Consider the following 71172-nt stretch of genomic DNA (forward strand, 5'->3'; position numbering starts at 1 on the left):
AGTTTCAGGTCATAGTGAATCACATTTATGGAATGCATGAACCTGCAAACAGAAATGAAATGGCCATTCTTCAAAATTTCAGGAAAAATGCGCACGATATCACTGGTCACAGGCTCACAGCCCTCACCACCTAAAAAAAGTTCATACTAACAGATTACTGAACCAAGGGGAATATATCATCTACATGAGCAATTCCCAATTCATCTAGGACAACATGCATATTTGTACAAGGTTATGAGTTGTAAAATCGCAAGGCTTAAACAATGGAGCATGATAAATTGATAATGAAAGTAAAAACTGATGTTTGTTCTGATATACAGTACGTACCTGAGCAGCTACATAGATGAAGGCCTTTTATGATCTGAAAGTAAAAAAAAGGTTAGGTCGTATGATCTAGTGCATAAAAAAATAACAGCAAAGTTCACTATCAGAGAAAAAAAATAGATTAAGTATGTACCCTGTAAGTGAGTGGATGGCTGTTGGATATTCCAAGCACTTATCACCTCCTTTCATGGCCACATCATATTTGACTACTGCAACTATTTTCTTATATAGTTGCTGTTTGACACCCAAAACAAAAAAAAATAAAAAGAACACAAGCGATAAAGATTCACTCAGAATAACCACAAAGTAATAAGCGAATCAGGTTCCATGGCAAAACTTAGCTAGCAAAAACATTTGAAGATATCGATAACAGTTCTTTTTGCTGCTTCACAGAGGAGTACTCATGCCCAGCAGGTTCACCATGGAGTAAGGTCAAAAGGCCTTGACACTCTAGAGCTGATTAAGTGTGAAATATATAACACCACACATTTGCACTTCCCCAACCATAATACTACCCTGGTACAGGTTCCTGAGTAGGAGCTGAATAACTTCTCCTGGAGATCCTATCATACCCATGTTTATAAGCACCATGCACCTGCAACTCCTTTATCCTACATCCTTAGTGTCATACAAACTGCCATCTTTCAAGCCAGTTACTCCAACACACACCAATCTCCTGTAACTGATACATATGTCCATGCAAAAAAAAAGATATAAAAATCATAAATCATACAATATGATAAGATGTCATCAATGTCAGATAGTATGTGTTATATGCCGTTAATTTGCAGGTTTCATCCCATGATCTATTTCTATACTCTTGCATCATGTCCTGTTAAAAAAGTGAGCATTAAGCATAAAGAACGACAAGATTAGAGATTCATAGGAGACCTGCAGGTGAGAAAGACATGTATGCATGCCTACTTTCCAAACCACAAATTGCGCAGTCGTCGATCCTCAGACCTTGCAGCTTGTGGCCGTCAATTAACTTTTAAAAAAATAAATGAGCAGGAATTAAATGGCAAGTGCAAAGAGAGGATTCAAACCGAATTGGCCCAGCTAATGCTGTCGACCTGCTCTTGCTTGCACCGCCGGCCTGGCCACAGCACCCCCAAGCTGCTGGCCACCTTGGGCTGAGTGCCCATGCTGGCCCAGGCCTCCTGCGCCACTGCTTGCTCAGCCGCGAGCACGCTGCGTGTGCGCCTGTTCCCCGCGCTGGCCGCTGTGACTGGCTGCCTGACACGCGTGCCGAAGGCCGTGCGGCTGGTCGCCCGCTCGCCTGGCAGCGCTCGAGCGCCGCGAGCGCAGGCCGCTAGGCGAGCGCATGCGCTAGCCCGTCATCTCGGCACCAGAGGGAGCCTGGGGCCGACGCCGCACCAGCACGCCACCGGGGGCCGACGGCTTCCCCCTCCGGCGGTGGTAGCAAGGCCGGCCAAGAGGCCAGCAAGGCCGCCACTACAATGGGGCGGAGCCAGCCGTGCACCAGAGGGGGAGGGGAGCAGCCAGGAAGCCGACGGAGCACTATCGGACCGGAAAGCCGACGGAGCACCTGAACGTGACTGGCTGCCGGCGACCGCACACCGGTGAGGAAGGCCGGCTCCCCGGTGACGCCGGGCCGAGAGAGGAGCGCCCCGACCAGATCCGGCAAGGGGGGCTGCCGGATTTGGCCCCAGGATGGATCCGTACAGCACTGCCGCGCTTTCCGGCGGCGGCGGCGGCCGAGCCGGTAGCAGCCACGCTTTCCGGCGGCGGCGGCCGAGGCGGGAGCAGCCGCACGTCCCTGCGGCGGCGGCGGCCGAGCTGGTAGCCGCGCGTCCCGGCGGCGCAGGGCGCCGGCGCGCGTTGCAGGCCGGGGTGTCGGCGGGGGGCCTGCTCCGTTGCACGGGGGTTTGGCGAGGGGGCCGACGCAGGGTAGCCTTCGGTGCTGGACGCGGCCGCCGGCGCAGTGGGGGTTCGGTTGGGGTCGCGGCGGCCGGCGCAGGGCGCTGTCCGCGGGAGGCGAGGTTCGGGAGAGGCGCGCGGGAGGGAAAATTTTTCTAGCTGCGTTCGCTGCGGTTCGAACTTTGGCTGGAGATTGGCTGCGTCGGGCGCTCCGCGGGGTGGGGGTCGGAGCGTGCGTTGAAGCCGCGGATCCATATAACGTGGACCGTCGGATTGCGTTAGACGCCTAGATAAATTTTGAGCCATCGATTTCAATGGTGTAGGAAATCTGGGTATATTTTTGTGGGTGAAGTGTCTCCCATCTCTCTCAGCGGGGGGCATTTTGGTGGGTGGCGCTAGCATAATTTATTTGGTGCTTTAGGGGGTAGATAGATGCATCATATTATCTTATTATACTGCTCACTCATATCAAATATAATATTCTGTGATTTAACAGGTACATATTGGATGCTAAGAATATGCCCATTCTCACAATATTTGAGAAAATCAGATGCCAGATCATGAACAGGTTCTACACGAAGCAAAAAGAAGCTGTTGAGAAGTGGAAAGGTACAATCCGTCCAAAAGTAAGGAAGAAGATAGAGAGGCATGCTGATTATTCAGGATTTGTTGATGTTAGTCCTGGTGGAGGAATCTTTGAAGTGGAAGATAGGGAAGAAACACATGTGGTTGATATCAATATGTCAAGATCTGATTGCAGGAATTAGCAATTGACTGGAATTCCATGCTCGCATGCCATAGCATGTTTCAAAGTAAATCATATTATACCAGAAGATAGAGTGCATGACTGGTATTCTATTGCCACTTAATGTAGAGCTTGTGGACACACTATAATGCGAATAAGAGGCAAGGAGCATTGGTAGAAAATGAATGGTGTCGAAGTGCACCCTCCAATGTATGAAAAGAAGGTTGGGAGGCCAAAAAATATCAGAAAGAAGGAACCAGTTGAGCTTGAAGGAGGGTCCAAGATCAGCAAATATGGAGTCACCATGCATTGCAGTGTCTGTAATGGTGTTGACCACAACAACAAGGGCCACTACAAACACGCACTACAGAACCAAGGAGCTATTGTGGAAGAAGATGATCCAACAGTCCTTCAGGTATAATTTGTGTGTAATGTGCATTGTCACTTCTTTTCCATGACTAATAGAATCCTTGTGCCTGGTAGAACCTAATGCCAATGACAGAGAACCCTTCAAATGATCCGAGTAAAACATCTGGGACCATGATTTTCAATTTGTTGAATGAGGTTAGTACCTTTTACTTGCACTGCCAACTCAAGGCAAGCACCCGGGCCATTACCAGAGTCCTTTTTTTGTTGAACAAGAAAGAGATGCAATGCCTCCTCCAAAATTGACCACTGCAATGGCCAGAGACAGACCAAAAAAGGCAAGAAGAACTAGTGGTAGCACAAGAGGTCGTGTTCAAACAAGGGATGCAGGAGGCAACACAGGAGGTAGGATAGGTGGTAGGGCTAATAGTACAAAGAGGACATGGTCGGAAAAGGTCTAAGAGAGATGATGATAATATAGAAGAATTAAAGTGCCGCAATATATATCGAGGAGGTTAGCATTACACAAAATGCTCCAGCTAACCTTAGTCAGCAAGAATATCAAGAATAATACAATGTTTATTGTGTGATTGTTATGGATTAGGCATGAATCTCTAGTACTGTCACTAGCATTTTCTCAGTTTTTTTTACTGAGGAATTAATAGTTTGTTCTGACTACAATATTCTTGTTTGTTTTTTTCAACTTGTTGTGTATTTGCTTATAATATTCTAGGCCTTGAGAACTCAGAACATTAAATTTTGATGCCACACTATCAACAGTGCCATAAAAGAAAACAACTAATATATGATCATGTGTAACGAGCTATCGACGGATCGAACTAGGCAGATAGATAGCGCGACCATCATCACATGGCAAAAACAAACCTCAGCTAAGAGATATTTTGCATTATGCCCCCCTCTTCACATTAAAGCTTGTGACCTAAATACGCTCTATGGTGTACATGTGATGGTAGATGCACACTTTTGACAAGTTCATGCATCAGTTTGTGTGTTCTATAATTTGTTGGACTAATGTGATACAACCGCACAAGTTGATGTATGATGGGTGCAATTTACTTTATATTTTTGCCGACCTGACTGTCATAGAGGGGAAGAGAGGAGGATGTAGGGATGTAAATGGTTGGATATTTTCCGATTGTATTCGAATTCTATCTAGTTTGGAAGGGTTTTTATCTATTTGTATTCGATTTCGGATATTCAATATTTGTAACTGATCCATATCTGGATAGTAAAAATTAGATTTTTATAATGTCGATATCCATTACAATCTTATTCAGGAAAAATTAATATTATCCGTATCTGGTCCGTATTCGAACAAAATTATGAAAACAAATATAATATCAATAATATCCATTCGTATTTGATCCGTTTACATTCTAGAGGTAGGGAGGATATTTTTATGTCTAACACTGACTTGTTGTGCTCGTGTGACCTGCTAATTTGATAAAAATGGCAAATCCAATAGTAACATTTCTCTCGTGTGATAAATATATACGAGTCATTCTAGGATTCTAAGTGTGTTATAATTTCTTGAAATTCTAACAGTGGTTCATAATTGCAAAAATTTAAAAGGCCCCTTGAGTTCGCCACCAATCTTTGCCAATCGCACCTGCAAGGCAAAAACCTAAACCATAAAAAACCCGCAGCAAGGAGACGACGATGGGCAACTTCGGGAGCAGAGGCGACGCTCCTCCTCCACCGCCACCGCCGCCGCCGCCGCCGCCTGCTCTTCAAGCCCATCTACACGGGGTGCGCCCTCCGTACTACCACCGGTACCCCGGTTGGCCCCCGGGCACCGCTCCGCTGCCGCCGCCTTTGGGGGTGCCAGCGTCGGTGGAGCAGCACAGAACCGTCGCGGTGCACGCAGGCGTCAACATCAAGGGGGACTCCCTGCGACTGGAGCCCGATGATGACGGCCGTGGCCTCCTACTCGCTTTCTCCTTCGACGCCGACGCCCCCGGAAGGTCCCTCTCCCTCTGCTTCTATTCTTTCCCCTTTCCCCGCCTTAGTCTATCCTAGCCTAGTTCTTGGAATCCTAGTTTCATTAATATTAGTTTCTTGATTAGTTCGGAGTATTGAAATGGCGTTGCCGTGCCAACCGTTTGGCTCTTTATCTCGGGACCCTGAATATTGATTAGAACCATGGCGCTCTCGATCATGGCATGTGCTCCTTTTTTTATTGAAGAAATTGTGCATCTCGATTGAACAACAGGATCTGGTTACTTCGAAACTGATCAAATTACACATGTACCTTCTTGAATATATTTTAATTTGGACAATGTTGAGTCAATAGCAGCTTGGTGGTGACTGTTGGGTGATTAAAAAGAAAGTTGAACACAGTAACAAGAGGGCATTTAGAGTTTTTGAATTATATGTCTAGGTTACTGATTCGCATTAGGTATCGAGGTTGAACTTACAATGTGCTAGTCTAAGTTAAGCTGTAGTACTCTCAGGGATTGTTGGCCACACGCTTTTGTTTGTAGAGTTGCCTTGTCAAAACATACAGTTATTCTACCTATCAGATTCCTGTCTTGTTTTGTTACTTTTGAGGTTAGGCATTATTTCTACATTTCTTTGTATCCTTTCAGAGACGCCTGGTTATGTTGCCACCTATTATTCGTAGCGACTATCTGATCATCTGTAAGACTTCCATGCCATCTCTACAACAGGACTGATTCTTGACTGTTCATCCTGGGAACAGCATAACTGTCTACTTCTTTGCACAAGAAGACGAAGAGCTTATCCTGAAGGCTACAAAGGAGAACTTGCTCAAACCTGTGACAACAGCTTTCAACAAAGGTCATGATCAGGAGTTCAATCAACCATGTGGAACAGGAATCGATGTCTCTCAATTTGAGGAATCTGAGCTAACTAAGGTTGGTGAAGGTGGTATATTCCCAGTTGCATTCAAAGTGGACGTGGCTGTATCAAACAACCAAGAATTAGAAGGGGCACATGACAATGAGGCATCAAAGTGTCTGGTTAAATTTGCTATACTTGCAAAGAAAGGCAATGCTAAATTTGGTGTTCGTATTGTGCAGCAGATCTTATGGGTAAATGGTACTAGATATGTCTTGCAGGAGATATATGGTATTGGCAACACAGCTGATGAGAACAATCATGAAGATGAATCTGGGAAAGAATGTGTTGTTTGTCTTTCAGAACCAAGAGATACAACTGTTCTTCCATGCAGGCATATGGTAAGCTATTCTATCATACTGAATATCCTCTGTATGAATCAAGATTCATTCATAGTACTTAGGCCTATCAATTACCACTCCTTTGTGTGAAATTGAGTAAAGTCATTTTTGCCCTTAAGGGCCCATGCTCTGTTGTCTTGCACCTTTAGATGTGCATTGAAATCGCATACTTTAGGAATCGCACAGAATCTTTGTCTCTCACCCACAGTGCACAGATCTTGATTAACGTCTAGCAGGGCATAACGCAACAGCCCATGGCCGTAAAGGCAAACAATTGTGTTCACCAAAAATGCCCTAGTTGCTTTGCTTGATGATTTGTTGGTAATTATTGTAGTAGGAGTAAGAGTATATTAATTTGGAGGGAGGAAGTACTTTCATGGTAATGGTTCCATGTGCATTGTAAAATCACAATTAAACCCTGAAAACTTGTCACTGTGCTAGTTATTGTATTCTTATATTTTTCCAAATTTCAGGCTTTATTGATTATGAGGAAAGATTCTTTATGTTCCTTTCTCTTAGGATTGAAGCAAAAACTTGAGAATCCAATGTGGTTTGTAATACGATATGTGCTACATTATTACGATTCTTTTCATTCTTCTCCAGATACAATACTAGTTTTGATATTTCTGGTGTATATGAAGTTGTATTAAAATACCTCATTTTGTGCTCAGTGCAATCGAGAAAAGGAGGACCAAATGTGAAACTAGCCTAACCACAGGGCCCATAATATCTTGTGCTTTCTTGCAGTGTCTCTGCCGGGAGTGTGCTCAACTTCTAAGACTCCAGAGCAACAAATGCCCCATATGCAGGCAACCTGTTGGGGGTCTTCTCGAGATCAAGGTTGATACAGAATCTGGTGGTCATGAAAAGGAGCTCAGTAGTTAACAGACCATGAAAAGAGTCTCCATTTAATCTCTGTCAATCTATAGCTGTATATTGCCCGTATATGAAACTGCCTTGTGGAATTGGATGAACGTGGAGGGATTTAATAGAACATATCTCTGTACTCGTGAGCTTTCAACCTTGAACTTTTACTTGGAACACAATTGGTCTGGATCTTCACATACAAAGCCTGTTGCACGATTGACCTAACAGAGATGTTTTGGTTACTCATTGTTTTCAAGTGTTGTGTGCAATGAGCCTGTTTGAGCATGCCCTGTTTGAGCTTGTTTGCTGGGAAGTATGGTGGAGCGCCTGTTTGAGCATGCCCTGTTTGAGCTTGTTTGCTGGGAAGTATGGTGGAGTGCAACGCTCGCAATTTCAATCGTACAAAGGCGCCTTCTTTCATGGTGACCACAATAATCAGAGACAGAGGCATCGATGTGGATTGTGGCTGGCGTGAAGTATCTGGTATGCCTTATTGGTAGAGTGTGAGTCCACTTGCGTGTTTTTAGCGCTCCACACTTTTCTTACTTTGTGCTAACTCTTGTACTTTGTTGAAGCCTCTTGGCTTTCCCTCTTCTTATTAATACAACAGCAGCTCTCCAGCTAGTTCCGTTTCCAAAAAAAAAAAAAAGTGCAATGTGCTGCTTTCGGTTAGTGGATGTTTTGTGTCTCAGGAGGCCTGCAATGGAACTATAGATGCTGCTCTTCATGGAAGCTTACAAGTAAACCTGATCATTTATCAGGTGGGGTTAAAATATCCCACCGTTAATCGCAAATTTCAAGAGTCAAACCCACGCGATGTTCGGGAGCAACACTGTAATAAACCCTAACACAGCAAATGGCAATCAGAAGGTGAACAGCACACGTATTGTCATATCTGTTGTCCAACGCCCATGGAACTTCGAAGGATAAAAAATTGAATTATTATGCAATGAATCCAAGAAAATCACATACAGCCTGAAAAACAATGTTTGTAAAAGACACCATCCCTTGATCAGTTAGGCAATGTGGCCATCTATAAAAACGCATGCGTCAGCAGACTGCTAAATTTCGTGGAGCTGTTTTTGCAGCACATATTTGAGAGGACAGCTGCTCTCGGCTGCAGATAACACTACCAAACAGGGTGATCATAGTCTCACAGGCATCAATATTGTAGATACAAAATTTAGTCTCCCAAAAAGACAAGGGTGCCAAGGCTTTAGAGCATCTCCAACAATTACTCATCACTCTCTCTAATACTAAAAAATTAATGTTTTGGTAATGAAGGTGCTCTAACAAATTACCAATCCAATCATCAAAACACACGTCCCTCTCCCATAAATATAGGGGTGTTTTCCCTCGCCCCTATTCTTGTTGATTGCGTTTTGGTAGTCTGTTGCAGTAACTATTACCTAAAATGCAAAAGTAGTTATTGGTAATGGAGAGAGATTATATTTTAGATATGTAATATGAGTAATCTGTTAGAGATGCTTTTACAACTTGGGCAAATTTTTTGGGAACTTTTACAAGACTAATTAGGAGTATTAAATATAGTAAAACTAATTACACGGATGGATGAAAAATCGCGAGACGAATCTATTAAACTTAATTAATCTATTATTAGAGGTCGTTTACTGTATCACAACATTGTCTAATCATTGCATAATTAGGTTCATTAGATTCGTCTCGCGATTTTGCACAGGGGTTATGGAATAGATTTTGCCGAATCTATTAAACTTAATCAATCCGTCATTAGAGGTCATTTACTGTATCACGATATTGTCTAATCATTGTATAATTAGGTTCATTAGATTCGTCTCGCGATTTTGCACAGGGGTTATGGAATAGATTTTGTCAGTTATCTATATTTAATACTCCTAATTAGTGGTCAAACATTCGAAGTACTGTAGCGCGTGAAAAATTTTGAGAACTAAACGGGACCTTAGGTTTCTACAACGATATGCGAGAATGCGTCATTAGTGTTGTGGATTTTAAATGTCCCGCAGCTCACAGGTACGTCATGCTCTGACCACACATATTCTCCTGCTCCGGTTGATCGAGGGCGAGCTTCCAACCAAGTAGATGCCTGTTTCGAACGTGGGGTGAGAAACTAGAGGAGAGGTACTCAGCTGCAATTATCATGGAGTATGTGCAGCTGTGGAACCGAATTTTGGATATCACATTGTAGGCTGACCCAAGATCGTTGCCGGTGGAAACGACTGCTGAGGGCAGTGCCAACTGCCAACATATAATGTCTATAAATGGTGTTTCACCGAGACATCATCGCTGCAAACTTATTCTACAATGTAAGGTTTCTAAGCATCATCAGGAAGGAACGTGTAAGGCCGATAGCGCCCTTAACATGGATGCCGCAGTGGGATGAAGTCACCACCCTTGGGAAGTGGTTCCTCTGCTGTTTGCTGTTGGGTCACTAACCAGTAAGGTTTTGTTTAGATCCAAAACGCAAAATATAAAATTTTTGTAAATCGCTTGTATAGTGTACTAAATATAGTAAAAAAATAAATCGTATTATACAAATGGACTGTAAATCGCGAGGCGAATCTAACAAGTCTAATTATGACGTGATTATATACTAAATTGCTACAGTAATATTACAGTAGCATACTCTAATGATGGATTAATTAGGCTCACTAGATTCGTCTCGTAGTTTACAGACGAGCTCTGTAATTAGTTTTGTAATTAGTCTACATTTAATACTTCAAATATTGAAGATTTCCTTCCAAAAATATAAAAATGCAAAATGTAAAGTAATCTAAACACACCGTAAGTCTAGATGCATACATCAGTGAAGGATCAACTGCAGGGAAGATCTGTCACTGCTCCCATTCGGACGCCGGCAAGATTTGACTGCTAAGTGGGCACGGGCCGCAAATGCATTTTGAATTCAGAGCTGACACCATTTGTGGCATGAGAAACAGTGCCTATAATATTTTAGAAAATTTAGCCACTCGATATTCTTTAATATTATTTGCTTATCGACATTACTTAATTTTATCTTTCTAATGAACACTCTTCAAATTTACATATTTGTTACAAGACACTATGTGTATTATAATATTTATTTTATAATGAAAGGAGAAAGAGAATTAAAGAAAGACCAAACCACACCCGGAATCCTATCTATCCATCCGATCTCTCCCTTCCACTTGTTGCCAGATCAGGTGTCTTCCCGAGAAAAAAAAAGACACAGACATCGAGCAGCCCCAGTCTCCCCAGTTTTCCTACCTAAGAGTGGTAATAAGAGCAACTCCAAAAGGTTACCAAAAAGTTCTTCCCCATAACCATGTATTGGGGATTCTTTCTAAAAAAATTCCCCAAAAACATATCAACCCACGTCAAATTGCTAATAACTAGTCCATAATATTTCAAAACAGGCCACATCATTCTAATTAGGCCCATCATTATAGTTGGCCTGCTCCCTTGACCCTCACGCACAGCATGTTCCCCTCCCCATCCGATCTCCATCGCCGCACAGCAGCTTTCTTTCCACCCCGATCTCCATCGCCGCTAGCCAGAAGGTCACGCTTGTGCGTAGGAAGATCTGTGCGTGCGATCTCCAGCTCCAATTGGAGATAGGTAAAACGATCCCCTCGACCTGCTGCCGCCTCTTGACCCTCCGGAGCTGCGTCCGTCGCCCCGCCGGCGGCCCTTTGACTCGCCGCCACCGGCGCCGCCCCTGCGCGCGCGGGAAGGGTCTTGCTGCTCGCGCGTGGGGGAAACGGAGAGGGCAAAGCAGGATTCGTCGGATTGGGGAATGAACTAGAGCGTTAATTTTTACCTGGTCACTTATTGATTTTTAGCATCCCGAATAGATTGGGGAAAGGTTCGGGGACCTGTTGGAGTTCCGTTTTTCCGTTTTTCTCTCCAAATAAAGTATTATAGCATCTCCAGCAATTTGGCAAATCGAGTTGCCATCTTTGATTTTTGGCAAAAATTAAAAATATTCCTCCAACAGTTTGGCAAAAGACTTGGCAATTTTTGGCAACTTAGGAAAAACCAGCCTCCAGCGCGTAAATATACGCGCGCGGCGCGCGGTTGGCATCGTGGTTTTTAGTTAGGTGGGAGGGTGAAAAAATAAATAAATAACAGAGAATGGTTTCTGATTTAAGTTTTCAAGAGGTGGAAGGGCATAAATATAATTTTGTTTCTCTCTCATGGTTCCTGATGTAAGTTAGATCTGGATTTGGCAAGTGAATTATGCCAAACTGTTGGAGATAAGTTCTATTTTTACTTGATATATTTTTAAAAGTTGGCAAAACACAAGATATGACAAGTAAAGTATGACAAATTCTTAAAGATGCTCTTAGAGGTAGTATACACATTTTTTTTGGAGTTGCTCTAACGGATCATAGCCTTGGTACACTCTTCATAATCCAGCTTATATTATATATTTTAACTTAAAATTATGTAAGAAAAGAGTCCAATTCTTTTAGACTATCTTTCTAAAACAAACTTTTAGACTAAAATTTAAAATCCTCCACATCTTCGATCATCTAACCCGCGTGGCAGCGATCCCAACCCCCAACCCACTCCCGGCCTCCCAACCCAAGATATGTAGAGGCGCTGCCGGCCACCGCCTGCAGCCAAGGCGGACGGCGCCGCCGGCTCCAAATCCCACCAAAATTCGACTTGTTGGCTATTGTGGCGTGATTGGTTGCCCAAGTATACCTCGGCCATTAAGTTAAAAAAATAGCTCATCCATTAAGTTAAAAAAAACTATAGCTCAGCCAGGCCAGCGGATACAACCTCTGGCAGTTTGGTCCTCTGGCCAGCGGATACTAACATCTGCCAGCGAATATTCTATAATTTAATGACGTTGTACATTTAGTGATAGATGATATTTCTATCGATAGCGAGACGCCTGTGGTGACTTCTTCAATTTTGAGAATTTACCGATTCAATCTTCGAATATGCTCATAGAAGTAGAATTTGGATACATGTGTTCATAAAAGTGGTTGTACGCGAGTGTCCGAGTTAGAACATCTCCAGCAGATTGCCCATATTCATCCCCAATACCTAAAAACTACCATTTGAGAGATTTTGGAGATAAGAGGGAGCTCCAACAGATTACCAATAGATTCCCAATACTAAATTTTTTTTGAGCAATTGCCAAAACATCACCTCCTCTCCCTTACATGTAGGGGAGAAGCAAGCCGTTGATGCAAGGTCCCCTATCGGCGGTTGGCTTCCCGCGCCGGACCTTTCCGCTCGCCGGTGTTGTTGCTCCACTGGCTGCGCACTGCTGCTCCACCCTAAAGCCCGCGCCGGTGACCAAGCCTAGGCCTCCGGCCGTGCCCCGTGTCTGCCCCTGGGCCTCTGGCCACGCCGCCCTTGCCTCCGCGCCACTCCTGCATCCAGCCGCGCCGCCCTGCGTCCGGCCGCCCCGCCCGGCCTCGGCGCCGCCCTGCCTTCGGCACGCCGCCCCATGCCTCCGCGCCGCCCTGCCTCCGGCCACGCCCCAGTCTCCGACCACGCGCGCCTCACGGCTCTGCGCTGCGCCGCCTCTCGCCTCGCGCGGGGTCGTCTGGTCATCGCCGCGTGGGGGTCGTCTGGTCCCAAGATAGAAGAGAAAGAGGAAGAGGATAAGGTGAGTCAAGAGAAAAAAAATGAGTAAAATCTCTGACATATGGGGCCATATGTTTGTGGTGATATTAGAGATTAGATTTTGGTAGTCTGCTGTGGGGGTGATCTCCAAAAACACAAAAATAACTATTGGAAATGGAGAGAGAAGATGTTTTGGTAGTGGGGGATGAGCGATCTGCTGGAGATGCTCTTACTAAGTATAATTAAAAAAAAAATTAGTGCCGAGCCGAGTGAGCCGGCAAGTTCGTCCAGCCCCGGTCCTAACGGCAAAATTCAACTTTCCACCAAACCCCCTCGGCCCACCCAGCCACCCTTGCTGACCTGCGTCCGCCACCAACCCAGGCGGCCAGGCCAGCCTCCCCATCTCCAGCCTTCACAGTCCCCACCCACCCCCGCCAGTAGACCACCAACCCCAGTCCCCGGCGGTGGCCATTGCCGATTGCCCGCATCCGCATCCACGAACACCGCGAGCGGGAGCCAGCCGGTAGCAGGGCCCAGGATCGGAAATGACGCTGGTGTGCGTGCCGCTGGTAGCGCGGACGGTGGAGGAGATGGTGGCCGACGCGGCGGCCGCCGCGGCCGCGGGCAGCGACCTCGTCGAGATCCGACTCGATTTCATCCAGGGGTTCCGCCCGCGCGAGCACCTTCCGCAACTGCTCCGCGGCTGCCCACTCCCGGTCCTCGTCACCTACCGGTTCGTTCGCCCGCCCACTCCCCCCTCCGGCCATGGCTTCCGCGCTTGGGTTCGATTCATTCCATAGATTCCACCGCCACTTCAGGATATCCGGAGCGCGTGCGCGGTTACTCGTGCGGGGATCCATCTGGGCGTGCCCGTGCCCGCGAGGTTCTAGCTTTCGACTCGGCACGGCACGCCGCTTCGTTTGTATCGTTGCACGTCACCGTCGAGTCATTATTACTCATTAGCCAATCGCATTACGTCTGTCACCGCTTAAGATTAGCTTGCTTGCGACGCTGTTTTGACGGATCGAAGGGAACGGGTGGGATGAAATATAAATACAAGAGCTGCCCCTTTGTGACAGTGGGTATTTTGAATATAAGCCCCTGAAGTCCTTAAATTTTCTGGTATGTGTATCCTTGAGGATGTTGCGCATAATTGGACCCCCTTAACTGCCAATTTGCACATTTGGCCTTGTTTCGGCACTTGCTTCCTTTCTCGCCAAACAGGAGCTTAAATATCATCACTCAGAAAGAGGGTTGCTGTTCTGGAGTACACACGATTACGAAGAAGTTGGGTGTCACATTGTCTACTTGTTGATTCTTGTTTTGCGCACAATTGAGCTGTTGAATTCACAGTCTACTGACCAAACGATATAAAAATATTGTTATGTAAAGCTTCAAAATCCCTGCTATGCTTCTGTTTCTCACCATTAACACAAGTTGCCAAGCATTCTACATGAATCATTGTTCCACATGATACTGTTTAAGATTTGACATTACTACTACTCACAGGTCCTCATTGTATTGACGGAAAATGTCATGCTCAAAGATTGTGTTGGCACATGGCTGTATATTACATGACCATGGGTTGAAAAGCTAAAGCCATCATAAAACAGATGAAGAAAGTTGCGTACATTGACGTGTGACCTAGGAATAACTTTACCAATACTTCAAAAATCTGAATTGCTTTGTATCGATGCAAGACAGATGCTAATCTCCACTCATTGCTCATAGTGACATAAGGAATGGTAAACTTCAACCCTGAGGTGTCAGCACACACAGCCAAGCCTCCAACAGCTTTAGTTGATGTGAAGAGGAGTGTCATACTGTCAATTATCTACTGCAACATTATTGCCCATCATGTCCAGAGCCCTTTGCCTTATTATGTTGCTTGTATCGTTCCAGTTTTTTTGCATTCCTAAATTTAAACAATTGTTGTAAATGCTAAGCAGATGGTTACATGTGGCAAATAATATTCTTGCAAGAAGAAAACCTCAGCCAAGCTGGCCGAGGAAACCCCTGAACCCTGTGTGTTAGCAACCACTGCAACTACCCCCTGGTAGGAGGGCCCAAACCAACCACAGATGCCACAGGCTGGCACCTTGCCACTATTTTTTGGGTTGCCAGCGATTTTTTTTTTGCCACCAGGACTTGAACCCTGGTTGGTGTCTTCCTCAACTGGGAAGCTTCCCACTACATTACAGGAGTGTTGGCAGTTGATTCCATTCAGTTTGCTTGTTTTTTTTTAAAAAAAAGTTAAAATGCAAACATGGGAAATTTATGGTTTGTTAATCAATTTACATTAAACTGTGAGCACCATACTTATTGAAGGAATCAATCAAAATAATGACATAGCTAACTGTCCTTGAAATTTAATTAATTATTTCTAGAGGTAGATATTGTTGTTGAGGCAAGGAAAAACCTTCCTACATTCATAATCATTGCTGGGCATGCACAGCACTGTTAACATACAATCAGTCATAATGGTGAGGTAGCTCGTGTATGTTTCTAGGATTAGATAAATGAATCTGGTTATATAGTCACCATAGTGTAAGGAAAGAAATGGTCCTAGCAGAAAAATTTCTGTGAATTCTATGCTTCCTTCATTTTCTTATCTTAATCTTTTGAATTTTATGCTCAAAATACTTGTTGAGCAGCTATTGAAGAACATCTCTTTGTTGAAGCCTGATAAAACTATCATTTCTTTACAGTCGCTAGTTATATTATGTATAATTTCTTTATAGCAGAAAACACCATTTTACCTTGCGTAAATGATGTACTCCTCTGTTCACAGACCTACCTGGGAAGGAGGCCAATATGAAGGTGATGAAACTACAAGATTCGACACACTACGTTTAGCAATGGAACTAGGTGTAGACTATGTTGATATTGAATTGAAGGTTCGTTTGATTCTACAATCAAATCTGTTATGCCTTTTGAACTGCCTGGACAAAAGAGAAACTTGAAACTATGCAAGCAGGTACAAAATTACATGTATAACATCCCATGACTGTTCTTGGCATTTGTGGAATAGTAATTATGTACTACCAGAGATGACAAATTCGGTGTTCCCAATAGGAGTGTCAAATATGCACTTGTCATACACTATGAATACATTTCCCTAGCAGACAAACTATTTCATTTACTTTAAATCCATTTTCAATTGTTTTGATATGCTTTAGCTATGCCTTTTAGTCATTTTGTTTTGGTCAGAATAAGAAATATTAAAAGGTAAGATAATATGTAGCAAGAGAAACTGAAAAAAGGGAAATCGGTGTGAACGGTGCTCATGTTAACATATTACCCAGTACACAGAAGTTACTGCTGATGTTAACACCTTACCTTCAATGATTATGGATAATGGGCAGCTTTTGGTCTCGGGGATGACAAGTTAGTGTTAGAGTCAGAGTTTTGGAGTTTCCAAACCACGAAGGTGTTGCTGGACAATGGCTTGCCTGTGGATAGTAGGCAGGGTTGGGGTAGGCTGCAAACGAGCATGACTAGTGAATTCAGTTTGGTAATGTTCAAGACTATAGGAGCGATTTGCATTAAACATTCACTCTCCGATACCTCGATTTGTGAATGTTCTGCCTGATGTTTTTCATTGCTTGTATATCAGTAGATAATATAGCTACTATTGTGACAAACTTATTTGTTTGCAGGTCGCTGACAAATTCATGAGCTTTATTTCTGGCAATAAGCCAGAGAAATGTAAACTTATTGTTTCTTCACATAATTATGAATATACTCCATCTTGTGAGGAGCTTGCAAATCTTGTGGCAAGAATACAAGCAGTTGGAGCTGACATAGTGAAAGTTGCAACAGCTGCTAAGGATATTGTCGATGTATCACGAATGTTCCAAGTGATGGTTCACTGCCAAGTAAGTGTTTTCCCGACTGAAATGCATTCCAGTTTTTCCTCCCATTAGTTTGTGTAGTGTTGTGCATCTCTGTATCTATTGTGTGCATTCTGTAAGTGAATGTATTGCTAGTAAGTTAAGAATTACAGCAGGATATTACAGATTTATTGGCTATAGAGCCAAGGGGTCAAAGTGTGAACACTAAGCTATAGCCAAGGGGTCATAGTGTGAACACTAGACCTGGCCTATTAACTCAGACTAATCCTGCACAAGACTCAAGGCTAGTGTATCACATAGGCCCAACTAGGCTAGCTACAAATACTGTCTAACATGCCCCCGCAGTCTGATCGTCAGCCAACATGCCCCCGCAGTCTGATCGTCAGCCAACTGCACACGTTCAGACTGGACCTGAACTTATGAACAAAGAAGAAGGCAGCCCTTTGGTGAATATATCCGCGTCTTGACGAAGTCGGTACATGAAGAACTCGAAGAACACCAACTGCAACCCGCTCCCGGACGAAGTGAAGATTAATCTCAATGTGTTTCGTGAGATAATGCTGAACAGGGTTGGAAGTCATGTAGATAGTGCTGATATTGTCACAATAATAACCAGCGTTGCGCGACTAAGAGGGGCGCGAAACTTCTGAAGAAGCTGGCACAACCAAGTAGCCTCGGCAACTCCATTTGCCACTGCGCGATATTCAGCCTCCGCTCTGGACCTCGAGACAGTCGTCTGACGCTTGGAAGACCGAGATATGAGGTTGTCCCCCAGATATACAGCATAGCCCGAGGTGGACTTGCGTGTATCTGGACAACTAGCCCAATCAGCATCAGTGTAGACAACAAGATCCGTAGAGGCGGAAGGTTGCAGCAAGAGACCCAGATCAAGAGTGACTTGGAGATAGCGCATGATGCGCTTCAGAGCCAGCAAATGAGGTTCCCGTGGATCATGCATGTGAAGGCAGACCAGCTGGACATCATAGGCAATATCTGGCCGAGTGAATGTCGGATACTGTAAGGCACCAGCAAGACTGCGATAATCCGAGGCATTAGCCACTAGCGCACCTTCATCAGCAGCAACCTTCGGATTTGTGTCGACGGGAGTAGAACACGACTTGCACTCTATCATCTTAGCACGCTGGAATATCTAGCATGAACTGCCGCTGGGAGAGAAGAAGGCCTTGGCCACACCGCTGAACTTGCATACCTAGAAAGTGATGTAGTTCACCGAGGTCCTTCATGGAAAATTCCTGTTGGAGGGCCAAATAATCCGCCAAAGAAAAACAGGTGATGAAGCTGTGAGGACAATATCATCAACATATAGGAGCAGATAAGCTGTGTCCGTGCCGCGCTGATAGGCAGAGTGATGTGTCTGACTTGGCTTCAACAAATCCGAGAGTAGGTGTGTAGCAAATCGACTGTACCAAGCACGTGGAGCCTGCTTCAACCCATATAGAGATTTGTTGAGACGACAAACAAACTCTGGGTGGGCAGAATCCTCGAAACAAGATGGCTGCATACAATAGACTGTCTACTGTAAGGTGTCGTGAAGAAAAACATTCTTCACATCAAGCTGGTGAATAGGCCACTGATGAGAGAGAGCCAGAGAGAGCACTGTCCGCATGGTTGCCGGCTTCACAACAAAGCTGAAAGTCTCACCGAAGTCCACTCCAGGCCGCTGAGTGAAGCAGGCCGTTGGGCGAAGCCACGAAGAACCCAACGCGCCTTGTACCGCTTGAGAGACCCGTCGGCGGTGAACTTGTGCTTGAAGACCCACTTGCCCGTGACCATGTTAGCCTATGAAGGACGTGGAATGAGCTCCCAGGTGTGGTTCTTCATGAGAGCAGCATGTTCTTCCTCCATAGCGGCATGCCAATTGGGGTCGGCAAGTGCGCTATGGAAGGTCTTCGGGATCGGAGACAACGGAGCGACGTGGTACGTCGACGGAACGCGGAAGCTAGACTCCCGCGTGGTCATCGTGTGCTGGTTGGCCATAGGAGGGACAACAACACCCTTTGGCAGAGGTGCGGGGGTAGCACTGGCTGAGGGCGCCGAAGTGCCACGTCCGGGGTCGATGCCGCAGCCGGGCGGGGTTGGCGCGTGTAGACCTTTGTGATGGCGTGCTCCGGGGGTGCCCAGGTAGCGGGGGCTGGCTGCTGGGGCAGCGGTGTGAAGCCCGACGGGGAACCGCTCTGTTGTGTTGTCGGAGAGGTGCAAGGGAGGCCGGCAAGGGGCTGTGCGCGCCACCAGTCGAGGAAGCCGATGCCGCACGTGGAAGTGCGGGGAGAGTGCCCGCCCTTGAGGCCACACGTGGATGTGCGGGCAAGGGGGTGACGTCCAGCACATGCGAGGGCGACGTCCAGCACATGCGAGGGCGCGTCCGAGGGTGAGGGGCCAGCTGGGAGCGCATCATGCGCTGCTGGACCAGCTGGATCAGCATCAGGCGCAGCCGCACGTGGCTGTGCGGAGGAGGAACCTGCAGGTGGAAACTTTGGCACAACACCGATAGGTGCTGGCACAAAGTCAGTAGCATCTAGAAACTCAAAATCCGCCGCTGAGGGAGGCTGACTCGTCAAAGACGACATGGCGAGAGATGATCAATCTGTTGGAGGAGAGATCAAAGCAGCGGTGTCCTTTATGATGAGCGGAATAACCTAGGAAAACACACAGGGCAGACTGAGGGGAAAGTTTATGGGTGGTGGTGGCGGATAGGTTAGGATAACACTTGCAACCGAAGATGCGCAGATGGTGATAGGAGGGTGCCTTGCCGAAAAGGGCGAGGTGCAGTGTTGATTACTGCAACGTCTTGGTAGGCAAAATGTTCATTAGGTAGGTGGCTGTCTGCAACGCCTCGACCCAGAAGGATGGCGGAAGGGATGCCTGGAACAGAAGGGAACGAACAACATTGTTGATGGAACGAATGATGTGCTCAGCCTTACCGTTCTGGGGAGAAGTCCTATGACAACCAATCTATTAGGCTTTTATTCGCTATAACTGGAATCTACAAACTTATTTTCCTGATACAGAACATTGTTCATGGCACCTGTTTCTATTATGCACGTGGACAGCTAGCTCTAGGACTAGGTTTTATCAACTACTACTCTGGTATATGGTCACATGCAGTCATGCACCAGAGTAGTCAGAATAGTGAAGCAGTTTGTTTACTATCCACATAAACAGAAGCACAGACATGCTCTGCTAAGATGCTTTTCTTTCATGATTCCTACTTTAAGGTGGTAAACTACATTCAATACGGTCTTAATCATTCCCATCGTTTTGCTAAATTCAGTATTTTGTGTGCTTGGGCCCTGTCTGGACTCTGGAATGCCTAAGTTGGTCCTGCTCATAGATGTTGGTGTGTATTGTAGACCTTGAACTCCATCTCTTTTGTTACTTTAAATGTCCTGCCCAACTTGGATACGAAATAAATCAGAATTGTATGCCTTGGTGCAAAGGAAACCAAATATGCATTGTACGCAATTTGTATTCGCCTTGTACTGCCCTGCTTTGTTCTGAAAATGTCAGAATTATAGTAGCTATGAATTAATACTCAATTGTTGTACTCCATAATCTGTTTTGGGGTGTCCAATTGTTGATGCCAATGTTGCTCGGATTGAGTTGAAATGCCTCTGCTATTGTTTTCTGCAGCTAAGTACTGGCCAATGCAAGTCCATTAGTTGGACAGCTTCTGCATGATAGGTCTTAATCGTATTCTAAAAATGTGTACAAGGTGTTGATTTTGAATTATTTCTTGTATGCACCAAGTCAAAGTTCAGGTCTGAGTCCTCAGCCATGATTCTTGCAATTCTAATTTTAAAATGAACCTTGTTCTCAAACATTGTTTGATAGGTCTTGTATGTGTCTTTCTTATTAGACTTTTTTATTTTCAATTTTTTTGTTTTCCTGGACTTGTTTGGTAACAGTTTAGCAGTTGGTTTAAGTTGGGCTCTTCTGCTAGCTTATTCATTTGTATTGTACATAGGAAGACTGCACGTGATTCTAAAGGTAGTATGCATATTTCACATTCATCTGACTTTTGCTTCTATTATTAGAATTATTCTTTGTCATGGCATATTGGATCAACTTCCATTTGACTGACCAATAGATAATGGCAGGTGCCTATGATTGGACTCGTAATGAGTGAAAGAGGTTTAATGTCACGGGTGTTAGCACCAAAGTTTGGTGGATATCTTACATTTGGCATACTAAATTCTGCAAAAACATCAGCGCCTGGACAACCAACAGTTGAAGAATTACTGGATGTTTACAATATAAGGTGCATAGGACCTGATACAAAGGTTCTTGGTCTTATAGCCAACCCAGTAAAGCAGAGCAAGAGCCCAATTCTGCACAATAAATGTCTTCAATATGTTGGATATAATGCTGTTTATCTTCCACTTCTTGGAGATAATCTTGCTAGTTTTCTTGAGACATATTCATCTCCAGACTTTTCAGGATTTAGGTACTAATCTGGTACTGCAAAACTGTCAGATTTGTATTAAATTTTTTACGATCGGTAGATCACTTCAAGTGGAAACAATAATTTGGATGGACTAGATTTAAGTGGATCTGAGGCCCACCTGGATGATCATTTCATTAGCAGTAGCTCATAGATCACAAACGCATATTTGAAGGATCCATTACCTGATGTGAAAATGTCTCTTTAAACTGGAATCATAATATTCCAATCTCATCAGTTTGCATGATTGCAGCAAGCTATATGTTTCTTCTGTAAACTGTTGCTATCCTTTTCCCTTTCTATTTCAAGTTCAGATTTTTCTGACACACATAATACACTTGTATGATTTAGCAAAATAGCTCAGAATATTATTAAGGAGTGAACCAAAATAGACATTACTTTAAGGCTTAATTAACATGACTGGTCCATGGAGGAGCAAAAACTGTCTGTTCTGTTATCAATCTGCTACGAGTCATTTTCATCTTGTTTATTGATCTATTTTTGAAAGCAAAATTTCCTTAGTTCACTCTATATGATTTTATTTTGCAGTTGCTCTCTTCCTTTCAAAGTGGATGCTGTACAGTGCTGCAATGAACATGATCCAGTTGCTAAGGTAACTGAATGTAGTACAATCTTGAAATTCTTATTCGTACAATTCTTGATTTGTTTGAATGCTATTTTTGTGCGTTAAATATGCAGTCAATAGGAGCAATTAACACTATAGTTAGAAGACCTGATGGCAAATTAGTGGGGTACAATACAGACTACATTGGAGCAATATCTGCTATTGAGGATGGCATTGGAGGTTGCAACAATTACCTGCTCTTTTATCACAGTTGCGTGCCATGGAAAAAATATCAGACGCTTTATGTTTTCACAGGTCCAGGGTCCAAGGATGCTGTCATCTCACCGTTGGCTGGTAGGCTTATTGTTGTTGTAGGTGCTGGAGGTGCTGGTAAGGCAATTGCTTATGGGGCAAAGGAGAAGGGTGCAAGGGTAGTTGTAGCAAATCGTACGTATGGTAAGATCTCTATTTCTATAATACATGGTGTTTATATTATTTAGCTTCTACACATTTGCTATCCTGTAATCCATCCTCAATCTAGACCAGCATGGGCACAATTTATATTGATGAAACATAACTACATGCATTATGCCCCTAAACTTACAAAAAAGATGCATATGTTTTGGGAAGATATAATTTTCCATTTCATTTTGCTCATGCATCATGAGGTTGTGAATTGTCATTTGTAATAAATGAATATCATTGCGAGGGTCTAGATTTTTTTTTCTATTTTTATGCCAAGATCTTGTTTTCTCTCATGTCCTCAAACATTTGGTTTTGTCCTCATCTACATAGTAATATTGTTTTGTCATAAATTGTTTCTTAGCATTTAGGTAGCCAGAAACAGCAGAATCTGTGCAAAACGATTGGGTGCAGCAGCACCTGCAGACAAAAACAATAGATTTGTTTCTTGTTTTTACACCGTGATTGTTATGGCAAGTGGAGCAGTACTGGCCCAGCAATGCTAATGGGCAATGACATCAGTCATGTGCCAACAACAGCACATGCATGTGAGAAGATATCGCACAACATCAGCTGACAGCATTTATCATTAGATCTTTGTTATTTATCAGGTTGTTAGTGTTAGTCTGTTAGATGTATATACATTGTGTAATTACTCACTAGTGTAGGGTGCTATCTGCACTTTGTACATCTTTGTAAGAGAGAGAATAGGAGAGAATAATGGCTTGTATTCCTCCAAACCCTAGAAGGGTGGGATATATAGTTCCTATACATGGGCCTCTAGACGGGTCTCTATGCATAGGCTCAATATACACCAACACCCTCTGCAGTCTGAACTACCGGCGCAGCGGTGTTCAAGACTGGACAACAAGAAAGCTAACACCCCCCACGCAGTCTGAGCTACCGACGCAGCGGTGTTCAAGGCTGGACAAGAAGAAAGTACAAAGGGCAAATACCCCCCGCAGCCACAACTAGCCACCTGCTATGTTGAGGCTGGAGCGAAACTCCGAGAAGGTCGAGGAGGGTAGTCCCTTGGTGAAGATGTCAGCAAACTGGGAGGTGGTCGGGACATGGAGTACCCGAACATCGCCGATTGCGACCCTGTCGCGCACGAAGTGCAAGTCAATCTCCACGTGCTTCATCCGCTGATGCTGGACGGGGTTGGTGGAGAGATACACGGCGCTGACGTTGTCGCAGTAGACGAGCGTGCTCTTGGCGAGCGGGCTGTGGAGCTCCGCCAAGAGCTGTCGTAGCCAGTACGCCTCCGCCACACCGTTAGCGACAGCACGGTACTCCGCCTCGGCACTGGAGCGGGAGACAACCGGCTGCCGCTTGGACGACCAGGAGACCAGGTTGCCGCCGAGGAAGACGGCGTAGCCGGAAGTGGATCAACGAGTGTCCGGACAGCCAGCCCAGTCAGCGTTGGTGTAGACAACCAGCTTAGCAGAGGACGAGCAGTGAAGAACCAGGCCGAGGTCCACAGTGCCACGGACGTAGCGGAGGAGACACTTCAGCACCACCACCACGACGTCCACCCCGCCGACTACGCCCGCGGCCTCCGGTCTTGTGTCCGCGGAAAGCGGCGGCGGCGAACGGCGCATCCGCGGGGGTCATACCGAACCCAGGCCATGCGGGCGCAGGCAGAGGCGTCGCGGGCGCGGCCACGGGCGACATGGGCGCGGCCACGGGCGTCGCGGGCGCGGGCATAGGTGCCGCGCGGCCATGGGCGCCGTGGGCGTGGGCATCCCGGGCGCAGGGGCATGGGTCGCAGGTGGTGCGCCAGAGCCGGCTGCGGCGGCCGCGGCCTCGGGAGGGCTCCACGTGCTCGGCGCAGGAGGATGGGCGATAGCAGCAGGGACGACGCCAGCAATGGCAGCATGGGCCGCGGGGGCTGCAGCGCCTGCGCCGGCAGGGGCGCGCCAGGCCGGGGCGGCGGCGGGCCACGCGTGCGCAGGAGCCGGGCCCGTGCCCACTGCCGCGCACCCCACGTCCGCGGCCACGGCCAGCTGGGCTAGGACGGGCGCATTGGGCGCGCCAGGGGCCGCGGCGGTGGCGGCGGCGGCGGCCCCCTGGGACCACGCCTAAGCAGTAGCAGAGGAGGGCGCGGCTCCCGCGCCTAGGACAGAGCCAGCAACCGGCGTTAGAGGAGTAGCGGGCGGCGCTAGGGCGGGGAGCAGAGCAGCGGCCGGCGCCAGGGGAGGAGCCGCGGCGGCTGCGCCCACGGCGACAGCGCCAGCGGCGCCCGGCAGGACCGGCTGCAGGGGGCCGTCGGGGGCAGGGCCCGCGCCTGGTACAGGGGCGACGCCCGCGCCCGCGCTCGGCCTGTGGACGGCGGCAAGGGCAGCGGCAAGGGCGGCAGCGGCGGCATCCCCTGCGGCGGCGGATCCCGTGGCGCCCGCGCCATGCCCAGGGAGGGCGGCGGAGGCAGAGGAATCGGGCAGGGCAACCAGGGCGGCAGCGGCAAGCCTGGTCCAGGCGGCGGCGGCGCCCACAGCAGGGGAGGAGCCCGCGCCCAGAGCACGGGAGCTCGTGCCCAGAGCAGAGGGAAAGGAAGAGAGGGGAGGGAAGGAGGAGAGGGAAGGGAGGGGCGGCGCCAGCGGCCGGCCGGCCATGGAGGCGGCGGCGGCGGCCATGCTAGGCTGATACCATGTAAGAGAGAGAATAAGAGAGAATAATGGCTTGTATTCCTCCAAACCCTAGAAGGGTGGGATATATAGTTCCTATACATGGGCCTCTAGACGGGCATCTATACATGGGCTCAATATACACCAACAATCTTCATATCTATCCTTTGGGCATGGTGATGGATCTGGGTTGCTCATTTCTAATACGGTATTAGAACCTAGGGTTTCCCACCCCGCTGTCGCCGGTGAGCTGTCAATAGGTCCCCGTGAGCCATCATCGCTAGCTAGTGAAGCTAGCGCCACCACCTCTTTCTCCCTTCCCCGCCCTTCTTTTGTGTGCGCTCTTGCCCTCGTGTGTCACGCAGCCCATGTCTTGCCCTGCCATGCTGCTCCGCATGCTGGCCCTGTGTGTGCCTCCATGACTTGCAGCCGCTCGCTTGTGTTCGAGCCCCTGTCGTCCGCTATGGCCTCATAGCACTCTTCTCCTCTCCAAAAAAAAGGAAAGAAAGAGAGACATAGCCCTGCTGCTGTCATAGCTTCTCTTGGCCTGCCGGATTCTATAGTTGTCCCTTGGTTTCCAGTTGTGTTCAATCGCACCAATTGGGGGCAATTTTGCTTTTCACATGGAGGCCCACATGGGCGGGCAACAACTATGGTGTTACCTCATAGGTTAGCGGACTTGTTCGCAACTTCCTCTCTTCCCACTCCACCCACCTAAACGCTAGATGCAACCAACACAGTCAAGAAGCCTTTCCTAAAAGCTAGATGCAACCAACACAGTCAAGAAGCCTTTCCTAAAGGTGTTTGAGGCTAAGATGGAGACATATCGGTTAGATCTTGACATACAAGTGACCTGGCTGCGTGAGGAGGCTTGTTCCAAGGCCATCTTGCTTGGAAGCATGGAGGTTGACATCTCCATGTCTCTAGTGGCTTCTCCATTTCACTTGATGGGGGCTCACCTCCGCCGCAATTACAAGATACGTAACGCGGCGTTGTACCTCACGGTGGTCGAGAAGGCCCAGTCGCTCCGCCAGCATGACTATAGATGGAGGAGTTCCACCGCCAGCTGTTCGCCGTCTGGCATCATCTGGAAATCATCGGTGCAGAGTTCTATGTTGGTGGCACTTGTAAGTGCTGCGATCAACACTGGAGCCAGCGGGAGACTCTACACCTACATGAGTTCATCTCCCGCCTCTGTCCCGAGTTTGCGGTTGTCTGGACCCAGCTCCTGACTCGTCGGCCTTGCCCGTCCCTAGATGAGGCAATGCCGGAGCTGCGTGCTGAGTCGTCTCTTCTTCGGGCAAGAGACATGAATAGGATTGCGTAGTCCTCTGATTTGGCAGCATGAGCTCTCCTGCTCATCGCCCCTCATTAGCAACTGCTACCGTTGTCCTCAATGGCGGGGGCTATTCCTGCCTTTGACATCCAGTGTGGCTACTGTGGCAAGGCTTGCCACACTAACGCTGTTTGTCGCAAGAAGCAGCGCGACAAGAAGGTTCGCTGTGGTGAGTCCATTGGCTTCGGTGTTGCTTGCTCAATTTTTGCTTCAGAGCAGAAAGCCCTCACACTGTTCTGTCATCTCAATGCTGTTACTTCCCTACCTCTATCATCACTGCTCAGGCTTTTGGTACTCCACCAGCACCTCTGTTGGTATCTCTTATGCTCAATACAAATGGGTATTCTGCAAGCGCACAGAATCAGCACTTCACCTTGGTGTATTCCAGGGTACCCTAAATATCCTTAGGGAAGCACTATGATTAAAGAGTATCGAGAATTGAATGACAACCTTTACTAGTTATATCAACCGACTAACTTACTGACTAATTTAGTGGGGGTAAGCCAGATAAATAGATAGGATAAATGGTCAAGCAACGACCTTCTGACACAGGAGACTATGCCTTAGAGAGGTAAGTCGTTTGGAGAACGAGCGAGATAAGACACCTGAAACGCTTCTAAACTATCGAGCTAGCCTCGTTAGACCAGACTTAGCTTCTAAATTGATATCGGGAACCTAGAGCTTACTTCTTTTTTTTTTTTTTGAACTGTACAGCGGGCGAGACTCCACTGTGGTAATATATTAATAAAAATAAGTAAAAAAAAACTGTACAAAGCATGGGGATGGCATGATCCCCATATAAAAAAAGAAACTTCAGATGCTACACATGGAACCTACTTTACATAATTGACCCAATTCAGGAAGTCCTCTCTACTGTTATCTTTTAGTCTGAGATTGTAACTTGGCCTCCTCAACGAAGTGGAAGGTCCATGAGTTGATGGATGGCCTGATGCCCTCAAATATCAAAGCATTCCTCTGTTTCCATATATTCCAGCAAGCTATAATAAAACCAAAGCATTCCTCTGTTTCCACATGACCACTATCCGGACTCTTCTTGTTGTTGCTTTTGTTCAACAATGGTCCATCTTCCAGATCGATGTTAAGAATACCTTAATGGAGAATTGAGTGAGGGGGTCTACATGCATCCACCTCTTTGGTACTCTGTCCCTGATGGCATGTTTTGCTTGTTGCATTGTTCTCTTTACGACCTCAAGTAGGCTTGTTGGGACTTCTCTGTTGTCAGTTGTCACTAATGCTGGCTTTAATCCTAGTGATCATGACCCCACCTTCTTTGTTCACACTTCCCGTCGTGGTCGCATGCTTCTTCTCTATATGGCTCGGAAGATAATAGATTGATTATGGAGAGGCAAAGCTCGTGTACATATATAGGCAAGGAAGTCCTATGGTTTAGTTTATAGAAGTAATACCAATCAGGAGTTCCTTGCCTAACCCAAATCCATCTACTATCCCCAAGGAGGCCAGCGCAGCTACATCCCACGGCCAGAGGCCGGCCCAAATACACAACCTGTACACACACGGCACTGCACTAAGAAATCTCAGCCAAGCCGGCCGAGAAAAACCCTTGTAGAGCCGCACCGTAAGGTTAGCAACCACTGCAACTACCTCCCGGGTAGGAGAGCCCAAACCAACCACAGGTGCCATAGGCCGGCGTCTTGCCACTATTTTTCAGGTTGCCAGAGAGGGGTTTTTTGTGTTGCCACCTGGATTTGAACCCTGGTTGGTGTCTTTCTCAACTGGGAAGCTTACCACTACACTATGTATAACTTAAGAGGTGGGCTTGGTATGGTCTTCTCTCTTCTCATCATAAAATTGCTAGGCACACACCTTCAGGCTACACAGAAGCATATTCCAGCAAGTTTTTAAATGCAGAAAAAAATCTAGGTCGATATATAACTCACCAGCCATACTTAGGATTATATGTACAGACAAGGTACATTGGTCACTGCTACTGCCTACTGCTACTGTGAAGAATCAGACCCAGTCTACAAGCGAAATGGTTTCAGAGTTATTCTGTTTCACCAGAGAATTGTTTGCAGTGACAAACTAAATCCGAAATGTTTCTTGGAGAATCTAGAACCCTGCCAAATGGGGGCCCTAAGCCTCTAAGTCCAATCCCAATGAAGATTTCATATCGGTGTGGTGTTTCCATGAGTGCCACATGTGGAAGAGAGCATTTGATTGATGATTGAAATAGTCCTTATGTTGCATTGTTTCATTTTTTGTTGTTTCATAGGCAATATAAATATAAGCAAGAGCATATTTGAATTAGAAATGGTGCCGAGGTAGTTTCATCTGGATGAAACCCTTTCTCTTTCTCTCTTCATTAGTCCTTTGCCTTACAAAAAAATTAACGACATGGCACCCTATCTCATGAAAATGAAACCCCAGACGGCCATCAGTATTACCCTATGTTAAAGATGAAATTTGTAAATTTACTTCAGATTCAGCTTTCAGATTATGCATATTACTATTAGATTCTCTTAGTTGGTTGTTTGAATTTCTGTTGCATATATTGTTAATTTATTTTCTCGAACATGCAGGAGAGCTGCGACTGCGATCATTACATTAAGAAAAAAGGGTTTAGAACCCATACAGCCACCACACACTCTGACCATACAGTAAGCTTACAAACTTGCCTTTTAATACATACAAAACCCGATCTCAACCAGAGTCCCAGCTGTTGTTTGGCACTGACACAAGGAGATGAGATATACCTCGAGCCCCAGCTGAACTCCAGAAAGTGCAACTACTCTCTAACAAGTAACATCACTCCCAGGTTAGGAAGAATTCCATCAAACATGCAGTGAATATGGTGATTCCAAATTGACCATGCGCCTAAAATGCTGATAGATTGAGGCCTTTTCAGACCCTGACCATCCACTACTATGCTTGTGGCCCCAAACATGTGCTCATTAAATAATGAATTTGACTGCCTTGCTCTGGTGGCATAGTTATATGACTTATACAGGCATCCCGTTGTCAACGCTGCACTAAGAAAATCATTTTATTCTATTGAGATTATTTTGCTTGTGCAATGCTTTCTGCATTGGCAACCTGCACTGCTGCTGTTTTAAGTTGATTGTATTTTTTCCCTTTCAGTTGTTGATTCATGCTGGATTTACATGCATGTTTAGACAAATGATGGTATATTTTAGATCCTTAAGTAATGTGATTTATTTTCGTGTTTCCAGAAAAGGCAGTAAGTCTTGCCAATGCAATTGGCGGTCAGGCCCTGAGGTTAGCAGACCTGGAAACTTTCAGGCCTGAAGATGGGATGATCCTTGCCAATGCAACATCATTGGGGATGCAGCCAAATATTGATGGGACTCCTATTCCAAAGGTGCCCCCCCAAACTTCCTTTTTCTCTCTCTCTCTCTCCCTCTCCCTCTACCTCACAAACACTCGCACACAATTGGAGTGCATTTTTTTTTCTATCTCTTGATCATAGAAATCTGTTGTTTCTCTTGTCCTTGTTTGTCTTGAAAGAATAAATAAAAATAGCCATCCATTTTAGTGTCAAAATTTCTGTTTGGAGTGAGTTGGAACTCTAAATACATGAATAACAATGATGTTCGTGTTTCATCAAGAGTACATGAGTAGCTTATGATAGTACAGGTCATAATTTTTGGGCACCATTTGTGGAACCTTCTATTTAGTCATATTATTGCTATCTGTATTTAATTGTAGCATCTTCTACAAAAAGTTGTCTGAAAGCTGTTAGGTCTAGGGGATCCAGGCTAAGCCTCTAGAGATGCACCGGACTTCAGTGCCTCTAGCACCTGTCAGTATTTTGAAAAAGAGAGAGATGTCCATTTATAACTTATCCATGTACTGCCTACTTTAGATTCTCTAGACAACAAACTTCTGCAGCCCTATATCCTTCAAAGCAGTATTACACTTAAAGGGAGAAGCAAAATTGATTTGATTTTAGTGATAACCACATGAGCCTTACACAGTTAAAAACTAACTACGTGTCTTGTTCTTGCAACAAATAAAGGAATGCCTTGTCCTCATGTTTATCCTTGCCTTTCAATATGGGTACTGCCTGGAGTCACAAGTAATTGGACATGGACATGGTGTCGCCATCTTCAAAACTGTACTTCAACTAGTATTTTTTGTCATGATATATTAATAAAACATTGCATAAATATGCCTTTTTTTTAAAAAAAACTACTTTCTCGAGACAAATATATTCAGTAACATCTTCAAACGTCCAAACCAACACATAACCCTAGAAGGGTGGGTATATATAACACCTACACATGGGCCTTTAGATGGGCCTCTATACATATGGGCTCAATATACTCCAACACCCCCCCGCAGTCTGAACTACCGGCGCAGCGGTGTTCAAGACTGGACAACAAGAAAGCTAACACCCCCCGCAGTCTGAACAGCCGACGCAGCGGTGTTCAAGACTGGAGCACACAAGGGCTAATACCCCCCCGCAGCCACAACTAGCCACCGGCTACGTTGAGGCTGGTTCGAAACTCCGAGAAGGTCGACGAGGGTAGCCCCTTGGTGAAGATGTCAGCAAACTGGGAGGTAGTCGGGACATGGAGGACCCGAACATCGCCGATGGCGACTCTGTCGCGCACGAAGTGTAGGTCGATCTCCACGTGCTTCGTCCGCTGATGCTGGACGGGGTTGGTGGAGAGATACACGGCGCTGACGTTGTCGCAGTAGACGAGCGTGCTCTTGGCGAGCGGGCTGTGGAGCTCCGCCAAGAGCTGTCGTAGCCAGGACGCCTCTGCCACTCCGTTAGCGACAGCCCGGTACTCCGCCTCGGCACTGGAGCGGGAGACAACCGGCTGCCGTTTGGACGACCAGGAGACCAGGTTCCCGCCCAGGAAGACGGCGTAGCCGGAGGTGGAGCGACGAGTGTCCGGGCAGCCAGCCCAGTCAGCGTCGGTGTAGACCACCAGCTCAGCAGAGGACGAGCGGTGAAGTACCAGGCCGAGGTCCACAGTGCCACGGACGTACCGGAGGAGACGCTTCAGCGCAGCAAGGTGTGACTCCCGGGGATCATGCATATGGAGACAGACCTGCTGAACAGCGTAGGTGAGATCCGGCCTGGTGAAGGTGAGGTACTGCAAAGCGCCGGCCAGACTCCGGTAGGCAGTAGGATCATCCACCGGAGCACCCAAATCAGCAGACAGCTTCGCCTGAGTGTCGACAGGAGTGGAGCAGGGCTTGCAATCAGTCATCCCAGCCCGCTCCAGAATATCGAGGGCGTACTGCCGCTGGTGAAGGAGAAGACCAGACGGGCGAGGCTCAACAGTGACGCCCAAGAAGTGGTGGAGCTGACCGAGATCCTTCATAGCAAACTCCCGCTGCAGAGAGGAGATGACACTCTGAAGCAACTGCTGACTGGAAGCTGTGAGCAAAATGTCGTCGACATATAGCAGCAGATAGGCAGTCTCATCCCCACGGCGGTAGATGAAGAGAGACGTGTCAGACTTGGCCTCGGTGAATCCCAGTGTCATCAAGAACGTGGCGAACCGAGAGTACCAAGCCCGAGGAGCCTGCTTCAGTCCATAGAGAGACTTGTTGAGCCGGCAGACCATATCCGGACGACTCGAGTCCACAAATCCCGCTGGCTGAGAGCAGTAGACAGTCTCTGACAAGGTGTCGTGAAGAAACGCATTCTTCACGTCCAGCTGGTGCACAGGCCAAGTGCGCGAGAGCGCAAGCGAGAGGACCGTGCGCAACGTAGCGGGCTTCACGACCGGGCTGAAGGTCTCATCATAGTCCACACCAGGCCGCTGAGTGAACCCCCGAAGAACCCAGCGAGCCTTGTAGCGCTCCAGTGTGCCGTCAGCCCGACGCTTATGCGTCCAGATCCACTTGCCAGTCACCACATTGAAAGCATCTAGGCTCCTAATTCGAGTTTTGGTAATTAATGACAACGGTTTGTGGATTAACGAATTCATTTGAGATAATGAGTATAGGTTGATCCACAAGTGAAAGAGATTTGGTTGAGAACGTATGGAGTTTTGGAGGTGATAAGCAAAGCTCGGACTCAAGGCAAAGGTATAAACTAGGGCTTTTGCGTTTTACCGGTCACAAGGCGTTTAGTGGATGAAAAGTGATCGGATTTGTTGGATAGATAGCCGTACTATCAAGAGGGGTTGTGTACTCATGCTTGACGGGTCTTTAGTGCCATTTTGCTCAAAATGTCTAGTTGCATACATGAGGGCTAACGGCGTTTTGAAAAGATTTGAAATAGACTAAGTTCGAGAGCTGACTGAGTAACGGCGGACAGTCCGCGCCTGAGGGGCGGACAGTCCGCGCCCGTTCCAGAGAGCTTGCAGAGGCTCTGGTGGGCTGGCGGACAGTCCGGCCCAGATGGGCGGACAGTCCGCGACCGTTCCAGAGAGCTTGCATAGGCTCTGGTGGGCTGGCGGACAGTCCGGCCCAGGTGGGCGGATGGTCCGCCACTGTATTTCATATTTGTACCAGAAAGGGTGTCTCTCTGGTTTGGGCTGAAAAGTTAAACTGCGGACAGTCCGCTCCTGAGGCGCGGACGGTCCGCAGGCTAATCTCAAAGTTGTTCCAGAGACGTTAGTCTCTGGTGGGTTGGAACTCTTAACTGCGGACGGTCCGCCACTAGGGCGCGGACGGTCCGCCAGGGGTTAACGGCTAGTTCTGACACACATTAAATGCACTCTGACTCACTGGTTTATAACGGCGGACAGTCCGGTTTTTGAACCGCGGATGGTCCGCGACTTCACAGAAAAGAGTGTAACGGCTAGTTTTTGGAGGGATGTCTATATACCCAATGCCCGGGCATTGGGTGGGTCTCTTGGCCATTTGGATAGCATTCTTGACACATTAGAGCTAAGGCATCCCTCTCTCACACACACTTGCTTAGAGATTGCATTTTTGAGAGTGTGAGAGCTTCCTAGTGTATTGCATCAAGAGTTTGAGCTTTGTGGCATTAGGGATACTTCAAGCAAGCGTCATCAACTTGTTACTCTTGGGAGTTGCCGCTCCCTAGACGGCTTGGAGAAGTGGATTTCGTGGAGCTCCTCCAAGGAGATTGTTGAGGAGCCCCGATTTCGGTTGTGAGAGGTTTTGTGCTCACCTCACCGGAGTGGTGAAGAGCAACTCTAGTGGAATCGAGGTGTGGAGCGGTTCCTTGATTCAAGCCGGCTCAAGATCAAGAGGTTCTTGATAGAGGAGCGGTTGATTCTTGGAATCCACCTCAACATGGATTAGGGGTGACCGGCAAGTCATCGACACCACGGGATAATTTCTTGTGTCAAGCTTGGTTACTTCTGTTGCTCTCTTTAATACTTGTTCTTACTTTGAGCAATTTACTTTACTAGAGCTTGATTTGTGACTTGTCACCCTAGGTTGCAAACCCATCTAGAGATAGTAATAGCATGACATAGGGCTTTCCTTTGTTACTAATTAAATTTCTCTAGTGTTATTGCTTTTAGATTTTAAACCGCCTATTCACCCCCCCTCTAGTCGGTGTTCTTGATCCTACACACATTGCAACCAGACGGACGCGGCACGAGGTCCCACGTCTGGTTGGCAAGAAGAGCCGCGTACTCCTCTTCCATCGCGCGACGCCAGTGAGGATCCGCTAAGGCATCGCGGACAGAGTTGGGTACCGGAGAGACCCGCGGCTCTCCCTTGGTGGCGGAGAGAGTCGCGGCCTGGGACGCCATCCGTCGAGTCACCATGGGATGGATATGCCGAGGATCCCGATGGAGGACCGGCGGGTGGTACACCTCCGGCTCGGCTCGAGAGGGAGCCGGAGCTGGCGGCGGCGGCGACGGCTCCGGTGTCGGCGTCGCAGAAGCCTCCGTAGCAGGAGGCGGCGTCGGTGCCGAGCGACGCTGGTACACCTGCACCGGCTCAGCGTACCGCTGTGGCGCCGGGTTCGGCGCCGAGCGACGCCGGTACACCTGCACCGGCTGAGCGTACCGCTCAGGTGCATTGGAAGGCACCGGGCCGCGTGTGGCGCAGCGGGAGACACCGGGTCCGTGCGCGGCACGACCGGAGGTCCGGGGGCCGCGCGTGGCGCGACCGCGGGCACCGGGGCCGTGCTCGGCGCAGCAGGGATCACCGGAAGTGGTGCCGGTGCGCCGGGAAAACCTGCAGGAAAAGGACAGACAGGTAACGGTGGCTGAACCACCGGGTCAGTCGGAAACAGAGACGCGAGCTCAGGATCAAAAGGTGTGGAGGAGGTGGAGTAGGGGAAATCCGACTCGTCGAAGACGACGTGTCGGGAGATCAGAACGCGGCGAGAGGTGAGGTCAAAGCATCGGTACCCCTTGTGGTCAGGGGAGTACCCAAGAAACACACAACGAGTCGAGCGGGGCGCCAGCTTGTGAGAAGCGGTGGCGGAGGTGTTAGGGTAACACGCACACCCGAAGACCCGAAGGTGGTCGTAGCGAGGAGGGGTACCGAAAAGAGCGTGGTGTGGAGTGGGAGCAGGAGAAGCAGTGGACGGAAGGCGGTTGAGCAGGTAATTGGCGGTGTGGAGGCTCTCAGCCCAGAAGCGTGGGGGGAGAGAAGCCTGGATCAGAAGGGTGCGCACGACGTCGTTCGTCGTGCGAATCATCCGCTCAGCCTTGCCGTTCTGAGGAGAGGTATACGGACAAGACAAGCGCAGCTGAACACCCCGAGACAGGAAGAAAGACCGGGAGGTGGAGTTATCGAACTCCCGCCCGTTGTCACACTGGACGGCCTTAACGGTGAGGCCGAACTGAGTGGACACCCAGGCAAAGAAGTGGAGGAGGGTGGGGAAGGTCTCAGACTTAGCGCGCAAAGGGAAAGTCCAAGAGTAATGAGAAAAATCATCAACAATGACCAGATAATATTTATAGCCAGACATGCTGAGTACAGGAGATGTCCACAGGTCACAGTGAATGAGATCAAAAGCATGCGCAGCATGCGAAGAAGAAAAAGAAAACGGAAGTCTAACATGACGACCTAACTGGCACGCATGACAGAGGTGCTCAGCAGGAGCCCTAGTACATGGAACATCGGTACTACGGCGGAGCTGAGCCAAAACGTCGCGGCCGGGGTGACCAAGCCGGCGGTGCCAGGTGGTGGAAGAAGGCGTCACGGCAAAAGCAGAAGACGAAGAAGCCGAAGGCGAGCCAGCGGAAGCAGGAAGCCGAAGAGTGTAAAGGGCCCCGGGCTGTCACATCGGAGAAGTGGACGCCGGGAAGCCGAATCCTTCACAGTAAGAGCAGAAGAGTCAAATTCGATAGAACAAGAGTTGTCAGCAGTAAACTGGCGAATAGAAAGAAGGTTGTGAACCATTTGAGGAGCAACAAGAACATGAGGAAGACGAGGAGCAGAACCCACGGCGGTGACAGGAAGGCAAGACCCATCACCAACCATGATAGAAGGACAAGAGGGGTGTGGGGGTCGGACAGAAGAGAGGATACCAGCATCGGGAGTGGTGTGGAACGAGGCGCCCGAGTCGGCGATCCACTCGGTGCTGGTCGGCGGCGTCAGTCCCATGGTGCTGAAGGACTGCGCCAGAGCGGCCTGGTCCCACCCCCCAGGCCAGGTCGGCTGCTGGCTGGGCTGAGCGGGCGGGGTCCAGGAAGGCGCGAAGAGTGGAGCAGCATCAGTGAACATGGCCGCCGGCTGGAGTTGAGGACGAGGCCCCCCTCCCGGACCCTGGAACGGCCACATCGAGATGCGCCCTGACCATGGGTTGCTGAAGGATGGCCAGGGCGTACCTCCAGCAGTAGGGGCGGGAGCGGGAGCCGGAGCCGGTGTCGGCGCGCCGCCCCGACGGCCCCCACCGGTACTGGTGTTCCCAGAAGCAGGGCCACCAGTGCCACCACCACCACCCCGTCGTCGGCGACGTCCATGGCCCCCCCCTCCTCCGGTCTGCCCGGCGGGTGTAGCACCAAGGAGGGAGGTGGCAGGAGCAGTGGAGGAGGCCGGTGGAGTAGCAACGAGCGCGGCGGGGGTGGGCGAGGACGATCCGGGCGCGAGACCCCTGGTGATCTCGAGGGCGAGGTCGTCCCGGACCTGCAGGAAGGTGGGGAAGGGCCTCTGGCGGGCGATCCAGCCCTTCAGGTGGTCATAGGTGCTGCTCAGTCCCCGTAGGACATTGAGCACCAAGACCCGATCGGACACTGGATCCCCGAGGTCGTGAAGAGCATCGGCCATGCTCTTCATCCGCCGGCAGTACTCACCGACGGAGAGGTCCCCCTGCACGAAGGTGCGAAAGGTGGCGTCAAGCTGGAGGGCGCGATACTCGGCGTTGCCGAGGAACTGCCCTTCGAGCGCCACCAAGGCCTGCCGCGCGGTGCCGCCGTGGGTCCTGACGAGGTCCTGAAGATCTAGGGAGATGGTCTCGAAGATCCAGGACAGAGCGACGCTGTCGAGGCGCAGCCACGTCACATCTCGTGTCTCGATCGGCGAGTCGACGAGGACGTGGTCGTCGAGGGCGTAGCGGCGAAGGGTGAGGAGGACCTGGTCCCTCCAGCGGCCGTAGGAAGAGGACGTGGGGTCGAGGAGGACGGAGACCAGGGCCCTGATGTTCTGGACGCCGGCGGCCTGGAGGTGGAGCTGGGCGACCATGGGGTCGGTCGGGTCGTACCGGGCTCCAGATCCAGCGAGCGGGGCCTGGTGGGAAGACGAGGCGCCGTGCTCGGGGTCGACGGGCTGGCCGGAGGAGACGCGGAGGAAGCGCTTCGCCTCGGCGACCCGGAGAGCGAGGGCGTCGGCCGTGGCACGCTCGCGCTCCCAGGCGAGGGCTGCCATGCGGACCCGCTCCTGGGCTGCCGAAGCCTCCGACTTGGCGGCGAGGAGGGCCGCGGCGAGAGCGGCGTCGGCCTGCTGCTCTCGGAGAGCGGCGGCGGCGAGCGGCGCATCCGCGGGTGCCATCCCGAGGCCGGACCACGCGGGATCGGCGGCATTGGCGGGCTGCTTGCCGGCAGCGACCGCGGTGCGGTAGGCGGCGACGGCGGCAGCAGCGGCGGCTGGATCGGGTGTCGTAGCCTGCAGCAGAGCGTGCTGGGCAGCGGGTTCGGCTCCCGCGCCCGTGGCTGCGCCACCCCCTCCAGCAGCAGGCGCCTGCTGCAGGGCAGTGCTGGCAGCAGCCGGCAGGGGGCCCTGCACTGGCAGCAGGCCATGTCCGGGCGGCTGCAGTGGCCCCTGCGGTCCGCCAGCAGCCTCTCTAGCGGCGCCATCAGCGACGGCGGCGGCCAGATCGAGCTGGGGCAGCGCCACCAGGGCGGCCGCAGCAGATCCGGGCCCCGTGGCGGCCGGGACGGGCGCTCCCGCGGCGGATCCGCGCACTGCGGTGGCCGGGATAGGGGCTCCCGCGGCGGATCCGCGCCCTGCAGCACCCACGACGGCGGCGTAGGGCGGCGGAGCGGCCCAGGCGCCGGCGGGCTGCGGAGCAGGGGAGGGGGAGGTCCACGCGCCGGCGGGCTGCGGAGCAGGGGAGGGGGAGGTCCTCGCGCCGGCGGGCTGCAGAGCAGGGGAGGAGGAGAGGTAGGGGAAGGAAGAGAGGGAGGGGAGGGAGGCGACGCCGGCCGCCTGCCAGCCATGGTGGCGGCGGCGGCGGGGCTGTGAGGAGGGAGGAGAGGAGATTAACCTAGGCTAATGATACCATAATGGAGAGAATAGTGGCCTATATTCCTCCAACCCTAGAAGGGTGGGTATATATAACACGTACACATGGGCCTTTAGATGGGCCTCTATACACATGGGCTCAATATACTCCAACAAAAGTAATTTATACCTTATGATTGAAATGGTTGTCTACACAGAACTCAAAAAGTCCACTCATTTGTTACTAGAGAGTAATCAAGAAGTATCTTTGGTTCCCTGACCTCAACTTGCCCACCCTAAGTTTCCTTTTTGTTTTTGAGAGTCAAATTGCCTCCTCCATTAGCAAGGCTAGGCTAGCCAACTAAAGAAACATAATGTTGCAAACCTAAACTGCTGTCTCTTATCATATGGTCAATAACTCAGAGATTATTTGAATTCAGCTGAAGGAATTTTTTCCGAGCACATATGTGAAGAAAAATTGCTAATGTATCAATAGAGCAGGTGCCGCAACTGATCAGAACAACATGTTGTTTATTTGAAGGTCTGAGTTTGTGTTACATGCAGCTATAATTCTATTGGTCTTGCGAAAATTAAAGACGTCCATTTTTCCCCCTCTCGTACTCCAACTTTCACATAAACCTTGGTACACCTATGTGATGCCAAAGTATGTCTGATCAGTCCTTCTAAATTTGCAGAAAGCATTGAGTTTCTACGATGTGGTATTTGATGCTGTATATGCCCCAAAGGTTACTCGGCTTCTACGTGAAGCAGAAGAATGTGGAGTTAAAGTTGTTAGTGGTGTGGAAATGTTTATTAGACAAGCCATGGGTCAATTTGAACATTTCACTGGTGGTATAGAAGGTGTCATGTTCTTCTAAGCTATTGTCCTTAATCCTTTATATGCCAAATTTTACTATCTCTGACTACCTTTTATCTCTGCAGCTCCTGAAAGCCTAATGCGCGAAATAGCAGCGAAATACACCTAGAAGGTTCCTTTAAGTATTATCATTTCATTTCAATCTTGCAATCATTGAAGTTTAAATACTTAACATGTAAGATACAGATACCAATGTGTGATTCCAGAAACAGGGCCTATTTAATTGCATTCTGTTAGTACATTGTTCTCCATGAAGAAAAAGTTACATTCAATATCACAAGTAGTCAAGTATACCATGCATAGATTGAACATGACACACGGTCTATTTAATTGCATTCTGTTAGTACATTGTTCTCCTCGAAGAAAAAGTTACATTCCGTATCACAAGTAGTCATGTATACCATGCATACATTGAACATGACACCCGCTCAACTAAAACAGAGTTACAATGTACCAATACCACTTAGTCTCTCCCCCTCCCTCCCCCCTCCCTTGCGTTCAATGTGCTACAAATTTGTGTGTTGTGACTTTCCACTTCAATAGGAACCTTGTAAATTTCTGTACGCATATCTAGTTTGCCTTGGTAAAATGACATGAGCAAGATTAATGGTAGCTTCCGAAAAATACTTCCATAATATCATGTTCTTGTGTTTTAAATTCAGTACTTGATTCTATAAAACTAAACAAGTCGACTAATGTTGGACGTGACAATTCTTTACATTTTTCAGGTTAATGGCAAAAAACGGCTGTGATAAATATTTGCCCAAAGATTTTTTCAGGGCTCAGTGATAAAATGTTTTGAGATAACTGCCCGGTTTTGCACTCATGGAAGACTTTGCTGTTGTATTGTTAAATTTCAGAGACTTGTCTGCACATGGAAGATTACATTGACATGATATATAGTGTTCATTCTTGTTTGCAGAGGAATTGCGAGAATAAAGCGTCATTTTAGAACCTACATTATGATGACCAAGGAATAAAATATGCATCAAGCAATGGTTCAGTTGGTTCCATGCTGATCATGTAAGAGCTACAACTGGTGACTTGCTTGCTCAGTTTGGCATCGCTAGTGGTTATATTGACCTGCATATTTTGTTGGAAAATTATTCCCCTCCAATCCACTTTTTCCACTTAACCTCATGGACAAAATTTAGGTTCAATTTACTTCCCGAAACTATTTCAATTGGTCAAATCTACAAAAATTTGCAACGTGAAATTTTTATTTTCCCATGTACAAGTAGAATTTTAATGTCAAATTTTGCAACGTGACTTATAATATGATGCCCTGTACTACAAAAATATATCATGAATTTGTCAATGGAGGAAAAAAAAGGAGAAATATCATTAGGAGGTAGATTATTGGACCAACTGGAATTGTTCGGGTGGAGTAAATTGAACATAAATTTTGCTCAGGGTTAAGCAGACAGTGAATTGGCGAGAGGAGTAAAATTGATTTTTTCTTATTTGGCACCGTATTCTATGGAAACCAATCTTTTTTTGCAAACTTTGGAAACTCCAATCAAAGTCAAAAGATCCTCATCCAAGGGCTCTCTTTAGAGGTAGATTCATTTAGTACTTAAATCCCCCCACCATTAGCAAAACTAATCACACTTTTGTGAAAAACCCCATGCACGGCATCTGCTCTCTCAAAAAGAAAAAAAAATCACGGCATCTCAGGCGCCGTCGCCCCTCGTCGATGCCCTAGGGGCTTCCTCCGCCCTCCAACAGCACCGGAGAGGCGCTCGACCGCCCAGGGACGACGGCCCGCGTCGTTTCCCGTCGAGGGGCGCCGGAGTGCTCGACTCGTCTCCCGTCTGCCATGGACCTGCCGTCCGCCATGGAGTTGGGCGCCGCCGGACGACCCGTGTCGATTCCGGCCGAGGCTGCTCGCTACCGCGGCCGTGTCCCCGCCAGTTGGCCTCCACGACTCCATCCGCCTGACTCTGCGATGGACACCGGAGACCCCATGGAGTCCGGCCGAGTTTCGCTGCCCGAGTCTATGATCGAGTCCGGCGGCGCCCCGTGTGGGGCGAGGGGCCGCGGACCTCTAGGGGCGGCGTCCCCCTGACGGCCGAGGAGCCGTGGACCTCCATGGGCGGCGCCCCATGACGGGTGGCGGGGCGGCGGAGCGACACAGGCAAAGGGCCGAGGTTGGGGGAGAATCAGGGCAGGGGCGATGGGCGTTGGAGGGGGTAGAGATGCAGGGGGTTTTCCAGAAAAGTGTGATTAGTTTTGCTAATGGTGGAAGGGTTTAAGTGCTAAATGAATCCACCCCTAAAGGGTACCATTATTTCTTAAAGGGTTTAGGGTTTCACTTTTAAGCTAATCATCTTGTCCTAAATGAAGATTATAAAAACATATATACCATTATTTCCTAAATGAGCTAAGAGCTGAAGATTTTTAGATTCGAGGGGTAGTAATTGAATCCAGGAGTGTTTCTAGGTGCACCCTACTTTACGTAGCGGACTTAAAACCTAGACATGGAGCACATCACATGCAACGTGTAGGGGCGCACCTTGCAACGCCGTAGCACAAAAACAAGAACTCTCGGTTTTGACAAGAAGCTTTAACGCGAAACCAACAAACGCTTGCCCCGAGAGGAACCCCATCGGGGCAAGCATACTTTGATGTGTTCTAGGATCAGTCCACCAAAGAACACTCTCAATCCCATATAGCCGAAGGAAGAACCTAACATATGGTATGGGAAAAGCTAGGACAAAGAAAAAGTAAAATAAAAAATAAAATGTGTTGATGATAGATTTTGAATTCCGACAATAGAAGGGTGGGGAGGTCTTGGCCCGTGGAAAGTTTAAGTATATCACGAACTACGCTTAAACCAACTGAAATCCGATTTCCCTAAAACGGGAACTTCAAGAATATAAAAACTAGAATCTCCGGTTTTCCCTGTATGAATTTTTAAAGTGACCCTGATTTTCATCTCTGTTCCAAACTGATGCTTCGGTCGGTCATGGCAGCCGTGCCAATTTTGATTGGCAACAAAGGCCCATTATTTTTTTTCAAACCTGTCTGCCAAAAAAATTCTTGTTAACCAAAATTATCTAATGGTGAAAAATGCATTGGTCATATATATTTTTTCTAAGGATCATAAAATTCTATCAGCCACTACTGGAAAAAGTGCCTTCAGCAATAGGGGCACATTGCAGTGGCTAGGATTCGAACCTGTGACCTCTTGTCTCACGTGTATCTTCTTTACCACCTCATCTACGACGCAGTTGTGACTAAGGGGAAGATATTTTTCTTTTGAAGTAACCTGTGAAACACTTTTAGTACCGGGTGGTAGACACCACCCGCTACCAAAGACTAGACATAGGTACCGGGTGATGTTTTCACCCGGTACTAATGTGAAAGGATCCATTAGTACCGGGTGGTAACACCACCCGGTACCAAGATCCCTGGATCTTTCCATGCACCTCAAAAGAAGTTTTGGTATCGGGTCATTTTGGTTTTGGTACCTTTGAGGTGGACCGATGACCTTTTTTCTAGTAGTGGGCCGTGACTCTTGATCATGCTCAAGATGAAGCTGAAATCACCTGCTTCGGTCTCCCCTCTTTGATTTGTGCTGGTTGCTTAACATTAGGTTGTTGTTCATTGATCCCTACTACTTAGGCATCTGCTGCAATCTCCTTTTATTTTTTTGTGAGACAAACCTGAGGGAGGCTGTATACGGCTTGAATTTGCTTGCCACCCACCTCACCTGTCTTAGTATAAGTATCTGCGCATGTCTTGAATGGCATTATTAATAACAATATATCGTGGTGGTGCTCTCCAATTGATATATGAGCTAGGAGATTGTATAATGTATGGAATATATAGTTTACTACCTTAACTATCACAAAAGTTCAATTTCCAATCTTCAATTACAAAATCCGAATAATGGAAGTCATCCGGTTGTCAAAACTGGACAAATTGATCCCTTGGGTGGTTTCGGACGTAATTTTGTATTTTCTTCAAAAATTAAAAAACTTGGTTACATCTAAAAAACCTACTCCATTTTAAATTAGAAAAATATGAAACTAGGACCAAGATATTTCTAAAAACATACTCTATTTAAATCTTATTTATTAAAAATAACAGGCATAACTACAAACAAATAAATACTAGAAATATAAAAAATTAGATAAAGATAACTAACAAATAGAGTGCCAATAGATAGGTTATGTTTTTAGAAAAATGGTGGCACCTGTTTCTTATTTTTTGATTTAAAATGAATCACTTACAAATTTTAATTTAAAGTTCAATATTTTTAATTTTTGCAAAGTAAAAACCACCTTTGAAACCACTCGAGGGATAAAATTTTTTCTCGGTTTAGCAGTTAGATGGCTCTTATTATCATGTTTTGTAGTTAAAAGTTGAAAATCAGACTTTTGTGATAGTTTAATAATGTAAACTGGACTTCCGTATATATATTTGGTGATGCTATTCTACACTCTAGGTGCTGAATGATATTCTACACCCACCTTTTATTACTAGCAAATTAATCATCAAAATATTGAACTAAGTGTACCAAATTACTGAACAATGTTTAGTAATAGCTTGTTGATAATTGAACTCCTAAAAATTTATTCAGTAGTTCTGCTCATTTTAGTTATTAGTATAGAATAAACTACTACGCCTATAGCGTAGAACAACAACAACAACAACAACAACAACAACAACAACAACAACAACAACAACAACAACAACAACAACAACAACAACAATAATAATAATAATAATAATATGACCAAGACAATGATGGTAGCTGTGGCAGAACCATCAAGTTTAATCCGGCTTAATAGTGCCCGATCGTCTCCAACATAGACAATCTAGTCGGCGCTCCTAAAATGGTGTAAATCCGGATGTTCGTCGGGTTTTACCCAAACCATCCACCTTACAACCATATTATAGATATGCATACATGATCGAAGGCCTCAGATATTACACATAGACGTTGAATGTACATCAAAGCTGAAGAATAGAGTTATTACACAATATGAACAAATTCTCAGTGCAATCTAGTTCTATAGGGTTCAAAGCGAAAACCTTTGGGTCTTAGGGTTTGTGGTCACATGGTCTTTATTACAAGAGTTTATAAAACATCCAGAGGTTTATGGACTCGACATACGCTCTAGGTCTTGCGATCTCATTCCTAGGGCTCCTTGGCTGGCACTCTTGAACACACACATCCAGAGGTTTATGGACTCGACATACGCTCTAGGTCTTGCGATCTCATTCCTAGGGCTCCTTGGCTGGCACTCTTGAACACACGCACTACTAGAAAATGGGCCATCGGTCCAGACCAAAAGTACCGCTTGTTGTTTCACCCGGTACTAATACGAGCATCAGTACCGGGTGCAACGACAGCTGGTACTTTTTGATCTGGACCAATAGCCCGAGGTGTCCAGAAGAGCCTTTGGCACCGGATCATGGCACAACCCGGTACCAATGATTAAAAATTGGCACCGGTTTATGTCAAAACCCGGAACCAATGAAAGAGATATATTTTTGGTACCGGGTGATAGCACACACCGGTGCCAAAAGTCGAGTTTCGGCACCGGTGGAAACAACCACCCGGTACCAAAGGGCGGCCTCTGTTCCAGATATTTCAAGTGCTGGCGCCGCTCTTATCTCTCCACCGCTCTCATCTCTCTGCCTAAAGGAAAGGGCGAAAGGCTCTACTCGGGCCAGTCCAAACGCAGAGCCTCCGAGGACAGGAGGAGGACGACGGAGGAGGAGGAGAGGGGGAGGAGCCGAGGACAGGAGGAGGATGGCGGACGCGGAGTCGTACTCTTTCCTTTCCCGTTGGATCTCCTTCGTCTTCCTCTCTGGTCCTCCCCAATCCGTTTCCTCATTACTATTGCCCAATCCATCGCAGGTGGTGGAGCTCAGCAAGTTGCTCGGTGCGGTACCATCACCGCTCGACGGATGCTGCTCAACATCCACCAGACGCAGATCTGCTAGTCGCGTCATGGCCTGTGAGCCACGGAGATCTGCTGGCCTCGCCGGCTGCCACAAGAGGGGGAGGAGGGAGGGGCGCAGCGCGCGCGCGGAGGAGGAGGGGAGGAGGAGAGGAAGGCGATGCGGTGGGCGAGGCTGCCGCCGGGACCTTCGACTCCGCCGAGGCCGCCGTGCGTGCCTATGACACCGCCGCCAGGTCCATCCGCACCGCCGCCGCGCGGACCAACTTCCCTCCCTCGGGCCCCGCGGCCACGCCGCCGCCGCACCCCGCCACGTCCCCCGCCGCGGCGACGTCTAGCCACAGCAGCACCGTCAAGTCCTGCAGCGGCGGCGCCGCGCCGGGCCCTGCCGCCACTGCCTCGGCCACGACAGCAGGGCTTCGGCTGCCGCCGGCCGCTGCTGCGGGCCGCCGCCGGCCGCCGCTGCGGGCCGTGGGGTGCATCTGCGAGGGCCGCCTTTGTGGGAGCCGGCCGTGGGGTGCGGCGCGAGGGCCGCCGCCGCGGGAGCCGGCCATGGGGTGCAGATGCACGAGCAGCTGGCAGCCACCGTGGGTGATTTTTTCTTTTTTTTTTTACTTTTCTGATTTCTGAAATAGAGATGCCTGTTGTATGGATTGCATTTATCTTGTGAACAATTTTTTGAATAATTTGTGGGATCTATGAGTATTGTGTGTTCGTCAATTCAATATTCTGTGTTTGATTCTTTCGAATGAATCGCTGGTACCGCTAGTGGAGCATGCCATGGGAACGGAGAGAGGATGCGGGGAACGGGGGAGGATGCAAGCGAACGGCTTAGTGGTTTTTGGTACCGGTTGGTAACCGGTACTAAAGGAGGTCATAGGCACCGGATAAATTACCCGGTGCCAAAGGCAGTCTTCATTGGTCTCGGTTTCCGGGTACCGGTTATAGAACCGGTACCTAAGGATCTTTTCAACCGGTGCCTATAGCTCTTTTTGTAGTAGTGACGTAAGCACAAAGAATACGTACGAAAGTACTTAGCAAGATTAACCCATCTAAATGGTATAAAGGTAAAGATCAAGGATATGCAAGGCTTGTTCGTTGGACGAGTCTGAACTCCGGTAAACATTGAATCTAGTAAAAGGTCCTTATGTTGTTTAAACAAGAAATTTATAACAAAAGCTACAACTCCAAGCAAGAGACTTGTAACGAAGGAGTAACTATGGCTCATCATGTCCAAGATTTTATGATCATTTCACAGTAATTACACTATGATGTTCATAAATGAGAAGTGTCTTAGATGTTCATTTCTTAAGTTGACCAGTGCAGTTTCTATCCGCATATGGGCATGTGCCCAGTTAGATTACTATTGCTGTCCGTTGGATGGACATTTGGCTGCGGAGATTCTTTCTAAGATGCTAATGGATGAGATGAAGCAAATATTTTGCAACGTAATGGGTCCACCTCCCTACTCACAGGGTTTACAAGATGCGGTAACTTTGGTAGTTTCCTGTTTGGCGTCTTTATATAGCTTCCATCTTATTCTTGTTTCGTCTCCTACCTTCAGCTGCTGCTCCATTTATTTCCAATTCCATGCAGCCCCGTTTCTCACGCCATGGATGAGCTGATGAAGCTCGATTGGGAAGAGGGATCGATGCGGCTCTCCGTACAGCACCCCAGCCACCCTAGTCCAGGGTGCAGTGGAGCCAAGGACTGCAGGTCGCTAGTCCAGGCCCGGTGGACCTGTCACTACTGAAAAAACACCCTTTAGACAGTACTAGTTGGAAACCACCTTTGATCTCGGTTTTCCAACTGGTACTAGGGAAGCGAGACTTGGTACTAGAGAAGTGAGACCAATAGTCGGAGTCTTGGACACTGGGTATCCCACCCGATATCTAAGTCCCTCTTTTGTACCAGTTGGAAAGACTATCTGTTACCAAAGAGGTCACCATGCTGATGCAACCGGACAACCCCTTTACTTCCAGTTGGACTTTCCAACCAGCACCAACGGATTTTCCCCTTTTTCCTAAATCCTATTTTATTTTATATATTAATTATAGTTTATTCTTTTAGAATTGCTATGCGTACTCGAGCTATATATGCATTTACGTCCATTAGTCGCCCATTAGTCGCGTTTGAGTTCAAAGAATATATGAAAATATCTAAAAGGGACAGCCAGTTATGTAGTTAAGTTATTTAGACATTAAGAATGTATGAAAAGGGACTGATTGGTGTTGTAGATCCATTGCCGACTCATCTGAAAAAATAAAGAGTAAATCTACTAATTTCTTATGTTCAAATGGATAGAATTCACTACATTTATCAAATAAATGTAAAAATGGATAAATCTACTAATGCATCATGTTGCAAAGTTATTTTTCTAGGGATTAAAGATTAATTACTCATTAACCGATGATTGGATGCACAAGTCATTACTATTATTTTGACACTCTTCAGATTGTTTAGACTTTCAGAGAACCTCGACTGTTCCAGGATAGGGGATTAATGCGGAATGAGATGTCACATTCACAATTAGTCTCTTATCTTTGAACTGTCAGGGTTCACAATTCTTTTATATACATCATTAGAGTATCAAAATAATTCATTCAAACTACAAAATTAGAACTAAAAATTAATACGCTATCTCACATTCGGTTCTTAAGTGAGAAATATGACAGTCAACTATACACATTAATAAAGAAAAACTATACACCTTACTCGTATATCTATATCACTAACCTAGCTTCACAGTTGTTTTGTCGATCTAGCCATTTCAGGGAAGCAAGAGCGAAATAAAACAAAAACACAAAGCAGACGCCACAAGAATGGACAAAAGATCACATCTGTCGTCACACTTACGAAGAGGGCCCGCCTAGCAGAGCCAACGGGGCGCTAAGGAAGATGCACGTCATGGTCGACGCCAGGCTCCACATGTCAGCCTGCCAGAGGAAGGAGCACATGGGGGAGGCTCACCAGGGGGCGGCCGATCCATAAGGTCGGTGGAACCTGGACGAGCTCCCGTCCAGGTGCATTTCGAGGAGGAGTCGCGTCTACTCTTCCTGATTCTCAAGGATAAGGTTACCATATCCAATATGGCGGGAACCGACCTCATTGTCTTATAAAAGGGGCCCTCACCCTCCCCACAACACACACCACCACACACCACTCCAAGGAGCTAGGCTAGACTTCTTCTTAGCAAATACAAGTCATCCTTGGGTCGGAGAGCAGTCCTCAGCTTCGCTATGGCTTTGTATTCCTTCTGTAAGCAATCTATTCGTAATAAAGAGTTTAGTCATGGTTGCTTTGCTATTTTGGTAGTTTATCAATCCATGCTTAGTTTATTCACAAGTTGTGTGAAGTATATGGTTAGACCAGACCAGATGATCCAGATATGGATATTGGTCCATTGTGCTTTCGGGCTTGCTCTAGCATTTTACTAGTCCATCCTGAGGGTGGGAATCCCGGGGACGCTAGGGTAGTGAATTCATACACGTGCATGGTGTTCGGGTATGCAAGATCCTTCAGATATGACCGAGCTCCACGGTTTGACTGGGGTAGACGGCAAATGGTGACAGCCTTGTCCGTCCACTGTAACAGCTGTGTTTCGGTTGGTGCACTCCCCAACCTTCGGGTACGGTGTAGGAGTTCATGCAAAGATATAATAACCCTAACAGTAGCAGGGTCGGGACATTCTCTCTGATATTCCCATTTTTCTAGCACTTGTAACCCTAACCTTATGCGTAGCATAACCTCTGCTAACACGAATAGATGCATAAGGACCCCTGATCTTGCCTAAGCTCCAGCCGCGTTAGTTGTATTCTTTTATTTTTTATCCTTGAGAGTTGGTTGTGTGTATCACATTACCCTGATTATTTTTTTTATCATAATTATTACCAAGTAAAGTACCTTTGCCAGTGCCATCCTTTGGAAAAAATTAATAATAACCGAATACTCTCTCGGTGAAATGCTACAATGATATATTCGTGTGCTTGTGGATCTTTTTGTAATCGTTAAGTTATACAATGCACAAACATTTCAGGCGTCGTGGCTAGGGATGAGACTAAGAACCCTGTTTCTAATGATGACGCTAAGAGGTGCCAACACATGTGTGTAACAATTATTGTAAAATAATAAATTACATCACTCGCTAACTACATCTAAAAAATAGTCACATGCATAAAACAATAGTAAACTAGCCCAATTGCTAATTACACATATATATATGTAAATAATTATCATATGCATAATATCTAATATAACAAATATAAACTGAATCAAATGCTAACTACATCTAAAAAAGATAATCACATGTATAACAATTTATATAACAAGTACAGACTAAATCAGGTGCTAACATCATATAAAAATAATTATCACATGTATAAACTAAATTAGGTGCTAACTACATCTAAAAAATTTATTGCTAAGTCATGAAGAAAATTATCAATCTTTTTGAATAAAAAATATAAAAATTCCCCACCCCTCCCCTCCCTCCTCGCTCGGCTACCATGAATAGTGAGTTCACAACAACTGAGAGGTAGGGGAGGGGCGGGGGTATTTATAGGCACGATCAAAAGACACCAGGTGGTTCCTTAATCCGGTGCTAATTCTCGTTCTTTAGCACCAGGTCACGACACCAACCAGTGCCTGTAACCCGTGCAACTCCTAGCACCGGGTCGTGTTATAACCCGGTGCTAATGTCGACACCATTTGGCACGACTCGGTGCCTATGCTGGAGCATTGGAATCGGGTCATGCCTTGATCTGGTACCAAATGTTCTCTCCCTACAAAATGTTTAGCCCATCAATACCAGCAGCAACACCAACTAATATATTTTTGCCTTGGACTATTGGCCCATTTTCTAGTAGTGTGCGCGCGAGGGGCTGCCACTGCTAGTCAGGTGTGGGTTCAGGAGTGGCGGAGTCGTCCTGCACACTGCTGCTAGTAGTGTTAAGCGCGGGCCGGCAAGATCGGATATTTGCTGTGAGCCGCAGGCTGGTTCCGGTTGGAGTGCAGCGAGCTTCGTGCGGGTTCGTGCCTGGAGGAGCTCCATATTGAATCCAACAATAAAAATTCTAGCTGATTGCCAAATCAATAAAGAAAAGGTAGAGCTGGAAAAGCTTCTTAAGTTGAACAAAATATAATAAATCATTGAAAAATGGTAGGAGAATCAATATTATTATCCGAGCAACACTAAATATTTGATAAAAATCTGATGTTGATTTGGCGCTACAAAGATATGGCAGAGTTATAGGAGTAAAAAACTCCCAATGTTGAAGTAAACGAGCTCCCTGTGTTCTTTAATGAAAATGGACTCTCATAGAGTGTTCCATTATCAAATATTCGTATATTTCCTTTAATTTTCTGATCCAGATTTCAGGTGCATGGAATCCTCAGTTCTGATTAGTTATTACGCATGTGTCAATTATTGGATGCCTTATCACCAAGAACTAACATTTCTATAACATCAGAAAAAAGATTTTTCATTTTGTTAGGCACTCTATCTCCTTGCTTTAGATAATGCAAGGATACACTGTCTACCGTGTACTCCTTTCTAGGAAAAAGTATAGTAGTCTCAGTCCACAACCGTATGGAATAAGTCTATACTTCGCCCCTCCTTAAGTATAGTGCTTATCTACTTATAACACCTCAAGGTACTAAACCTGGTACTTAATAAAGCCCCAAAGTATTCGAAAACAGATCTTGGTGAAGTACGGATCCTCTTCTAAAATTGATGATGCCAAGATCTTCATCACCTCAGAGTAACCACAGAAAATACACACCATATCCCGTTTTGAACGTTGTTGGTGTCTACTGCGCTTCCCTGATGTGCAAGATCGATGCCACATCGTCGTCTTCATATCGATACCTTCATGCAGTGCAAGCCTCCATTCTTCTCACTGTCATCTTGATCTGCTACATAGTACATTCTCAAGCCCTTCGCTGGTCCTTCCAAAGCCATCAGAGATTTGAGCGAACTGGCTGGCCATCACGCTGCACATCTGCTATCAAGAATTCAAGATTCAACGAAGAAGACACCCATTATTGTTCTTCTGTCATTAGAAAATAGGCTTGGATATGCTATTTGTTGAGGCCTTGCCATATCAACATATATCCACATGTTAGCAAAGTCACCTAGGATTTACTTAGACAGTTTCCATTACGCCAGGAGTTTAATACATGGTTTGGTAGCTAAGGTCAAGTAGGGAACCAAATAGTGTCATTTAGCCCATGATGTGCATAGTTTCTGCGCACTAAGCCTCCCATGCCCTATATACGGTGATCAATATTGTCAGAGGCAGCACTTGCCAAAGCTGAAAGTTTCAACTTCATCTTTTTAATTTTCAGCCTCCATGTGTCTAGGCCTTTGATGGTCGTCGGCAGTATATATAGTTTCAACAATTTGAAATGGTCTTGTATGTAGATGTCTGTGTAAAGAGTTATAGTCTGTTCTCCGTGCTGGGAGTTGCACATGTCTTAAAGGTTTATGTGGGTTCTGAGGACTTGCTTCAATTCTTAGTGACCTTTTACCTTGATGAGGGCCGTACCTTTCAGCAGTTGGACACAAGAGTTCACACCTAATATCGTTCTTCTAGGTTTATAATACGTAGATGCATGTAATATAATAACCAGTACTACAAAGCTTTTCCTTATTTTGATAATGGACACCTTATATTTGTGTTGATCTTCATCTTCATTTATCATCAAAGCGTTAATAAGACCTCGGTGTATAACTTTATTCACAACATAAAGAATGGTAACCATGAGGTCATCAGTCGTCAATGATGTTGTGATGGACCATTTTGCTGGCGCTGTTTGCACATTGTTGCTATTGGGTTGGCATGAACTTTGTTGGTATATGCATTATTGGTCAAATTATATTAATTGCTGATGTAATGTGCTAACTAGCTGCATGCATGCTTGGTTCAAGATGCACAAAAGGCCATGCGATGGTTCATTGAAGATCCCCTTGTCATCATAGTGTATTGCTTATTATCTAGAGTGAGCATTCAGAAAGAGGAACAATATATGGTATATCTTATCTCTTGATCCTTCCCCATCTCCCTCCAGTCTAACCTGATTGAGTGGAGAAATAATGGCGTTTATGAATTGCAATGTACTTGGTACGCATGATTAATTGACAGCTAGTTTCCCTAACTGAATCGTCAGTATCACCGAGAGTTTTCATCAAATGGCCAGTGGAATTGCTTTGTTTATTATTTTCTGCTGCATTTGTTGACAGTGTTCTACTGGAACAGAATGATTTTCCAAGAGTGAAAGTGGTTCCCAGACTAACAATCCCCGACCAACAATACTGACGACATAGGATAAAGCTAAGTGCTTGGTCCCGTCAGCTATTTTGATCAGTACTCTGGGCAGGTTTGAAATCCAGTTGTGTTTGCATAATTACCCTACTGCCAATTGTATAATGCGTGCAGAGCAAGTGGAGGCAGTATACATTAAATTGTATAATGACTTGATAGTTCTATGAGAAATGTAAGCAAAATCTTTTGTGGCACTAACACCACAATAGTAATCTACAAGCAATATTACAGAATCCTATACACTACGTGTTCTAGCAATCAAAGCTCATCCTGTGGATGATATGGAGGTATTTGGGAATTTGGGTGAGGGATCAAATTCTTGTTCTGAAATTCTGTTAACCAACTGAAGTTATTAGTAACATATTTGCACTACGATTTAGTTTTCTGAGTCACCATTATTTCCCAAATAACAGCTAAGAGCCATATCATGATGCTAACTGCTGACCAGAGCTGGGCCCAATTGCTGGCCAGGTCAGTTGCATCATGAGCTACATAATTACATGAGCGAGAGTTATGGACAAGGACAATTTATTCAGAACTCTACATATTTCAAATCAAAGGTGTATGAACAATGATTATCATAAAGCAGCTTAAGAACAGAATCGTGTGGTATTTGAGGGATTCAGGTCAAGGTTGACATTATTGTTTTCCCATCTGAGTTCTAATCTTTCAAAAAACATCTGAGTTCTTACTTATTGGAAGAACTTTTACATCAAATTAATATAGGACATACACTTCGTTGAAATATATATTAGTTTTCTGTCTGGCTTGTGCGTTCATTATTGTTGTCTTCCAGTACTATGTTTTTTTTTCTCGTGGGTTACATCTTTAATGTGTTCTTGTGCATTTCTAATAATGCAAAAACTTCACAAAAGGTATGAACAGTACCACAACCGTTCTTTACAACAACCAACAGTTCCACAGCCATTCTTTACAACAACCATGCAAAAAAAAAGACCATGACATATTGACATGCAACCAAAAGGAATTGAAAGATAGTTTTACAATGCCCTTACAGAAGATACCATACCACATATAGTTGAAGATGACATAGGAGTATCCTTATTGGTCTACGGAATGAATTGAAAGAAACATAAGATTACATTCAAAGTACAGAACCCTGATAAGAAACTATGACAAACAATTTATTGATCGATTTCCTGCAATCATGCCAACAAGAGCATCATTTCAATCTTTGATTCTAATAACGTTTTTTAGTGCACTTCTTAGAGTCCACTTCTTCTTCGTCAGATGGCTCAGACTCAGACCAGTTTACCTTGCGACGACGGAAAGATGCAAACCGCCGGACCGCAACTCCTACCCTCTTCCAAAGCAGCCGCATCTTCCTCCTCTTCTTGGATCCCTGGTGGTTGGATCCTCCAGACTCAGCACCACTCCCGGTGGCTGCAGCATTAGAGACTGTCCCGTTGGCCGCAGATTCATCACCGGCCCTGATACCTTGGGTTGTGGACATGGTGTGCCCTTCTCCCCCTCTCTTATTTCTCCCTCAAACGCGCAGCTATATGCCTCACTCAGTGGAGAACTCGTGATTATAAAGACAAAGTTACCTAGTGGTTGGCATGAACTGATAGCTGGTATTTACTCAACTCCACTGGCATTTGTTGGTTAGCTCAACGGTATGTATATAGACAGTCAATAATTCCGTCTACACTCAAGTGCATGCAGCCAAAAAAAAGATGGGCATAGAGAACACAATTAAATCAATCTTTACTACCCCTTCCTCTACTTCTCTTGTTGTTCCATCAATAATGCAGAAATAGTTTTTTGCACAGCAACCAATCCACCAGAGGAGTTTATAACAGAACTCTGTTACTCCTAGTTTAATTGAAATTCAATAAATTTCCAGCAATCTGGACAACAAAAATGCTCAATAAGTGATTGTCGAATTTTCAGATGGCAATCAGATTTCATGCTCTTAGTTTGAATTAGTTAATTGTATAACAAAGTGTTTAGTAAAACTACACGTTCTAGAATCCGAAATTTTTACTTCTAAAGAAATAATCAAGATAAAATAGCTTGAACTAGCCTTTCTAAGCACTACTACAAAAATGATTTGCAGGGACGCGCTATTTTTTTTATAGAGGCAGCTGAATGGAGGTAAAAAATTTGAAAAAAAATCCCATGTCTTTTTAAGCTTTTTGTCAAGTTTTAAGGCTCAAATGGAGGTCTCTTGCATCTAAGTAGATCTAAGATCTCCATAGTGTGGATTTGACGTTTAGGGCTCCATTTGCCATAAACTTTTGGATGGAGTTAGGTTATATTAGTGGGAGAATAAAATTATGTAATTGTTGACGCCTTTTACGGATCAACATACGAATGCACTAGATCGTGCGGTGCGAGAAAGAGCTTGATGCAGCTCTTCCTGCGTGGAGCGGTCAGACCGATCTATGGGACCGGTCAGACCGGCCGCCGATGAGAATCGGCGACGGCTTGCGAACGCTAACCCGGGAGGGACCCCGTCAGGGTAGGCGCACGTAGGGTTGTTCTAGGATCGACAGGCCACCTAGAATTCCTTCAGACGTCGCGGAGAAGAAGGAAGAACAGCAGACGGAGGTTGAGAAAGCTAGGGTTTGGAGAAAAGGTGAAAAGTAGAGTTTGTATTGATTTTGTTCGATTGGATACCCTCAATCGGCCGTGACCCTTTATATTTATAGGGTGGGGTGGACCTATCTTGCAAGGAATCCCTATTACAGATCTAGATCTACAAAAATCCTTATTTGACTCGGACTCCTCCTAGACCGATCAGACAGGTCGGACCTACTGGTCAGACCGGTCGGTTCCTGCCGGACAGGCCACAGTGCTTCGACCGGTCAGACCACTCATTCAGACTGGTCAGACCGGTTGGTGCCAATTTTGGCTGTCAACATATGCTCCCCTATTTTTTTTGGTAAAGTTTGCTTGCCGAAAAATATTCTTCTAAGCCAAAATTGTCTAAGGGCGATGATTATCATTACATTGGCCATTATTTGTGCTAAGGGCGATAAGTAATTATCGGCCATAACTTGCTCGAATCAAGTTGATGTTGAAACAACTTGTTTGGGCTGCCACACCATCTTCATTGTTGCTGACGTCTTTGGCACGACCTCCACTTGTTGCTCCATTACCTCCTTCTTGCGCATACGTTGCAGTCTTCGCTTCTGAGTGTGCGTCAAGCCTGAAGGGCACCACCTCGGCTGTAAATATTTTGAATCTTGCCTTGCATCCTTCTCATCCGCCTTGCTGCAATCAACATCTTGTTGGTCCAGATTATTGCTAGCAACAATCGGTCTTCGTGGCAATGCATGATTTGGATACATAGGAGGATATTAAATATAATATGACTGCATATGCATCCTACTATAATCCATAGGTGTATAAAAGTAAGGGTACCAGCAATACCATGGAGCAATCGGTCCACTAGATGAAGTATAATTATCTTGACTCGATTGCTCTTGATGTTTCGATGATGATTCTGTACCCTTTGCTTCGCTTGGTCGCCTCTTCTGTCTCTGAGCACTCTCTTCCTTCTCATATTTAGCCAAGAGTTCCTTAAAACTCAGCCTTGTCTTGATTTTGGAGGAGTTCCCAGATTTACTGGGCACACCGGTCAGACCAGTCCCATGACCGGTCAGACCGGTCGAACTGGTCAGACCGCCGCTGTGGCCGGTCAGATCAGTCGACTTGTTGTCGGCCTTCTTCTTCTTGTCTTGCCCCCCCGAGTGGTTTTGCGCCTTGAGGGGTCTTCTGTGTCAGCTTTTTTTCAGGTCTTTCATCACCAATAACTACATTCTTCCCCTTTGTTGATTCGGGTTGACTCGGCCGAACTAGCACTTTAGAATTATTCAATTCCAACATATGCATCGGGAAAGGATTTTGATCAATCTGCATAGTTGGAATAACCAATCGTCCTTCATTAATGGCCGATTGAATTTGCCTACGCAATACATTATAATCATTGGTGGCATGTGAGAAAGTATTATAAAATTTGCAATATGCTCGCCGCTTCAACTCTTCAAGCGGCGGTAGAGTATGTGACATCTTGACATATCCAATCCTATATAACTCATCAAATATCCTCTCGCACTTGGATACATCAAAAGTAAATTTTTCATCTTGCCGATTTTTGTGAATCGGCTTAAGAGCCGAACAAGTAAATGGTTTGGCCTGAGATGACCAAACAAACTCAGCAGTATATACATCTTTAGACTCATTGTCTGAACAATCTGAATTGCAATCTAAAGCATGCACACTAGAACGATGATGTCTATGAGACTCTTGAGACTCTTTGCTTCGGCTTTCTATAGCCAAAGCCCTTTGATGCACCTGAGTGACAATAAAGAAATCATAGCCCTCTAATATTTCTTTAATATGAGAGCGTAAGCCATTAAAAGCCAAATCAGCTAAGTCTTTTTCTGCAATATTCACACTAAAGCATCGATTTTTTTGTATTGCGGAATCGTCTAATGTAATCATTGACAGATTCATCACGCGGTTGTCTAACCGATGTCAAGTGAGACAATTTAAGCTCATCATGCCCACAGAAAAAGTGCTCATGGAACTTCTGCTCTAATTGTTCCCATGAGCCAATAGAATTAGGTGCCAAAGATGAAAACCATGAGAAAGTGGTTCCAGTTAAAGATAAAGAAAATAAACACACTTTCAACTCGTTTATTGAACCAGCTTCTCCTAATTGGGCAAGATACTGACTAATATGCTCAAAAGTACTCCTAGTATCTTCACCACTGAATTTAACAAACTCAGGCAACCTAAAACCAAAAGGGTATGCAACCGAATCAAACGAAGTAGGATACGGCTTTTGGTATGTGCGGGTTTTGCTTCTAACATCCACTCCAAAACTTTCTCTAAGCAAATTAGCCAAATCATTCTTATAATCGGCAAGCATTTTGCCAAAATTACTCGAAGAATTTGGCTGCGTGGATGTAGATTCTTCACGTGGTTTGAAACAAACTGACCGGATGGACCGGTCGGACCGGTCGGTACAACCGGTCGGACCGGTCGGTACAACCGGTCGGACTGGTGGGGGGGAATCGGTTTGACCGGACTGGTATATCGGTCTGACCGGTCTCTGCCGGTTTTGCCAGCGCTGTACATATCGGTCGAACATCTCATCGGAGATAGGACTGATATGTGGCATTGAGTTCCTGGGGGGTTTTGGTGGTGTATACTGAACAAGCTCGTTTGTTCGGCTAATGTTGGCCGAACCGAAATACTCATAATGGGATCAGTGTACGTAGGTGTCACAATTTGACCACTGAAACAATTCATTGGCATCCCATATTGAGGTAGGCTCGTAGAAGATGCTGCCGCTGGTTGAGGAACATAAAATTCAGAAGTAGAAACAGATGAATGTTCATCGTCTGTTTCTGGTTTCTTACCCGCCGATTCTCTTTCCTTAGAGCTAAGCCAATTAACCCAATAAACATCACGCTCAGCTAACAATTTCTGAATTTGTTCCATAGTAACACCAGAAGGTGGAGCAGTTGCAGCAGGTGTTACCTCAGTAGATGCATCTGTGGAGGTAGAAGCGAAGTCGATCTCCTTGATCTTGGTGACTTTGCCGCGTCGATCGACCTTGATACTGGCAAGCACCGCTAGTAGATCTTCTTCATCGCGCTTCTTCTTGCACTCCTCCAGCAGCAGACGAACTTCCTCTGGAAGATGCTCGTACGTCGAAGGGATGATGTTGTCCAGGTCGATTTTGGTAGTAGAGCCCATCTTTTTCGGGGTAGATTAGATCGGTTTTGCTAACCAAGATCTTTCTTCCCCAGAAGAGTTGCCAAAAAGTATGTTGACGCCTTTTACGGATCAACATACGAACGAACTAGATCGTGCGGCGCGAGAAAGAGCTCGATGCAGCTCTTCCTGTGTGGAGCGGTCAGACCGGTCGCTGGTGAGAATCAGCGACGGCCTACGAACGCTAACCCAGGAGGGACCCCGTCAGGGTAGGCACACGTAGGGTTGTTCTAGGATCGGCAGACCACCTAGAACGCCTTTAGACGTCGTGGAGACGAAGGAAGAACAGCAGACGGAGGTTAGAAAAGCTAGGGTTTGGAGAAAAGGTAAAAAGTAGAGTTTGTATTGATTTTGTTCGATTGGATACCCTCAATCAACCGTGACTCTTTTATATTTATAGGGTGGGGTGGACTTATCTCGCAAGGAATCCCTATTACAGATCTAGATCTACAAAAATCCTTATTTGACTCGGACTCCTCCTAGACTGGTCAGACCGGTCGGACAGGACACAGTGCTTCGACCGGTCAGACCGCTCGGTTAGACCGGTTAGTGCCAATTTTGGCTGTCAACAGTAATCATTTGGACTCAAATCTTTATATTTTAGCCACATTTCTAAGTGAACAATTTCCTAGATCCATGGAGGAGATAGAAGATTTTTTCTGTATTTACACATGTTTGATAGTTTTTATCAATATTTAGTGGTACAATAATAGGTTAGATTTTGATTTTTTGGTTAGTACGTGTTAAATTGACGTTTTCCAATATCTAGGCATATATGAAAAATATATATTTACATATCATTTCTTTGCAAAATTATTGAAGCGATTGTTTTAATCTATTTAAACCATTTTTTGTTATTTAGAGATGGATAGAATATGGATGTACAAATCACAAAGGACGGATTCCTATTTTCTTGGAGAACTTAATAAATTCAATAAAGTTGTGGGAAACCAAGCTAAAACTGAGAAGACACAGGGGATACCTTGCCCATGCAAAACCTGCAAGAATATAAGAGTATTTAGTTACACAACTACAATCGGATCGTATGTTTCAGTGGGTGGTTTTGTTGAGAATTACATGATTTGGACGTATCATGGCGAGAAAGCACCCCCTCCGACGGAGAATCCATTGGATGAAATCATAGAAGACATTGAGATTGATATATTGTTTGCTGATTATGATAATTTTGATGAGGGTGGTAGCTGTAACACCCCACCCCCAACAGCGTACACATAGCACCTCACTTATGCTTTCGTCCCCGCTTCGCATGAAAGGGTTAATCGAAGGTGCTATAGCGGGGGGACAAAGGCTTATAAGTTGACATCACCCTTGATCAACTAGCAATGTGATACTAAACTCGTGCACACCATGCTCATGGCCCACTACTGGGACGAAACAAATGGGTCCGGTGTCACACACCCCCCTCAAAGAACCCGACGTCCTCGTCGGTCCAACTCACCCACACGGGTGTCTAGGACCACCCCCTCTTGGCGCACGCCCGTACCTACAGTGCTGGCACCATATGTCATGCCGTGTGTCCCATCCGGGCCCACACGCGCCATGCACCATATGCCCGCACACTGACCCGTATGCGCAACCGCAAGGGTCGGCTCCGATACCACTCTGTCACACTCGATTTTTTAAAGAAAACCAAATACATAACTATATGTATACCATGATCAAGTTCCATACATATAGTGATGTCATTATGATATAATGTGCAATATTGTCACGTAAAAGAGACTTACAATGATTAAAAGGTCTATCAGAGATACACATCTTCAACTGGAAACGACGGCTCCACACTTCACAGGCAATCGATCGGGGGTTGCGTGCGCCTAGAACTCGCAACATATTTAGCAGACTTCATAGCAACTTTCCCGTGTGAGCAGGTTTTAGCAAGGGTGAGTACATGTCATACTCAGCAAGTATATTAAGGAATAAATGACATGCAAGGCTAGATCAAGGATAAAGGTTGGCTGAATAAAGCGGTAAAGCATTTTAATAACAGTTGAATAAATAACATTACTACATAAGTGTATCCAATCCCACATTCATGAAAAGAAATTGATAACTGAAGTAGTAAATAAACCTTAAAACAATTGAGTAACTGAATTAGACCATGATTTCAATTAAGTAGACATGTGAGAGTCTGAGCCGCTCTTGACCGTGAACATGACTGATATATCAGTTTTTACTCTGCAGAGGTTATACACTTGAAAGTGATCGGATCGTGCTCTAGCCTAAGAGGGGGAGGGGGTGAATTAGGCAGCTTAAAACCTTAACCTATGGCTCCAACTAATTGCACAATATTAAACTAAAACATGCTATCTATATGTGCAACTACGGTTCTTCTAGTGTGAAACCCCTATCCCAAAAGAGTTTAGCAACTTATAGCCTTTCCTATCAAGAAACTACTCTACGAAAGTAAAGGCACACAAGAATTGCTAATATAAAATGTGGAAACATAAAGAGCGAGATAGGAGGAAGCAAACTCTCGATGCGGGTGTTTATCCCGTGGTTCGGTTAGCCACAAAGGCACACCTACATCCACGTTGTTGAAGCACTCACTAAGAGTATTGCTTCTCGGCAATCAAGTCTCTTCCGTGGACAACACCACGGTGACCTTGATCCCAATTTCCACTAAGGAGCTTCTCCACAAGGGATGGGGGTCTCCACATCCCCCGCACAAGATCGTCCACACCGCTCCACACCAAGTTGGAGGGCCGTTAACGTTGCCGGCAAGACTCAAAGCTCCAAGGGGCTGGCGCACCAAGATATCTTCTTGGTTCACTAAAGAACCACAGCACAAAGGCTCAAAGCCCTGCTCTCTCACTCTCTAAAGAGCTAACCTAGAACTAACACTCTCAAATGTGTGCTAAGGACTAAAGATATGATCACTAAACTCTTGGATGGCTTGGAGATGTTCTTGGGTGTGAGTGTGATGTTCCTGAACTCCAGCAAACTTCAAATGACTGGGGGAGTCCATATATATAGGCCACCAAGTCCATAGAGCCGTTACTAGCCGTTATCCACTTTTCTGCGAGGGCACCGGTTGCACCGGTGATAGGGCACCGGTGTAACCGGTCACTCACAGCTCTGAGCTAGCCGTTGGCCCTCTGACAATGCCACCGGTTAGACTGGTCTAATGCACCAATGATACACCGGTTCATCCGGTCCTGAACCTTTTCTCCTTAGCCTCCGTGTAATTGCACCGGTGCTTTACTCCGGTGGGGCACCGGTGTGTTCGGTCCTGAAAACTCGCGTGCTGGCCACTTGACATGCTCTCTGGTCAATGCTTCTACTTGACATCACCAGAGCATCCGGTGAGGCTTGCTTCTCTCCACGTGGCCTAGGCATTGCATGGCCCAATGCACCGGTCATAGGCACTGGTGTATCCGAAGCCTACCCGATAGACCGGTGCTAGGTCACTAGTGCAACCGGTGCTACTGAATTATGTAGAACTCGTCCAATTCAACATTTCTTTGAGTTCTTTCTTCGTGTTTTGCTTTACTTGGCCTTTTTTCTTCATCCCTGGGATCTATAATTGTTCACTTGACAAACTCATTAGTTCCATTGATTGCGGTGTTACTCAATCACCAAAATCACAAAACAATGGCCTAATGGGGCCATTTTCCTTCAATCTCACCTTTTTTGGTGATTGATGACAACACAATCAAAGCAAGCATAAATTTTGCAAAAACTAACAAATTGAACTGCTTACACTTGCTTGGATGCTTACCACCATCCAATGTTTACTTGGCCTCCCCCTAAATCCATGATTTCCCCCCTTTTCTTCTCCCCATATTTCTCCCCCTTTGGAAGACATTCCTCCCCCTTTGGGAGATGCTTGCTTTGATCCACATTTCTCCCCCTTTGGAGTCAAATCACCTAAAAAGGCCTTGCAAAATAATATAGCTCAAACGGAAAGTTAGTAGCCTAGGGAGTTAGTCCCATGAATCATGATCCAATTGTATGATATCAATGAAGATACCAATTTAGCAATTACTAAGGTGGATCACAAAATATGAAACTTGCATAATATGAGCTAAGCTTTCGGCAAGTGTGTGCACGAAATGATAATGTGAAAATTAAGTGCACAACTAGACATTTGAATGAGAAAGCTTATATCATATCATGCACGGAGGTAGCTCTATAATAACAAAGAAATGACAAAGATACCAAATTAAGGAGTTTTAGACCATGCATACCTCTAGGGGAAATAGTTAGCTTGCATGTACCAAATTGAAAGTCTTGAAGTGAAGAACACTTGGTACACCAAGGTGAGAAAATATGTGAGCACATAGCCTATGAACTTAGATATGTAAATTTAAGTTCAATAAAACATGGCTCAATATGCATGAACGCACACTCCTTTATCTAATCACTCTTATAGAGTTGTTAATTCACATGGAGAGTGAACAACATTCTCTTAGAGTGTTAACTTCTGAAAGAGACTATAAAAAATGAACTTGCAAACATGTTAGTCTCAAAATCACAAACCGTAGGATGAGCCCCCCCTAAATGTGTGCATTTAGTGTTTGAATCACCAATCAAATGTTTGCACATTATTTTTGACAATCAATGGGAAGTTTACCCTATGGCTTGTGCTCATGGTACACAAATGAAATACATACCTCATGAGGTCCATGTACCATGAAGGATAACCTTTTGTAGCTTTCTACACACTTATCAAACCATGTAGGTTGCTCATGGGTTAGATCATGACACAAGCAACCCACCATATATAGCACTAGGCGATGCAATGCAAACAACCTAGCAAGGGCAATGGAGCTACATGATGATTGAATTGAAATCTAGCTACCACTACCATATGGGGACTTGGGCAACAAATGTCCAAGATGCGAGCTTGGCTTCTTTAGCTTGAATCTGTCATCTTTTAGTTAGCCAAGCCTCCAAATCCCCCAAAGCCGTTCTTGGGGTTCAAGTCTCCTTTGGAACCCACACCATTTGAGGCCCCTTCATATTGGTGATGACATCCTTGGGCACCCAAATGGAGTGATTCCAACTTCTTTCTTGCTTCCCAACCTTGTGAGCAACCACCTTTCCATTTGTCTTCTTTTTGATCACATAGGAGGTGCTATGGCTCTAGTTCCTCTGGTTGGGTTTGGTGTAGATGAGAGAATTCTTGATTGTAAGCTTCTTTTTGTTCTTCTCATCTAAAAGCTTCTTCTTTGGTTGAGAACACTTGTTGGACTTGTGACCTTTATTATGGCACTTTGAGCAAGTCACAATGGACCCCTTCTCAAGCTTCTTCACCATGTCTTCACGGTTATCTTGAGAAGGTTGGACATTGCTCTCTATGCTTTTGCCCTTTAATCTAGCCAAGTCCTTCATGAGCCTTTCTACCTCTTGCTTGAGCTCATTATTTTTCTTGGCAATGAGGTCATTACATGATTCTACAAATGCATCCTCATGGCATTTCTTATTGCAAGAGTTAGAGGTTTCCAAAGAGTCATTAATTTTTGTAATGATCTCATTTTTTAATTTGAGCTCTTCATGCTCCTTACCAAGCAATTGAAAATTTTTGCAACAAATCATCATAATTTGTGGCAAGGGTAGCATTAAGATCATTGAGTGCACTACATTTTTGAGATTGTTTTTTAATTACTCTTTGGTGCTCATGAACTAGGTCAAGAAGCTCATCATATGAAGGATCAGAGTCATCATCACTTACATCGCTTTCCATACCTTGGGCCATAAGGCAAGTGTTTGATGATGATCCCATGTTGGTGCGGGTGGTGAATTTCTTGTTTGATTCATCACTTGAGCTTGCGCTTGATTCCTCACCATCACTAACCCATTCACCAAAAATGGCAAATGATTCTTGTTTGGGCTTCTTCTCCTTCTTTTGTTGCTTCTTCTTGAACCTCTTCTCAACCTTCATGAGTTGATGGTGATGCCCATCCTTTAGGAAGACAATATACCCCATTGAGTTGATTTCCTTCGAGCATTTGTTCATCTTTTTGACTTGCTTGTAGAGGTTGGGGTTCATTGGCTCTTTTTCATCATTTGAGAAGCTTTGGCATGCCTCCTCTTCTTCCTCTTCACTTGAGCTACCTTTGATGGCCATCTTCTTTAACTTCTTGACTTGCTTGCATGCAAGTGCGCTATGTGTTGGTGAAGAAGGTGGCGCTTTTGGCTTGATGTCATGGCGTAACTCGTGGGCGATCACCTTATTGAGGACTTGATTTGGTGTCAATGTGTTGATTTTCTTCTCATAAAGAATTGTGATCACCAAATCGTAGTCCGGCCTTCGTAGAGAGTGAAGGATTGTTGGTATTTCTTAACTCTTACAGAGAAGTCCGCAAGCGCACGGAAATACCGTTGTAGCACTTCACCCGGGAGTATTCAGGGTATCGTATTTTCCACGAGGAACGGTGTGGAACTATCTTCTATCTAGATTACCCCGAAGAAGATAAGAGATAAAGAGACCTTTGGGTAGTGTGATTCTGATCTATGGATAGGTTCAAGCGAAGATACACTAATGTTTCCACTTGCTCACTTCAGGCAACGGTTTGACCCTGGTCTGCTAAGGAATATCCGGTATCGCTCTATGTCGTACCCAGGCGGGGGGGGGGGGGGGGAGTGCACTAACCAAGCAGACTGTCTCCGTAGCGGACAGACAGGACTATCACCACCTGCCATCTACCCCACAATACCAGCTGAGCACGAGACAAACAAAGGTAATCTAAGGCCCAGACACCACGCCTATGCCTTCGACTACTACTCTAAAGTTGCGTAGGGTTATCCCGTCTTTATCAGGGGCCCTCTTCTAGAGTATCCATGTAACACCCTAATTTAAATTTCAGTATTTAATAATAAATTTAATTTTCTAAGGATTATTATGATTAGTCTTGCATTTAATCTAATTTTGTTTCACAAGTAAATAAATTTTTTTAGGTCAACATGTTGTGCATTCATGCTAGTGCATAATTTTATTTGATTGAGTGTGGTTTGAATTCAAATTCAAATAGGTTTAGTTTGGTTTGAAATAGGAAATAGAAAAGGAAAGGAGAAAGAAGAAACCCAGCCAACCTAAAACCCCAGCAAGTCCCAGCCCAAACTGCTCTGGAAATCCAACCCAGCAGCCCACCTTCTCCTCCTTACCAGCCCAGCCCGTTCTGGTCCCACGGCCCGTTTCCCCGTGCTCAGCCCAGTTCACCTCGCCTCAGCCGCACGCGCACTCTCTCGGACTGACACATGGGCCCCACCTATCAGCCAGCCCAGCGTCCCGCTCGGTGCCTGTCACAACGGCCCCGCATGTCAGCGCACCCGACCACCACCCTGCGCGCGTCACCCCCTTCCTCTCTCTGACCGAGCAGCCCCGCATGTCAGCTTCTCCTACCCTTTTCGTCCCCGTCGCACAAACGGCTGCCATGATCCTCGCCGAGGATTCCGCCGCAACTTTCCCAAGCCCGCACGCCGAGATCCCCGGACCCCCTAGTTAAGTGGCCGTGACCCTCTGCGCCGTCCTCCCATCCCGCAGACGCTGCACCAAACCCTAGCCACCCCGCTGCCTTGCCCCGCCACGCAGCACCCTCTGCTCTGCCGTGATCTCACCACCCACAGCACCCCAGTCTCCAAGAGCCACTGCAGAAGCTCCGCTCGAGCACCAGGAGCGACCCTGCGGCCACAATCCTCGACCACATCACCTGCAGTGGCCGGAATTGTGCTGCACGCCGCCGCAGGTAAGTCGGCCCGCCGCCCCGATTTCCTCACCACCGGTAACCCTTACCTCGTCCTGACCCCTGGTACACCTTCGCAGCACGTCGCCGCACCTGCCCGTGTAGATCCAGGCGCCCGGAGGACCACTGCAGCACCCCGTCCGTGAGCTCTGCCTCCGCTCCGCCGCCGGTCAACGTCGCCATCGACCCTGCCCGGCCGTCCAGCCCGCTCTGCACCTCGGTGAGCATCAGCGTCCCCTCCTGACCCTTTTGCACACTCAACCCAGCTCTGGAATGGCCTGCACGCCGCACGCCGGCGAGCACCGCCGCGCAGACCCGCCACTGCCACCGCGCACCCCGCCCGAGCCCGGAAACCCCTTCCTCAGAGCTCAGGTGGATTACGCATGCCACGTAGTCCATCCCAGACCCAAGCCCGGGTCGATTTGACCCCTGGAGCGCCGGATTTGGTGAACTCTGGCGAGCCCGAGCCGCGCGCTGCCGCGGAGTTTGGTCTCCGGCGACTTCCGCCATCGCGGCCACGCGCCCCGCTCGCTGAGCCACTAGATCAGGAGTGAACGACGAAGATCTGATCGGGCCGAAGTCAAAGGAACCAAGTAACGGTCAGCGGTGGCAGTTTTTCAAGAGACCTTGCCTTTTCCCACAATCAACCTGCGGTCCACGTTAGTTCAAAAGTATTTCTAAATAGGTCCTGTTTTTAATGCTTAGGCCTCTGAGCTTTCCCAAAATGGAACCCGCAGTCCAGCCCCTGCAGTTTTGCATGCCGACCCCCAAATCTTTTTAGTTTTTATGTATAGGTCCCTAGTTTTTGTGCAGAAACCCCTGGAAACTCTGTTTTTCTTGCAGATTAGCCCCTAGATCTTGTTTTAAGCCTAGTTTTCACGTTCTAGCTTCGTTTTAGGTGTTCTTTATATCCACGCGATCGTTGTAACGCGTAGAATAGTTCTAGACTAGTTTTGTTTGCTGTTTTTATGTAATGTTGTACTGTTTCTTAGTGTTTGCCTTTGTTTGCATGTATGTGTATGTGCTGGATTTGTTTTGGCATTACGATCGTGAGTAGACGTTGATCCATCTGAGGAGTACCAGGAGCCATCTTCAGAGCAGTTTGAGCAGCAGGAGAACTTTGAGGAAGGCAAGTATAACATGAACACCACCTATCACTTTTAAATACATTTTCATACTGCATTTTAATACTGTATACCCATAAGGATTTTCCTAGCCACTTCATATCCTTTATATATCCCTTGGGTTGCATTTTGGTTAGTTGTGCTAGGTGCCGCGCTATAACACACTTGGTCCTTTTTAATTAATTTGATTAATGGTATATGCAACTTAATTCTGGGAGTGGCCCTTTGTGATCTGTGCTTGAGTGGCTCACGTCTCGTTAAAAATTGGTTTTTCTAGAAACATGGTTTAGGGGGCCAGCACGGTGCTTAGTGCTTGGTTGGCCACTCTCCCTAAGGACCGGTTCATAGAGCGACAACCTGGGACAACAGCGCTACCACAAGACTGGAATGGGACAGTCTTGGCTTACTAATTAGGTCTTTTTGGTTTGGAGTAACTTACCTGCGGGACAAGGGTGGTAAGCTTCAATGGTCCCTGCTCCTCCGGCTTGGTCTGTGCTACGTGTCTTGTACCCCCATGAGGTGGGCCCCATCGTCGCTGATCCAACTCTTCGCGGTTACGCCTTACCAATGAGATTCTTTGTAACGGCCTCGTAGTGAGTTTGCTAGTCATCTCACCTAAGGAAGTGTGATGAACAACTAGTGTAACTCACGACTTGTGGGTAAAGATGTGCAACCTCTGCAGAGTGTAAAACTAGTATACTAGCCGTGCTCACGGTTATGAGCAGCCCAGATCCTCCTTTTGATTAGTGGGGTTATCTTCCTTTGATTAGGGGGGTTCCCCGGGTGGTTTGGTTTGGTTTGGTTCTCAGTAGTATCATAATTTAATTTTGATTAATTACTATGTAACTGGGTTATGGTAATTTCATCAACTTATAGTAATTAATTCTAATAAAATTTTGCCAAGATTAAAAGCTAATGTAGTTGAGTCAGCCAACCTTAGAGCCTCATAGTTTGTGTTATACTTGTTGAGTACAAGTTGTGTACTCACTCTTGCCTACTCTACTCTTTTCCTCTTGTTCTCTTTGGGGACACCCTACTGCTGCTCAGTTCCCGGCGACGCGGAGGAGTTCACTCAGAGCTACCAGGAGTACGAGGACTTCTAGGCGGTCGTCTCCCAGTCGACGTCCCTGTGGCGCCCAGCTTCCGAGTTTCGTACTTGTTTTACGCTTCCGCATACTCTGTACCAGACATTTTGTCATTATTGTAATATATAGCATTCGTACTCACTTTATTATATCTTTTTACGTGATATGTGCTGTGATATACTGTTCATTCTATTGTATATACGTGTGACTTGATCTTGGCACGTATATGATTGCTCGGTTTATGTCCTTTTGTAAACCGGGTGTTACAATCCGCTACGAGAACGGACGATGAACCCGCGAACGAATGAGAACAGAAGAATAACTTTACTAGAACTCACCGAATAGAAGAACCCGGATATGTACTCCAAATGTACCGTATCCGTAGAGGTACAAAGTCGAAGAGACGACGACAAGTCTGGATCTTCTCCGAACTCCTTCCTCACACACTTCCTAGGCTAATGATACAAAGAGATGGAGCCTCTCTACTCTTCTCCTTCACATATGAAAATGGTGTGTGTTGTGAGAGGTGGAGGGAGCCCCCTTTTATATTCTTCAGGGTCGGTTCCCGCCAAAAGCATATATGGAAGGTGATCAGGAGGAGTAGGGGGCACGCCACGTCGAAGTGCACCTGGACGGGAGGCCGGCCAGGTTCGGCCGACCCAGGGGGTCGGCCGGCCCCACCTGGTCGCCTCTCGTCCTTATCTTCCTCGGGGAATCTAATCTGTGGGCCCATGTCAAGATCCCGTGGTGCATTTGCCTTGGTTCCCCTGTTTGCTCTGACATGTGGACCCTCCTTGTAAGTGACACGTTTTAGTGTGGATCTTTTGTACATTTTTCCTCGTGTTCACTTGTGTTTTCCCTCTTTGACAGATGTGGGTGCCTGCATATGACAATTCACCAAAACTCGCAGAAATGGTTTGTTGTAAGCCCTATATCTACGTTTGGTGATTAGTTTTGGTGAAAAGCTGCAAGAGTTGACAGTCGAAAACGACACTTAAGGACCGTCAACAACACCCCCACACATAGTCCTTTGCTCGTCCTCGAGTAAAGTTTGAAGGACCATGGTGGATGCTACTCCTTGAATTCAACCTGCATACAAGTTATTCCAAGCTTCTTCTCATCCTTGTGAATTTTTGTCTGGCTACCATGCAGTCTTGTGTAATTGAGCAATGAAACGACTCAGAATTCAGGCTCTTAGCTCTTCCTGCTTAGCACTTGGAGATTTTTATTTTGAAAACAGAAAGATAGCCTTGCTCCTCAAATTACTCTCTGAATCACTCTTTTTGTTTTATATCCTCACCAAGGCAAAGATGCTGCCGTCCTTCTCCTACCATCTACTCAGGCTTATGTGGGGCTCAGGGTAGGAGTGGAGAGGCATGTTTGCCTTGCTTGTATTGCTGAGTCAAAAACAAGATCTGAGCAGAAATGAGTCATACAACCTGATCAAGATGTGCAAGTGTGTGGACTATTTTTGGTGATTCAAGGATGAACTCCTTTTGCCTGACTCTTTCTCCCTTTGTTATTTTCAACCATGAGCTATCAACATTTTTTTTGACATGCCTTTGCAAGCATGTGGTATACCTTCTTTGGGTATGCATCTTTTCTCTTTTCTCTTTCTCTTTTTTTTGACATACTCCATGAGCATGTGGTCTACCTTCTTTGGGTAGACATCTTTTATTTTTGTTTTTTGCATAGCCCATGTTGCTTTGGAGAGCAGGGTCATAGAGTTCTTATTTTTGTGGAGTGATGGATGTGGCGACTATCTCCCAGTGGGGAAGTATAGCATGTGTACGTGATCTTGATCAAGAGAGCATGACAAATCTCTAACAGGGGTCGAAGAATTTGACAAAGCTCAAAGCAAAGGTAAACATCATTTGAATGTTGAGCATGAAAACTTGTCTTTGGCTTTGGTAGGAATTCATGATAATTTGAGGAGTCAAGCTATATTTACTTTAACTTTTGAAAAAGAAAACAAGTGCTTTTGCAAGGAAGAGCATGATGCCATCAAACCAAGTCATATCTCATTGATCAATTACTTAGAAAGCATGGGGTCCCTATAGGAGTTTATTCACAAGGTTAAAAAGAAAGCTAAGAATAAAATGCATGCAAGGTTTTATTTTTTTGAAAGCATAAGGAGTTTGTGATTTTTTCTGTGAAGAAATCCATTGAATTTAAACGAATGCAGGGAGGTTTAAGGATTTGGAGACGCAAACCAACGATCTGGAGCTGGGTGGAGTCGAGTGGGCTTCACCAGGGGCCAGCCGACCCATGGGTTCGGCCGCCCCTGAGGTGGGCCCTCTCGCCCTCCTCTTTTGCGTGCTGGTCTTGTCAGTTTTGTGTCGCATTTTTGCGAGGTGCATCCCCCCACACTTGTTTCTATTCCTGTACAAAATCTCAAGACAAAATATGGCACAAATGAAATGGGAACTCTGCCGGATTGGAATCCGGGGAGCTCAAACTTTATTATATTGAAATGAAAAGGGCTCTTATTACATGATGCAAACGTAAACTCAAGAACTAAACATGAAAAGTAAATGCGCCCTGTCGCTTGGTGGAGGCGTACACCTAAGCGATGTCCTTACCCTTCTCTAGGCGTGAGATCCTGGAGCTGAGGCCATGGCGGAGGGTATCGAGGTCGTCTTTGACCGATTTCAGTTCTAAGGACAACTCCGCCAGTTGGTCGCCCTGCTTCTGATTCTCCTTCTTTGACGCAACTATAGTCCTCAGAAGCTGGACGACCTTGGGCCCCTTTAGGACCTTCTCGTCCTCACTCTCATACTGCCCCCCAGGACGTGTGATGGGAGGAGGAGTTAGGTGCCTGTTCACCTTTTTAGGGGTGGACACAACGGATTCGGCCTCTCCCTTCTCCTTGGGGGAGAGCACGGGAAAGAGGCCCTTACCGTGCCCCACTCCGGGAGTCCGGACTCCTGCGACCCTAAAATGCTTTGGAGAATTATCGCTAACGGGGGTGAGAGAGGTGGTGTAATGGTGGCTAACTACGTCGCCGCTTTTGTTCCTCACGGTGTAAGCATACTGTATTCCCTCTTCCATGGGCATCCGAGGCATCGGGTCGGCGAAGAGGCGAACGGCGACATCCTTTGGGCGAAGTTCACCCATCGTTGGCCTCGGCGTAGTCCCTGGGCGCCTTCCCCTGCCCCTCTGGGTAGTAGCCCTCTTGACGATGCGCTGTGCCAAAGGGGAGGCCGAGGGGCCTCATCCCTGGTTCGGCCGAACCAGGGGGGTCGGCCACCCCCTCCTCGGCGCCCCTCGGTGTTATCTTCCTCCCAGATGCTGGCATGATCGCCAGTAGTGTCGTGGCAATGTGCATTGCCTTTTCTTCCACTGCAAGGCTCGCTAAAGCTTGGTTGGCGGGAGATGGCTCGCCGTTGAGTCCGTACGTGGACTCGGACCCAACGAACGGGATGATCGACTTTTCGGCCATGGTAATGGTGCTTTGCAGGTGAGAAGAGGCTGAGGAAGAGTGGAGTGCTTGGACTTTGGATGAATGAGAAGAAGGAGAGGAGAGGTGAGGAGATGAATTTAAAGGGAAGA

General features: G+C 46.6%; 2 protein-coding genes and 2 long non-coding RNA genes across 9 annotated transcripts in view; 3 read left to right on the top strand and 1 right to left on the bottom strand.

Moving 5' to 3' along the window:
* The window catches only part of LOC120671841, a 3606-nt gene extending 1529 nt beyond the window's left edge, over positions 1-2077 (bottom strand). For 2 of the 4 annotated variants that reach the window (XR_005673886.1, XR_005673888.1), the window contains exons 1-2: positions 458-2077; positions 328-361 (exon numbers count right to left, since the gene is read on the bottom strand). This is a non-coding gene — a long non-coding RNA (uncharacterized LOC120671841). The remainder of the gene's footprint in view (positions 1-327; positions 362-457) is intronic. The other 2 variants (XR_005673887.1, XR_005673885.1) reach the window with 2 other exon arrangements.
* Positions 2078-4938: 2861 nt separating this feature from the next.
* Positions 4939-7660, top strand: LOC120674422 (probable E3 ubiquitin-protein ligase LUL2). Its single transcript, XM_039955606.1, has 3 exons — positions 4939-5301; positions 6039-6537; positions 7285-7660. Exons 1-3 carry the CDS (start codon positions 4997-4999, stop codon positions 7420-7422), a joined length of 942 nt encoding a protein of 313 aa, XP_039811540.1. The 5' UTR covers positions 4939-4996; the 3' UTR covers positions 7423-7660.
* Positions 7661-13325: 5665 nt separating this feature from the next.
* On the top strand, positions 13326-39790 carry LOC120672505 (bifunctional 3-dehydroquinate dehydratase/shikimate dehydrogenase, chloroplastic-like). Of its 3 annotated transcripts, none has more exons than XM_039952931.1 (11): positions 13326-13699; positions 15758-15863; positions 16626-16844; positions 20939-21285; positions 21832-21895; positions 21982-22087; positions 22163-22303; positions 29482-29630; positions 38527-38692; positions 38774-38820; positions 39437-39784. In XM_039952931.1, the coding sequence occupies exons 1-10, from the start codon at positions 13512-13514 to the stop codon at positions 38815-38817; spliced, it is 1530 nt and encodes a 509-aa protein (XP_039808865.1). In that variant the 5' UTR covers positions 13326-13511; the 3' UTR covers positions 38818-38820; positions 39437-39784. The 3 variants fall into 3 exon arrangements, 2 of the variants coding, with proteins under 2 accessions (XP_039808865.1, XP_039808866.1); XR_005674159.1 differs by having other exon boundaries at positions 13379-13699; positions 38774-38883; positions 39437-39790; XM_039952932.1 differs by lacking the exons at positions 38527-38692; positions 38774-38820; positions 39437-39784 and adding an exon at positions 38272-38472 and having other exon boundaries at positions 13341-13699.
* LOC120672506 lies at positions 13714-15298 on the top strand. The gene is made up of 2 exons (XR_005674160.1): positions 13714-14588; positions 14698-15298. It is a non-coding gene; the product is annotated as an uncharacterized LOC120672506 (long non-coding RNA).
* Positions 39791-71172: the final 31382 nt, after the last annotated feature.

The sequence above is a fragment of the Panicum virgatum genome, chromosome 5N (assembly GCF_016808335.1).
Source record: "Panicum virgatum strain AP13 chromosome 5N, P.virgatum_v5, whole genome shotgun sequence".
Classification (NCBI taxonomy): Eukaryota; Viridiplantae; Streptophyta; class Magnoliopsida; order Poales; family Poaceae; genus Panicum; species Panicum virgatum.

What these genes read in the sequence shown, in the direction of transcription:
- LOC120674422 (XM_039955606.1), top strand. Translation starts at nt 4,997, where the DNA reads ATGGGCAACTTCGGGAGCAGAGGCGACGCTCCTCCTCCACCGCCACCG. An exon ending in GACGCCGACGCCCCCGGAAG is followed by an intron (nt 5,302 to 6,038) that starts GTCCCTCTCCCT and finishes TCCTGGGAACAG; the next exon opens with CATAACTGTCTACTTCTTTG. An exon ending in TTCTTCCATGCAGGCATATG is followed by an intron (nt 6,538 to 7,284) that starts GTAAGCTATTCT and finishes GCTTTCTTGCAG; the next exon opens with TGTCTCTGCCGGGAGTGTGC.
- LOC120672505 (XM_039952931.1), top strand. Translation starts at nt 13,512, where the DNA reads ATGACGCTGGTGTGCGTGCCGCTGGTAGCGCGGACGGTGGAGGAGATG. An exon ending in AAGTGATGGTTCACTGCCAA is followed by an intron (nt 16,845 to 20,938) that starts GTAAGTGTTTTC and finishes AGATAATGGCAG; the next exon opens with GTGCCTATGATTGGACTCGT. An exon ending in TTTCACTGGTGGTATAGAAG is followed by an intron (nt 38,693 to 38,773) that starts GTGTCATGTTCT and finishes TTATCTCTGCAG; the next exon opens with CTCCTGAAAGCCTAATGCGC.